The 72089-nt window shown below is 36.5% G+C and overlaps 2 protein-coding genes across 4 annotated transcripts; one reads left to right on the top strand and one right to left on the bottom strand.

The window, feature by feature from the left end:
* The first annotated feature begins 33069 nt into the window (after positions 1-33069).
* LOC114303129 (receptor-like protein 7) lies at positions 33070-36037 on the top strand. The gene has a single exon (XM_082898905.1). It carries the CDS (start codon positions 33104-33106, stop codon positions 35843-35845), a length of 2742 nt encoding a protein of 913 aa, XP_082755031.1. The 5' UTR covers positions 33070-33103; the 3' UTR covers positions 35846-36037.
* A 3450-nt stretch (positions 36038-39487) lies between these two features.
* On the bottom strand, positions 39488-66904 carry LOC114265465 (uncharacterized). 3 transcript variants are annotated; one of them, XM_082898912.1, is made up of 8 exons: positions 66600-66904; positions 60805-60961; positions 60566-60711; positions 58527-58619; positions 46144-46305; positions 45891-45982; positions 45371-45555; positions 39488-40001 (listed from the first exon to the last, which is right to left on the bottom strand). In XM_082898912.1, exons 2-8 carry the CDS (start codon positions 60920-60922, stop codon positions 39976-39978), a joined length of 822 nt encoding a protein of 273 aa, XP_082755038.1. In that variant the 5' UTR covers positions 60923-60961; positions 66600-66904; the 3' UTR covers positions 39488-39975. The 3 variants fall into 3 exon arrangements, with proteins under 3 accessions (XP_082755038.1, XP_082755037.1, XP_082755036.1); XM_082898911.1 differs by having other exon boundaries at positions 39488-39981; positions 45371-45453; positions 66600-66902; XM_082898910.1 differs by having other exon boundaries at positions 39488-39981; positions 66600-66894.
* Between the last annotated feature and the right edge of the window lie 5185 nt (positions 66905-72089).

The raw sequence follows: 72089 nt of genomic DNA, 5'->3' as shown, positions 1-72089 counted from the left end.
CTACTTCTTCGGCTTGGAAATTTCTCATGATCTTTCTAGTTACTTTCTCACCCAGACCAAGTATACCTCTAATATTTTGGCCCGTGCTGGTCTTACCGATTGTAAGACTGCTCTTACCCCAGTTGATTCTCAGACTTGTCTCACACCTCTTGACGGTCACCTATTGTCGGATGCTGCTTTATATCGCCAGCTAGTTGATAGTCTTGTCTAGCTCACGGTTACTCGTCCAAACATTGCCTATACTATTCACATTGTTAGTCAGTTCATGGCTACACCTCGCTTTCTGTTCTATGATGCTCTGGTTTACATTTAACGCTATCTCAAAGGAATTATGTTTCATGGTCTTCACTACTCAACACACTTTTCTCTATAGTTACACGCCTTTTTTGATGCAATTTGGGCAGAGGATCCTACTGACCATCATTCTGCTACAGGATTTTGCTTCTTCTTGGGTAACTCCCTCATTTCCTGGTATAGCAAGAAGCAAACTCCTATTGCTCATTCTAGTACTGAGGCTGAGTATTGTCTCTTTTTTATACTACTCAGGAGTTTGTTAGCTTCATTGGCTTCTTTCTGGTATGAATGTTTCTCATTCTGCTGCTACTAACCTCTATTGTAACAATCAGAGTGCTATTCAGATTGCTCATAATGATGTTTTCCATAATCGCACTAAGCCTATTAAGATTGACTATCACTTCATATGGTAGCATGTTACTATTGGTACTGTTCGTCTTATCTTTGTTATCTTTGCCGATCAAATAGCCAACATCTTCAATAAGGTTCATTCTCCAGGACGCTTTTTTGCCTTACTTTCCAAGCTCAAGTTAATATCTACATTACCACCTTGAGCTTGAGGCGGGTTGTTAGCTGTATATATTTATATTACCATATTGTGTATTACTATTGATAGAGTTTCTATACTTAGCTTCTTCTTCTCCTATATAAAAGAGCTTTGTATTCACTCATATTATTCATTTAATATAATACAAAGTTTTCTCTCTTTCTCTCTTTCTATTACCATAACACAAATCATCCACAAAAGCTCCTATGCGGATCCTTTATTTAAGCTAAATATGTTAGGAAATTTCCAAGAACCAATCATTATTAGTTGAAAATTCTAAGATTAATACATTGAGAAGAGCTTTCAATTTTTCTTTTGGTTGCTTTTCATTTGGCCTAATGGTTATGTAGTGGTCGAAGGGTATGGGTTTAAATCCTATGAGGAGAAATTTAACACATTTTATTTTTCAATCATTGTGAGGGTTGTATTATGTGATTGTTGGATAAGGTGTGGTTACTATGTTGATTGTTGGATTGGGCTAGTGTTAGCAAACTTTTATGTTAAGGCTTCAATCAACAACATCTTAATACAAATTTCATCAATCAAACAATGATCAAGGTACGTGTTGACAACCCTAGGGGGTTGGCTAGTGGGTGCAGCTTGTGGCCTGGAGGTGTGCTACCTCTAAATCTCAGGTTCAACTCCCATTTGGTGCTATCAACGGTTTAGGGCCATGCCCGTGGGCACTGCTTGAGATTTGCACATAGGTCCCGAAATTAGTCACAGTGCGAGTAAACTAACCTAGACACCTAGTCATCAAAAAAAAAAAAAGAAAAAAAGAAAAAAAAAAAGAAATGATTTGTTGACAATTCAATTGCCCCACTAATGATTGTTTTAAAAATTATTTTTCTATTTTCTCATCTGAAATTTTGTTTTTGTTACTCAAGAATTTTCACCATGATTAATACAGTTGCAAGCGCTTTCAATTTTTCTTTTGGTTACTTTTTATTTGGCCTAGTGGTTATATAGCATTACTTTGTGGCGTGACACTTTTCTTTGTTTACGAAAAACCTAGGTTACAAAATAATGTTTATAACTTAAAAAAAATAAATAAATAAACTACTTCCAAGTAATTTAAGTAATTATTTTCTAAATAGTAGCTTACTTAAAATTATGCTTTTATAATAAACATTAGATTACGCATCATTTTTTAAAAATAAATTTTAGAGAAAATTGGTGAAAAGCCTATCCCAAAGGGATATAAGACATTAGATCTAAGATAAAATTTTATTTGGTGATAAGGACACGCTAAAAAAAATTGCCATAAAATTTGTGATGACTGGGTCTTGTTTTCTTTCTTTTTCTTTTGTTTTCACTCCATTCTCTTCTCGCTCTCTTTGGGTTTCAAACATCTGAAAATAATTCTCAAAATTTAGTCCTTACTCTTGTCTTGTTCGGTGTGGAATTTCACCTGTTCCGGGTAGTGCTCAGTTGGGTTCCGAGTGCCCGGGAGTTAAATCGGGATTTTTCTGGGCTGTTGGGTCAGGGCCGCACGTGCAGGGGCCCAGCGCCGCACGTGCGGGGTTGGGCCGCACGTATCGGAGGCCAAGCCGCACGTGCAGGAAGCAGGAGAGGCTGGGCAGTGCATACTGCTAAAAATGCACGTGCGTGAGGAGGTGCAGGGAGGTGGTGCACGTGCGGGAGGGGGAAGCCGCATGTACGGGAGGCACACGCCGCAAGTGTGGGAATAGGCTCCGCACGTGCGGGAGAGCCCAGATCTGAGGCTCTGTTTTATTTTCTTTTTTGGGAGCTGTTTGTATATCATTTTCATCACCTCTCTCTCTCTCTAAAATATATCTCTCTCCCTTCTCTCTATATCTCTACTGCAAAACAAGAGTTAAACTCTTGATCCTTCATCATCCATCAAAGATTTATCCATGGTGTCTTCATCAACATTGTAATACACTTTTAGAACTACCTTGGAGTGGTGTAGATCTACATCAACATCTTCAAAGTTTAGGGTTTCATCTCATCTTTCATCAACAAGCTTGAGGTAGGGTTTTTCCTTTGAGTTATATGTGTGTTTATGTAAGTTTTAGTTGATTTTGTGAACTACTCCTTGTATTTTGAAAATGGGTTCTATGGCTCAAGAAGTTGTTGATTTTATTTGAAGGAAAACTCGTCCTAATCTCTTTTAAAATATTTTGTGAAAATGTTGAGCCATATGAGTAAAGATTGATGTATGTGTGTGGTTTCAAAATGGAGATGAGGAAGTGCTTGGATTTTTGGTAAAAACCCTAGAAATTTGGGGGTTTCTTAAAAGAAAAGGGTTGAGGACCTATGTCGAGATTATACATATATATACAACTATATATGCATGTCTTTATTTGTGTTGTTGGTGCCATGTTAGGCAAGAGACTGAGAACTATGCACATAAATGTTGATGGAGAATTTCTTTACTATATATGAAAGATGTTGGAAAAATGAGGGTGATGTTTCTACATTGTTATAGTTTGAAATGGTTAAATTGTTAAAAAAGCATGAAATGTGGTTTTATTGTTGCACATGGTATTTGTTAATGATTGTTTGGCTATTGATGGAATGGCATGGAAAGGGGAAAAATGTAAACTTTGAACCTCTGTGGAAGGTTAGTAGTAGTTATGGACCATGCAGAGAGACATGCAGTTATGTGGGTAAGTATTGTATTGGCATTACCTAAGTTGTGCATATCATGGAAATTGTTTTGAAAAGAAACTTGAAACTTCATTGAGAATGAGTCATTGTGACTGAAAATATGGAAAGATCATGACATTGCATATTCATTCAATTATTGCTTTTGCATTGTAACTTTCGATTGAAGATATTTATTTCATGAAACAAAATGATGTTGTAATGAGAACTATGAGTTGTGTTATGGGGTAAATACGGTGGTAAGTCCGGTTAGGGGGCATAGATGAATTTGATAAGTTGACCTGAGTGTCCATGGTGAAAGACCAGAAAACCACGCGAATAGGTGTCGAGCTTTCCGGTTAATACCAGTAAAAATGACAGTTTGGTAGTACTCGCAGAGTCTACTTGCAGACACCAGCCTAGGGATTACCAGTGTCATATTTACCACCCCTTGTGATTAAAAAAAAGAAAAAAAAATTGGAAGTTTGGAAATTGATGAGATTGTAAATGTGTTGATGAAACATGGTGATTTTCAAGAAAAGCATGGCATGTGAAAATTTTGAAATGGCATTGTATGGCATTTGCATTTGCATTTGCATTTATATTGGATATCTTACATAAATACATATACTTTGTTAAGGATATCTCTACTGGGCTTTATACTCACCCCTATGGGATTTTGGTGCAGGTAAAAATGTGGTGATCCCGCCGAACTGAGGGTGTGGATATTCTTGTGAAGAGTAAATAGCTCTTTTATTTTGTTGTGGATTTTGTAAAGCCAAGGGCTAATGTGTATGGGTCCGAGAGACCATTTTGTGCAACCGGGCTATTGCCTTGGAAGATGTAAGCCCTTAAGGGCATTTATTTATTTTTTTGAGATTAGATGTTCCACGTGCTGTAGATTCATGTATTCATTTATGTTGTGAGTGTATGCCGCAGGTAGAACTTTTGTATTAAACTTATTTATTAAAGATATGAAATGGGAGAATTATTGTCATTGTTCTAGTGAATGTTTATTAATGTGGGTAGTTCATGTTGGAATATTTTCGGGGCGTTACAACTTGGTATCAGAGCTACTGGGTTTTAATACTTGGGGCTCGCGGGAAGTGGTTGCTATACCACAATTGGTTCATTTCGTATGATTAGGAAATGTTTTGTCTATGTGATTATGTGATAGCATGTTTATGTGATTATGTGGGTATGAGATTAGACTTTTGGGATGTTATTTGCGCCTATTAGATTCCTTAAGGTCTTATTAGAAGGGTACCTGATCAATACTTCTTCTACTAAGAATTCTTGGTTTCTCATGGAACGAATCTCATCACTAAAGGATAATTCGTATGTGCTTATATGACTACGTGCTTATGTGGAGTGGATTGAATTGTTTGTGTTAGAATGTATATAATTGTTATAGTTTTACTTGTGAGGACTGTTGCGAACATATTTGGAATTATGTGTTAATTTATCTATCTTGTTCCTTAATTAGGATGTCGGGAAGCGTTCAAAGTCGTGGTGGTGAGAGTGTGTGCCTTGGGGAGGCTGTTGCGTTGTGCACTTAGTTGATTTTGTTTTTGAATTTTTTAGGATGTCTACACGAGGAAATAGAGGACGGATGAGTGATAGGAATGTCGGTAGGGGCATGGTGGTTCCCCGAGCACCTATCGTTACAGCATCGGCTGTCGGCGAGGAAGTCGCACGCGAGGTCGTGAGAGCGGTGCAAGATGCTCTAGCTCGCAATGAGAGGGACAACAGGTGTACCCTCAAACTTACCAAAGAGTTTCTTCGCTCCAATCCACCAAAGTTTTTGGGAGAGGCAAGACCGCTAAAGGTGGAGAGTTGGTTGGAACAGATTACCAAGACTCTTGACATGCTCAAAGTCGAGGATGAGGGGTTGATGATTTCTTTGGCGACCTTCCAATTAAAAGGGAATGTGGGTTATTGGTGGAAGTGTGTGAAGGGTACCGTAGGTGCTACGTGGATTGCGTTTACCGAGGCCTTCTTGGCCAAGTATTTCCCTCTTTCAGCTCGGGAAAGGTTAGGGGAATAGTTTGTTGAGTTACATCAGGATGTTACTCCTTTGACTCAGTTTGAGATGAGGTTTACTAGTTTGTTGAGATTTGCTCCAGAATTGGTGACAACAGAGGAACACCGTTGTTATGAGTTTGAGAGGCGGTTGCGTGATGATATCCGGGAGAAGGTGGTTAGATCTAAGTGAAAGAATTATTTTGATCTAGTTGAGGCAGCGGCCCATGCAGAGGTCGTGGTTAGTAGTGTTGGTCGAGTTAGGGAGGATGCCACTTCGGTAACTCCTACAGTTCGTAAGCACACTAGACTTAGCAAGAGATGGAGGCGAGCGCATGCTCACTCACAGACTCGGTCCTTGTTTTCATCAGGGGTTTCGAGCTCGTCCGTTAGGGAATCCCGTGAGGTTCAGGCTCCAAATCGGGTTCAGAGTTGGGAGGTGGTTGTTTGTTTTGATTTTGGTCAGCGGAGCCATGCTAGACGTTTTTGCCCTTTATGTGTAGACCCTTCCGGTGTTTCAGAATCTAGTCAGACTTGTCCCATTAGTCCAGTGGGGACGTTATCGGTATCAGACCCGAAGAGGCCAAGCTCTGGAAGCTTCACGAGGGTCGACCTTTAAACCAGCACAGTAGTATCACCCTTGAGATGGACTTTTGTTTTAGAGATCTATGTTATAAATTGTGAAACTTTTGTGATTGATCAGTGTGTTGTAGGATGCTAAGGCACCGTAGTTACGTGTTGTGTATGTATTGTTGTTTGTTACCCTCACATGTTAGGGCTTGCTAATGAAACTTGAATTCCTTGTTATGTATGTGTAAATGGAATTGGTAATCCTAGTATTATTGTATATCAACTGTTGAATTTTGTGATGGCCTTTAATTCTTGATTAGTTTAGAAATTGTTGATGGGGATTGGGAAGTCTGAGGAATTCTTGTGACAAACGCAGTGTTAGGATGAGGGCCAAAATTTTTAAAAGCTTTATTGTGTTAAGTTTGAGGAAATGTGAGACCTTAGAGTTTTGTGAAGACTGGTGGAAGTGATATGGAAATGTCTAGGGAGTGTGAGATTCGCGTCTTGAGGGAGTAATGAATGGTTGGTGTTTCTAGGTAACGAGTATACCATTGGTAAGAATTGTCTTGGGTAACCCGGATCGTGTGATCGCCGTTGATCTACTCGGTCTTGTGTTGGGTATAAGAGTGTGTTGGCCATCTAGGCGTGGGAATAGAATTCCTTTGGGAATGGTATGTAGGTGTTTGAAGGCCGGGAGTGGAAACTCTCGGGTAATTAGTTAAGTTGAGTGGTATCAAGGTGGGTGACAAATAGTCATTATAGGATGGTTTAGATGTGGGTTGTAAATTTGAGCTTTTGGGAAAATTAGTACATTTTGGCTAGAAGACGGCGTGGTGCCGTGGGTTGTGCCTAGGGTGTTGGGCCTTGCATTTATGTGTGGTTATCGGTGTGCGCATCTCTGTGTAAGTTTTGAAGCCCGTGAATCGGGGTGGAGTGTTAGCTCCTTGAGTAGGAATACTCATAGGTCTTCGGGCGTAGTTAGTCCTTTTTGGTTAATGTTTGTGTTGGTATGGAAGTTTTGGAATTTGGAAAGTTGTATGCGTTACACTGTTTCTTTTGGTACCATGTTATTTCTAATTGTTGTTGTTATGAAAATGTAATTGTTGCATTCTGGAAGTCAGCGTAGGTATGATGGATGTGATTGGGTGATGGTTGGGATTCACTGGTTGTTTGTTGGGAAGATAAATTGACAAATGATTGTTGATTTTTGAAAACTTACATGGCATTTCTATTTCAACTAAAACCCTTGGGGTGAGATTTTAAAACTTCTTCTAGGAAAATAATTACAAAATAAATTGCTTTTACTCGAAGTTAGTAACACGAATTCCTTTTAAAAAAAAAAAAATTCTTTCAAGACGACAAGAACAATCCTTATTTTAACTAATTTACGTGATCATGTTGTTATCTTGTGTAAATAATAACTTGCGTGGTAGTAATAATGTTATTGGCCAAATGGAATAGTATAATTGTTATATTCCGTTAATTAATATTATGGAAATGCTATGTTATGTTGTTACAGTTGTGGCATCACCATGTAGGTGATGGATATTGTTGGTTAACGGCAGAGATCCGCCAGTTATTATGGTGGAGTGGAAATTAAAATGAACGAATTTTGGATTTTTGCTTGAAAGGAAGAAAATGCATTTTTGACGTGTGACCGGTGTGAGTGTGGAATACCTTTGAAAAAAATGTTTTGCATGTAAAGAAAATACTTTTTACCAAGAATTGAGAAAATGATGAAATTTTCTTATGGGATTGAATTGTTAATTATTGTACTTTTATGGTTGTGATTGTGTAACCACTTTAATTGTATTTCTAAATCTTGAGTTTTGTACGTGTAGTTATATGAATTGTTGAGCGTTGTAAGAACTTGTTAGACCGGAGTCTTGTCTTGAGTCGGGTTTTGTTGTAACCTTTTCCTTAAATGAGGTAACCAAGGATATTGTGGTGAAAATCTAGTTCCCACCTTGTTGGAGTGCTAAGCGTGGAAAGTGTTTGGGCTAGTGGTGGTGGATACCCGAGGCGTGCATGTGGTTGCTGTGGTTGTTTGTTGTTCTTGTCTCATAGACCCAGTTAGTGGTGTGACTCGAAGGGAAGTCTGTGACCCTTTCCTTGTGTTCTTGACTAATCCGGTATCCTTGGTGTTCCTAAAGTTAAGGTAGTATTCCAAATTTGGTTGTGGCCGGAAGTTGGTGTTGTGTTTCCTGGGTTGGTTGGGAGGTCTTCCTTGGCATCGTTTGAGGCCTTGTATGACTGACCTTGTATGGTGTCATGACCCGAACCCGCCCCTATGGATTATGGTCATCACCGGCCAGTAATCAAGGGATTACCTACGGCCTCAAACCAAATAAAATATACTCCATCAGAGTTAAGAGGCCAAACGGAAGCAATCAAAAATTTTGTCCATAGAGCCGTGCTTACATAGCACATCATAACATTTCACATACATTGCTTAATAACTCATATCAAAGGAAAGTAACCCAAAGTTCTATACATACAGGATCATTCGAGTCTAAGTCAGTCAATCCCAAAGTTTATATACAAAAGTGATCCAATGTTTTCGTCAATGTAGCAAAATTATAACAAAAGAACAAAAGGGCGAAACGAGTCTCGTACGTGAGACGTTTGAGTTAACTCTTCAAAACCTCGACTATTTCTCGCATACTTCACTGAGGCTGGGTTTGGACATTTCTTGGCTCACCTACAGACAGCTGAATGAGAGTGAGCGAAAGCCTAGTGAATAATATCAAATAAAGAGAATACATGAATGAAGTTCGAAATAGATATACAATTATCAAACGGCCTTCGGCCCATCTTTGGTTTTATCTAGTACATTAGACGGCTTTAAGCCCGAACATATTGAACGGCCTCTGGCCCATTTCATTCATGTCAAATGGCCTCTGGCCCAATCATTTGCATCCAACGGCCTTTGGCCCTATCGTTTATGTCAAACGGCCTTTGGCCCAATCATTCATGTCAGACTATCATTCATGTCAAACGGCCTTTGGCCCACTTATTTGTATCCAATTGCCTTTGGCCCAATCAATCGTATACAACGGCCTTTGACCCAATCATTCAAGTCCAATGGCCTTTGGCCCATTTCATTCACATCCGACGGCCTTTGGCCCATTTCATTCACATCCGATGACCTTTGGCCCATTTCATTCACATCTGACAGCCTTTGGCCCATTTCATTTATATCTGACGGCCTTTGGCCCATTTCAATTGTTCCCAACCATATGGCATAACAAATATTTGTCCACAATTCAAATTAACAAGCTTATAAGACTTATATAGGATTAAGTAATTGGATGAATAGCATACTTCAAAAGATCTTTACGTGTCTATGCTTAGGAAGTATGAACCCGACCCTTCTCATATGTTAGATTGGGTTGATTTGGAGGTAGATGAGGACGCCTCTTACAAGGAACGACCGGTTCGAATCTTAGATACCCAAGAACAAGTGCTACGAGGCAAAACCATACCGTTAGTGAAGGTGTTGTAGAGACACCATGGAGTGGAGGAGGATACGTGGGAAAGGGAGGCGGAAGTCCGCTCCAAGTATCCAGATTTGTCTGAGTCTGCTTAGATGTTTGTTTAAATTGTAATGATTCCTCGTGTTGAAAAGAAAAAGTGTAAGGTTGTTGATCACGTGTAATATATGTGTTGTTAATCTAAGTGCGAGATAGTGAAGGAACGATGTTTTGCTATAGATGTTTTATTTCATATGCCTTGTATAAACAATTGTTGTTTTGATCAAAATGATGATAAAAAGGGTAAAAAATGTTGATTAATATAAATGTTGCAACTCGATAACGTTGTTAAGAAAGGTTATGTTGTTGGAATGCTCTTGCTTGGTGAGTCATTTTGGGGAGTTTGTTCAAATTTCGAGGACGAAATTTCCTAAGGTGGGGAGGTTGTAATGACCGGGTCTTGTTTTCTTTCTTTTTCTTTCATTTTCATTCCATTCTCTTCTCACTCTCTTTGGGTTTGAAACATCCAGAAATAATTCTCAAAATTTAGTCCTTACTCTTGTCTTGTTCGGTGTGGAATTTCACCTGTTCCGGGTAGTGCTCAGTTGGGTTCGGAGTGCCCGGGAGTTAAATCGGGATTTTTCTGGGCTGCTGGGTCAGGGCCACACGTTCGGGGTTGGGCTGCATGTGCGGGAGGCCAAGCCGCACGTGCGGGAAGCAGGAGAGGCTGGGCAGTGCATACTGCTAAAAATGCACGTGCGTGAGGAGGTGCGGGGAGGTGCCGCTCGTGCGGGAGGCACACCCCACATGGGCGGGAATAGGCTCCGCACGTGCGGGAGAGCCTAAATCCGAGGCTCTGTTTTTATTTTCTTTTGGGGGCTGTTTAGATATCATTTTCATCACCTCTCTCTCTCTCTAAAATATATCTCTCTCCCTTCTCTCTATATCTCTACCCCAAAACAAGAGTTAAACTCTTGATCCTTCATCATCCATCAAAGATTTATCCATGTTGTCTTCATCAACATTGTAATACATCTTTAGAACTACCTTGGAGTGGTGTAGATCTACATCAACATCTTCAAAGTTTAGGGTTTCATCTCATCTTTCATCAACAAGCTTGAGGTAGGGTTTTTCCTTTGAGTTATATGTGTGTTTATGTAAGTTTTAGTTGATTTTGTGAACTCCTCCTTGTATTTTGAAAATGGGTTCTATGGCTCAAGAAGTTGTTGATTTTATTTGAAGGAAAACTCGTCCTAATCTCTTTTAAAAGATTTTGTGAAAATGTTGAGCCGTATGAGTAAAGATTGATGTATGTGTGTGGTTTCAAAATGGAGATGAGGAAGTATTTGAATTTTTGGTAAAAACCCTAGAAATTTGGGGATTTCTTAAAAGAAAAGGGTTGAGGACCTATGCTGAGATTATACATATATATACAACTATATATGCATGTCTTTATTTGTGTTGTTGGTGCCATGTTAGGCAAGAGAATGAGAAATGTTTATTTACACAACTATGCACATAAATGTTGGTGGAGAATTTCTTTACTATATATGAAAGATGTTGTTGGTGCCATGTTAGGCAAGGGCTAATGTGTATGGGTCCGAGAGACCATTTTGTGTAACCGGGCTATTGCCTTGGAAGATGTAATCCCTTAAGGGCATTTATTTGTTTTTTGGAGATTAGATGTTTCACGTGCTGTAGATTCATGTATTCATTTATGTTGTGAGTGTATGCCGTAGGTAGAACTTTTGTATTAAACTTATTTATTAAAGATATGAAATTGGAGGATTATTGTCATTGTTCTAGTGAATGTTTATTAATGTGGGTAGTTCACGCTGGAATATTTTCGGGGCGTTACAAAATTGGTCGGAAAAGTTGCTGTCGTCGGCAACTGGCACCGGTGATCACTGTAGTAGATGGTAGTGGTAAGGTAGAGAAATGTGTGATATTCAACAGATAGGTTGTTGAATGGATGACATGTGTCACCTTTCTAACAGATAGTTAGTTTGGTGAATTTCAACAGATAAGCAAATAGGTTGATTTCAAAAGATAGGTTGATTTTAACAGATAGATAGATAAGTTGATTTTAACAAATTAGAAATTGGTCCTAATGACCTAAAAGATTCATAAATGAATTTATGGCCTGAAACCCTTAAATTTTATTATGTATATATGACCAGTGAGTATTGGGCTAGGGGACTTGTAATCAGAATCACAAAAGACTCATCAAATAGTTTTAGTGGAGGGTTAATTATTAATGTAGAACAAGTAGTTAAAGAATTTTTGAAATAACTGGATGAGTAAAAGGTAAAGAAAAAGTCAAACTAAGAGTAAAAACATAACTTTACTGACAAGCTTGCAATCCTTCCAAATTTCATGTCAACCTTGTATATTCAAGGTTCTTCTAATATCTAGCCTTATGTAATAATTTCCGCGGCATACACAATACATTTGCACCTAGTTCATTCACTTTCAATTGTAACACGCAGATTTTTAAACGTTAAGTTAAGTTTTCATCCATTGACATTAATGAAATTGACAAAAATTGACATATGACCTATATTTTTCTTGTCAAACGTCTACCCTTTCACCAAAAAACTTATTTTGAACATTTCACTTCTAATTGTGTCCTAATGTTACAATGGGGAACACCATTACCAACCTCCTCATAAGTTTCAATTTTTTTTTTTCTTTATCGCTGCAGAGCTCATCATCAATAGATAAGCTTTCCACCTCGTTATCAAAGTTTTTTTTCATTAGAATTTTCATTCAACCCTATAGAAATTGAAGAGAAAAAAATGAACAAGTTTTTTAGTTGTTTATTCCATTACTGTGGTAGAAAGAAAAGACAAGAAAAGGTTTCTTATTTCTCTTCTATAAATATTCAAAATTTGATACTTAATACTCCATAGATAGTTTGAACTGTATAGAAACAATAATCAATTTTAACTCGAATGGTTTGTAGGGGAACCCTACCTTCTCTGATCCATTCGACACGTAAGTTAATTATAATACCATGTCTCATTAATATCAGATGAATGGAAAGATATTGTGATGACCGGGTGCACTACTCGTTCTATTTTTTCCTTCATTTAACCTTGGGTTTATTTTGTTGGAATGTCGGTTTGACTTGGAACCTTGTTTTCTTTGGGTTTGTTGCATTCAAAGGTTTTTCTCAAAATTCTAGTCCATGTATATTTCGGGTTTGATTTCACTTGTTTCGAAGAGTTCATGGTCGAGCTCAGAGTGTCTGGAATCAAGCCGAGGAAATTCGGGACTGAAGGACCAAGGCCGCACGTGCGGGAAATAGGAAAAATTTTGGGTTGCATTCTGCTTAAAAGGCAAGTGTGAATGGGAGGTGCGGAAGAGTGTCACACATACAGGGATTAGTGCCACACGTGCAAGAAACACGCTCTGCACGTACGGGGGCAAGTACCGCACATTGTAGATGCGCCCCGAGGGCCTCATGCTACAGTTCAGACTCAAATGTCACGGTTCTTAATCTGATCCCACAATGTGCGATGTGAGATTGATAAATCACCAAAGAGTCTAAATCCGACAAATCGTTTTGGAAAACTAATTTTTTGTAAAGAAGTGTCAAACATGGACTGCTTTGCCAGATACAGAGTCGCCACCTAAATATTTTATTTTGGGAGGAATTTAGGAAACCCTGACTCGTGCTTAAGGCCACGTATCCGTCATCACCAAAGTTGCCTCAGCTCGGGAACTTGGGTACGATTGGGGAAGGTCATGTAATGAGCACCCCCGCTCGCCCGATCAAAGATCAGCCACTACTAAACATGATAGCTTGTTTTTGAAAACATATGCGTTCTTATTCCGGTTATTAGCTAGAATTTACTATGTGATGCGCACAACACACAAGTATAGACTAGATCGCCTAAATTGGAACAAAACATCTCATGTTTGTTTGAAAATGGTTTGAATGTGCTACTCGCAAGTAGGCTAAGACGTGGATTTGCCACCCTCAAGTGGACTTAGAAAACATGATTTTGCCACCTCAAGTGGGCTTAAAACTCACATTTCGATGAATTGTTCCAATTCAAGTAATCCAACCTTCACCCATAGGCATTCAGGCAGTTATATCACATAAGCAAATAGCCTCATGGCAAGCATGCTATCCAGGCAACACTCACACATGCAGGGATGCTAAAGCATAAACGCTTACCTAGTACTCCGAGCCAAAACAGTAACCAGTTAGAAATCAATGCATGATCCTAACTATGTTTAGATGGCTAATGCAACACATGCAAAGTGCAACTAGAAATAGGCTCGGCTATTCTAAGATGGCATATGAGATGCAACTTGATAATCATGTATTCAAGTAGGAATTGAAATACAATGCAGTTAGTATGATGCGCTGAGTCCGGTGCATGCAATACGGATGAATGATGGAAACATGCAAGCATAAGGATGCTAATCGAAACATGCCCTAAGACTAACCATCGAAAGCAATTAAGTAAAAGGGAGAAACACGTGAGGTTGGAAGACATTCACACGCTCACGCACACTTATTACGAAATTCGCCCTCTCGACGGAGGGTCCGAATAAATAATACAAACCGAATAAATAATCAACTGCCCTAGCTAATTAAATATTACCAAACCCTTAACTAATTTAAACAAATTAATTAAGCTATGAAACTAAAGAGGCTACCGCAGCTCCGCCTCGGAATGATTGAATGATGCATGCTCGATCGCCTTGCTCGAAAACCCGTTGCCATGCCACATGTTGCCTCTGTTTGCACTGTTTTACACCTCTGAAAATTGCACAAGTCCCAAGGATGCTTCCGAACCACTTCCTGAGCACTGTAGGATGTCACCGGCCAAAATATAGGAACATCGGCCATGTGAAATTGGTTATCGACCATTTGTGAGGATCTCGGCCAACAATTTTTAGTCGATCGGCACTGAAGATGGCCGGCCGACCATATCTTTCTGCAGAATGCTGTTTTGCTGCAACAGAGGACAAACAGAGCATGGCAATGCATTTTCAAAGCAATATGTGCACAACCACCCTTCCCATCATGTCATGAACTCAAAGGAGTATGGTTCTCGACCCTCGGACCATCAATCGCGCATTTCAATGCAAGATGGCCAAAGGAGCCAAGTGTGCAAATCAATGTGGAATAAATGCAACAAAAACATATGAATGCCTAGAACTCTATCATGCTTGATCAAGAGTGTCGGCGACCGAGGATTGAGGCACGTTTCGTCACTTCAACTTCGAAACGTCCCTTGGTCCTCATGTTTGGTTTGACACCCCAAACCAAACACAATGCAATGCATGCAACCAAGTACAATGCAACATGGAAATGCAAGGCAATGTAACGTGAGCATGACAAATGCAATGCAATGCAACCTAACATGTGAACAACATAATATACAATAAGTATGCAATACGACTATGCAACCTAGATATGCAAACATACAATGTGATAGGCATGCAACAATGATACCAACAATAAGTATGCAACAACATGCAATGCGATAAGCATACAACAATACACAAACCGCATGATCCATGGATTTATACTGAAAATGGATAGGCCTCAGCCATACCAAAACAGTGGCCAAAGTGCCAAGAAATGGTGGAATGAAATGCAAAATGAGCATGCATGCCAAATGGCCTAAGAACTAGGCAACAATGTACAATCCTCAAACATTAGCAAGAAGTGACAAACATGATAATGTGGCAACAAGGTAAGCTCTGAAATCATGCAAGGAGTGGTGCCAAACCACTCAAACAAGTCAAGTAAAGCATGCAAGGAAGCTCAAAGCTTAAGGCTAGACAAGGTGCTTGTACTAAGGCCATATCAACCAAGCCCCAAAGGGCCAAGGTGACTGAAAACAGTCCTAAACCATGCTAAAAGGAGTCTAAAACATGCATGGACCAAAGCCAAAACAAGTCAACATGAAAGGCATAAGGCATGAGGCAAGTAAGGCCAATAAAAGGGTGTTACACTACACCTATTACAACCAAATATGGCATGACTTAGCCAATGAAAAACAGAGTTATGGCATGTCAAAATAAGCCCAAAAAATCCACTTAGATGGCATCCCAAAGGCCTAAGCATGGTGGCATGCACAATGACCTATTCTTAAGGCATAAAACACAAACTACCCAAAGCATGGAATAGGTGATAAATGCAAGTGTATGACCATGAAACATGGACTGAAATCACATTTCACATGATGCCAAATCACAAAAATACTTCAAGTAATACATGCTAATAGACTCAAGGCACAAAGCTTACAAGCTAGAATGAACAAAGGCTATACAAAACAATGTATGCATGACCAAGACAACACCAAACAGAGCTTAAACATGATAAAACATGACTAGAAGTTCCTTTGAGTTGAGCCAAAATATGCAAGCATGATGGTCCAAATGCATGATACATGTTAAGGCAAATGAGAGGATTGCAAGACAAGTGCATGATGCATGCAAGAGACCATTAAACCAACTTAAAACAGAGGGATAACATGGCAAAATAAGGCCTAATACATGCTGAAATAAAGTCAAAACATGCTAAGCAATCATGCTACCATTATGAGCCAATAATGCAAGCAAATGAGACACAAGGAGAGAGGGGTGTCCCTCTCCTATACAAGACTCTAAAACCACCTTTCCACCACTGAAAATCCTCTGGATTTCAATGGTAGAAAGGTCAAGCCAAAGTAAGAACAAAGGCCAAAAAGGATGACCCAAAATAATGCCAAACAAGGCCTAAGAGGGAGTAGACAACCCCCAACCCAAAAGAGACCTTAAACAATCATCTTAAGCATATAAAAATAGAACTTTTTTTAGTTTATAGTTAAGCTTGAAACAGTATGCAAATAGGTCTAAAAGCTTAAGCCAAAATGAGGAAACAAAAGGTTAGTTGTTCACCCTTGAAGAACACCTTCAAGAACACAAGTCCAGCCACTCCCTTGGATCAAAACCAACCCAAGAACTCTTAAACCAACTTCCTAGTGCCTCAGCAACCAAAAGAAGGTATTCTACTAGGTGCTCTAGTGCAAAAGTATGAACAAAAACACACTTTAAGGCACCAACACACACACAAATATAGGGAGAGAGCGAGAGAGAGAGAGAGAGAGAGATAGAAAGAGAGGGATATATGAACTCTGTATCTATTTTGCTGAACCTCTGAAAAGGGAGGGGAGGCTCCCCTCTTATAGGAAATCAAATTCAAAGCTTCTTAGAGAAGTTAAGCTTTGGTTCAAATCCCTCCATACACGTGTATGGAGGGGAGAGTCTGTGCTCACCAGCTGGCACAGCTGGCATGCACAATGCCTAAAAAAGGCAAAGAAAAGGCCTCGGCCAGAGAATATGGCCGATCGACCAAAATAAGTGTCGACCGACCAACAAAAGTGCCGACCGGCCAACATTTATGGTTGATGGCAAGGAAACAAGGCTGATGGCATCATGCCATAGCCGATGGGGTGTGGGATAGCCAACAAGCCACCCCCTTCCCTCAAAAGCTAAACCATAAGTGTTTGGTCCACAACCAAGCACAAAACAGACAAGTTGAGAGATCATAAGGCAAGACGCGTAGCCGAGGCCTTCGGGAACTCAAAATGAATACGAGCATGGATGATCATCGAGTGTTCAAACGATGACATCCAAGTCTTACGGACGGTCAAAAATGGGGTGTCTACACACATGCGGGACGGGCTGAGTCCGAAATTAAGCTTTTCTTCTTTCCTTGGGCTGTGTGTATCTCATTGTTTGCATGTCACTCTCTCTAAAAAGCCTTTTCTCTTCCTTCTCTCTATATTTCCTACATCAACACCCACTCAATCTTTGATTTCTCCAAATCCATAAACATTTTGACGTTAGTTCCTTGATTAAAGTTGGAGAGCTAAGCTAGAGCTTCATTGTGTACAGTGAAGATCAGGTTTCATCACCGTTGATCTTGGGGCCTTTTTCTCAATTTCCTTCAAACTTGAGGTAGGGATTTTTCTTGGAGTTATATATATATTTTTGCAAGCTTTGGTCAATTTCGGGATTTTCCTCGTTGTTTGATTTAAAAAATTTGTTTTTGGCTCAAGAAATTAGTGATTTTGAAAAAGCGGTTTATCTCTTGCTCTCTTCAAAAGATGTTCTTAAGAAGTTGAATCACATTGATTTGAGAATGATGTTTTGGTGAGATTATACCAAGAAATAAAGAAATCCATCGTTTGGGTGAAAAACCTAGAAATTTGGGGATTTTGGTGGATGTTGAGGAACTATGGATTTATTTGTGTTAAATAAATGTTCAAGTGGAAATTTCATGATATTGGATGCAAAATGTCAATTTTCTTAGTATATGTGAATTAGTGGGTTTTCTTTGGAATCTATTGTTTAAGTATATATGTACATAATCATGAAATAACAAAAGGTTGAGAATACATGAGACGTAGGATTGTTGCTACATTTTGATAGCTATATAAATACATATGTTATATATATGGAAATGTATTGGAAAGAAAAGTGGAAATTGTGATCACAAACGGAGAGTTTGTGAGAAAGTTTGTGAATGGTAGGACGATGCATCGTATGGATAAACACCTCATTACTCGATTGATCATTTCATTGCATGGATATTTGTTGCATGAACACCTTAAATACCTTACTAATTTTAAACATTGAATTTGGTATTTGAAACTTGCATTGAGAAAGAAATGTTGAGAAATGAAATTTATTGAAATGTTTTGGGGTAAATACGTTGGTAAGTTCGGATAGAAGGTGTAGATGGAATTGATTAAGTTAGCCTGAGTGTCCAGGGTGAAAGAACGAAAACACGCGCGGAGGAGGTACTACTTCCCTTCCGGTTAGCAACCGGTAAAGTAAGGTTTTTTGTAGTGCTAGTTATGCCTACTTGCAGACACCAATCTAGGGATTACCTGAGTCGTATTTACCGCTCCTTGTATTAAATTGATAAACTTTAAATTTGTTGAAGATATCATAATATCATTGAACATGATGGTTTTCAAAAGATGAGAAGAATGTTATTTTTTTTCAAAAGAGCATAGCATGACATACGCATTTCATTTCTTTGGACTTGTATAAAATGTATATACTTTATTAAGAATTCTCTACTGGGCTTTAAGCTCACCCCTATGGGATTTTCGTGCAGGAAAAGATGTGGTGATCTCGCTGAGTTAAGGGCATGGACATATTTTGTGGAGAGTAAACAACTCTTATTTTGTTGTGGTTTATTTTGCTAGCCAAGAGCTATAAATGTATGGGTTCGTGAAACCATATTTTGTGTAACCAAGTTTCAGCCTTGGAATATGTAAGCCCTTAAGGGCATTTTAATTATTTTTGGGACTTGATGTTCTACATGCTATAGATTCATGTATTTGATATCATTGAATGTATAATTCGCATGTGGGACTATTTTGTACAAACCTTGTCGATTAATGATGTAAAGGTTGGAGAGTTGCTATTGTTCTTTCATGAATGTTGGAATATTTTGGGGCGTTACAGATATATAGCAATTTAATAAGGCTGAATGTCATAAAAAAAATAACTAAAAAACGTAATTTTTATTTCAATTCATTCCCCTACAATATAAAAATTAAATTTAAATTACACATTAAAAAAAATCTATATAAAAATTTTAGATGCATAACTTTATTATCATTGAAGATGTCAAGTTAAGATGAAAGAAGATGTAACGCCCTCAAAATAATAACAACAAACCCATCAGATAAGACATGCATTCCTTTCATTCATTAGAATTCCAAGACATAAGTATTACATGTTTAACCTCATAACAAAATGCCCTACGGGCTTACAGCTTTCCAAGTTAACACTTGGTTACAACAAAGGGTTCTAACTCGTTTACACATTAAGCCCTTGGCTTGAAATCACATGTAATACATCAAAGTAAAGCGACAAAACTATGCCCGCCACAAGCCTCCCAGCTATGTCCTTGGAGGTGGCATGCTTCCTGTACCTGAAAATGATATTCCCATATAGGGTGAGCCACAGCCCAGTAGAAATACACTAAACCAACCATGGACAATGACTAAAACATTAGCAATTGATAGTTGGTCACCACTGATTCAATCACATAAATTACATAGTTATGTCAACGACTTACAAGTCCCAATTAATTTTCATTTTCCCTTTTTCAACAGATAAGCATGCTAGCTCTATCATCATTTCCACAGATATGTATAAAAACTATATCTCACATTCAGATAAGCATAAAAGCTATATCCACATTCTCAACAGATATGTATATCAACAGTATCCACAGATAAGCATACAAGCTGTATCCACACTCTACAACAGATATGTATATCAACAATATCCACAGATAAGCATACAAGCTGTATCCACACTTCACAACAGATATGTATATCAACAATATCCACAGATAAGCATACAAGCTGTATCCACACTTCACTTCACAAAGATAAGCATATGAGCTCTATCTTCACTTCTCAGACAAGCATATGAGCTCTGTCCACGGAGTACATCCCCTATCTCCTCCAAATACCTATCCGGTTTAGAGGTCCATCCCCTATCTTCCCCTAAACCGCGGAGTACATCCCCTATCTCCTCCTCTACACACAACGTATATAAACACATTGGTTCTATATACAATCACACAATACAAACAATTAATGTATTCTAGCAACTGTCAAGTTTCATAACACATTCCATTGATTAGTTCCAGTTTGCCTAATCAACATACATTGTCTACAACAATCTCGACTATCCCCCACCGATAGCCCCAAGCAGTTATTTCTAAAACAGAAAATAAATGCACAAATGGATATTCAATCAACATTTCATTTCCTCATTTCTCACCAATTAATTATCCCAATTAATTAAACAATGTAATTAGGTCATTTTCCATAATTACCATTTCAACCCTTAGGTCCCATTTTCATCAATGATTCAACAATCATTCCATTTTTCTATGCCAAACATGCATCTAGGTTTATTATGAATAAAACCCCAACTTTTGTAAAATTACACAAAAGCCCCAAACTTTCACAAAATTACCAAACCAAGCCCAACATCTCAAAATACCAAAATTTAAAGACAAAACCCATAGAGAGGAGTAGGTTATCCCTACCTCAAATTCGGAGTTCCAAAGGAGAAGACGACAAAACCCAACGTGCTCCAAAACCCGAGATTTTCAGATTAAAAAGAAGCCCTCGACGATCAACAAATTTTTTGTAAAGGCCAAATGTGAGTAAATCACTCCTACTAGATCAAAACCTAGAGAGAAGGTAGAGTCTAGAGTGAGAGGCTCAACAATGGTGATTTTGGAAAAGTAAGAGAGAGAAGATAAAGCAAAAAGTGATTTGAAAAGTCACAATTTCGGGACTTAAACCCAGTCTTCCGCTCGAGCTTAAAACACCCCGCTCGAGCGGCCACTCACAGACTTCCGCTCGAGCGGCCAACCTCCCGCTCGAGCGCCGAATGCACTCGCTCAGCACATTTGCAGAACCAGGCCTCCGCTCGAGCTCCCAACCCTACGCTCGAGCTCACAACACTGCACAACAAGATACTGGAAGGATGTAATCTACGCTCGAGCGCCAACACCTCCGCTCGAGCGTACAGGCCAAAAATCTGGGCAACTAGTTTTGGTTTCTAAACTCAACCAACCTGTAACAAACCCGCTCAACACATCCCATAACTCAAATACAAAGTAAGAAAGGATGTAAACAAGATAATAAACAACTACCAACAACCACGGACACATGTCCGGATCACTATACAACAAGGGTAAACCCGGGATCGCTATAACCTCCCCCCCTTAAAGAATTTCGTCCCCGAAATTAAGCACAAGTTTTCAAAACAAGTTTTCCTCCATTTTAAACAATGTTACATTTTAACATTCAACAATTCGACCCATTACCGGTCATCCCATCCCTTTAACAAGAGACATATCACAATATGTAAACAACATATGTACTTTCAACATGCATTAACATTATGCACTATCTTTCCAATTTCAACAATATATTCAACAGATATAATGTTACATTCAACTTCCATATGAGGCAAGTTCCAAAACATACTTCCAATAACCAAAACATTTTCAATGTTTCACAACTTAAGACATATATAAAAGCTCTTAAGTTCAACAAAATGTAGAATTTAAATACAAGATTACATATCAACAAACAAGTCCGGATATTTCTCTCGGACTTCCAACTCACGTTCCCAAGTGGCTTCCTCCACTCCGTGATGTTTCCACAAGACTTTCACCAAAGGAATGGTCTTGCCACGCAGGACCTGATCCCGCCTATCCAAGACCCGAACCGGTCTCTCCTCATACGAGGCATCCAACACATGTGATGGATCTGGCTCATACTTCCGAAGCATACTCACATGAAACACGTCATGTACCCCGGACAACTGCGGCGGTAAGGCTAACCGATAAGCAACCTCACCAATCCTCTCAAGGATCTCAAAAGGACCAATAAACCGAGGGGATAACTTCCCACTCTTCCCAAACCTCATCAGGCCTCGTCTAGGTGATATCTTCAGAAAGACATGATCACCTACCTCAAACGCCAAAGGCCTCCTCCTACGGTCGGCATAACTCTTTTGTCGACTCTGGGCTGTAACAAGCCTCCTACGGATAAGCTCAACTTTCTCCGTCGTCTCCCTAACCAACTCCGGACCCAACAAAGGTGCATCACCCACCTCGGCCCAACAAACTGGAGACCTACACGGTCGGCCATACAAGGCCTCAAACGGTGCCATACCGATGCTAGACTGAAAACTGTTGTTGTAGGCAAACTCTACCAATGGCAAGTGCCTCTCCCACGTCCCACTGAAGTCCAGGACACAACCCCGAAGCATATCCTCGAGGATCTGAATAGTACGCTCGGACTGCCCGTCAGTCTGAGGATGATAAGCCGTACTAAAGGTCAACTTAGTGCCCAAGGCACTCTGCAAACTCTGCCACAACCTGGCAGTAAAACGAGGATCTCTATCTGAGACAATCGTCACTGGGACCCCGTGCAATCGCACTACGTCCCGAATATACAAGTCGGCAAGATGATCTACCGAATCTCTCACGCGCATAGGAATAAAGTGCGCCGACTTAGTCAACCGGTCTACAACCACCCAAATAGCATCACTACCCCGCTGAGTCCTCGGAAGACCTACAACGAAGTCCATAGTGACATGCTCCCACTTCCACTCGGCAATAGGCAAGGGTTGCAACAAACCCGCTGGCCTCTGATGCTCGGCCTTCACCTGCTGGCAAGTAAGGCATTTCGATACGAAAACAGCCACATCTCTTTTCATACCCCGCCACCAAAACTGGCGACCCAAATCCTGATACATCTTAGTACCTCCCGGATGCACCGCAAGGCGCGAATGATGAAACTCTCGGAGTACTTCCTCTCGGCAAGACTCCGGTACAAACAAACGGTCTCGGTATCTCACACTCAGGTCGGGATACACCGTCAAACCCTTCTCAACTTTCCCACTGGAGATCTTCTCTCGGAGGGATTCTACCTCAAGGTCACCTCTCTGTGCCTCTAACACTCTAATCACAAGTGTAGGCTGCGCAACAACAGAAAACAAGGCCGCAGCCTCAACGGATTCGCCTAGTAGCAAATCAAACTCGCCAAGTGCTCCCAACATCACCCATTCCCGGATGGCTATACTAGCAACATCACTAATGGTCTTCCTACTAAGGGCATCGGCCACAACATTGGCCTTTCCCGGATGATAATGTAACTCAAAATCATAATCCTCGATGAACTCCATCCATCTCCTCTGCCTCAGATTCAAGTCTCTCTGTGTAAACAGATACTTCAAACTCTTATGATCCGAGAATACCTCGAACCTCTCACCATAAAGGTAGTGCCTCCAGATTTTCAAGGCAAAGATTACAGCTGCTAACTCTAGGTCATGTGTGGGGTAATTCTTCTCGTGTATTTTCAACTGACGTGAGCCATAAGCTACCACTTTCCCCTCTTGCATCAACACACAACCCAAACCCTCTCGTGAGGCATCACAATAAACCGCATAACCCAACCCTCTCTCCGGAATAATCAACACCGGAGCGGTGGTCAATCTAACTTTCAGTTCTTGAAACGACTTTTCACAAGTCTCACTCCACACAAACTTGACTCCTTTCCGAGTCAGTCTAGTCAACGGTGACGCTAACCTGGAGAAATCTTTCACAAACCGACGGTAATACCCAGCTAATCCCAGAAAACTGCGGATCTCAAACACACTCTTAGGCTGTGCCCAATCTTGCACTGCCTCAACCTTGGATGTATCAACAGACACCCCTTCCCCGGATACCACGTGGCCTAAGAATTTGACTTCCCCCAGCCAGAACTCACACTTCCCGAACTTGGCATACAGCCTATGAGCTCTAAGCAACTCAAGCACCACTCTCAAGTGTGCCTCATGCTCCTCCTCAGAAGACGAATATATAAGGATATCGTCCACAAAAACAACCACAAAGCGGTCTAAGAACTCCCGGAAAATCCGGTTCATCAAGTCCATAAAGACTGCCGGTGCATTGGTAAGCCCAAATGGCATCACCAGAAACTCATAATGGCCATACCGCGTACGGAATGCCGTCTTCGGAATATCTTCCTCCCTGACCCTCAACTGATGGTAACCCGATCTCAAGTCTATCTTAGAGAAACAACGGGAACCCTTCAACTGGTCAAACAAATCATCTATACGGGGCATAGGGTACTTATTCTTAACCGTAGCCCGATTCAACTTCCGGTAGTCTATACACAATCTCAAGGCACCATCTTTCTTTTTAACAAAGAGTGCCGGTGCTCCCCACGGTGAAACACTAGGGCGAACAAAGCCCTTATCTAGCAATTCCTGGAGCTGAACTTTCAACTCAACCAACTCTGCTGGAGCAAAACGGTAAGGTGCCATAGAAATCGGCGCCGTACCAGGCACTAAATCAATAGAGAACTCTATCTCTCGGTGAGGTGGCAAACTAACAAGATCTTCGGGAAAGACATCCGAATACTCACAAACCACCCTCGGTAATACAACCAGGGTCTCACCACTCTCACCACTCTCAACGCTAGCCAGTAGACTACTAAGCTCACTTCGCCCTCGCGAATCATACCCCGGTGGCAAAACACTACCAACCCGGTCTCCCAAGAAATGGAACCACTCCCCGCTCAAGGTACATAATGTAACCCTCTGGCGGTAGCAATCAATAACAGCCCGGTATGACGATAACCAGTCCATACCCAAAATAACATCAAAACCCTTCATGGGCATGACAACAAACGGAAAAGGAAGCCTATAATCGGCGACCTCTATATCACATCCTCTAACACCCTGTTTCAGAATCAACTCACCGCCCAAAGGCGATACCACACAAATAGGAGATGCTAACTGTGCTAACTCCAATTCCAAAACAGATGCAAATGCAGCAGATACAAAAGAATGAGATGCACCCGTGTCTATCAACACATTAGCAACCGAGTTGCAAAACAGAAAAGTACCTCTCACTACTGATGGAGCTGGTACTAAATCCTGCGCGGTAACAGCATACACGCGCCCCGTAGGCCCCTGGTCTACCTGCTCACCTCTCGGAGCAAAAGACTGCTGCACAGACTGGGATGACGAAGCTCCCGGATTGGCCCTCGAGGCCTGCACAGACTGAGCTGGCTGAAAACCCTGCGTCTGCCTAGAACCAGACGCTCCCGAAGTGGCACTCAACTGTGGGCAAAACCTCTTCATGTGCCCAGGTTGTCCACACTGATAACAAATCAAGAGCTGCCCCCTGCCCAAACTCTGACTCTGCGGTCTAGCTGAAGAAGAAGCAGCTTTCTGACCCCCACCCTTCTGCGGGCAAACAGAAACCTTGTGACCCAGCTGGCCACACTTGTAACAAGTGAATTCTCCCTGACTGCCTCTCCCCGAGCCTACACTAGGCACTGGAAAGGTCGATCTAGAGACTGCACCCTGAGACTGCTGAGGGTTAGAACCCCTCTGCCTCCTGCCATCACTCTGACTATCCTGGCTCCTCTTGGAGCCTCTCTGACCCTCATCCTCCTCCTGCATCATAAGCTCCATATGAGCTGCAGCATCCACTAGGTGTCTATACTCTCGAATATAAGACCCACCAATTCTCAACTTGAGGCCCCGCCTCAACTTCCGCTCAAACTCATAACAACGGCGTTCCTCAGACGCCACCAGTTCAGGTGCAAACCTGGACAGACTGGTAAAAGTAGCCTCAAACTCGGCCACTGACAAGCCCTGCTGATTAAGCCGGCTAAACTGATCCCTCAGCTTCTCCCTAGCTGCTGCTGATAAAAACCTCTCCTGAAAAGCATTCACAAACGCCTCCCAAGTACCACCAACACGAGCTTTCTCGTATTTCCACCATTGACCCGCATCTCCCTTCAGCTGGAAGGATGCCAAGGTCACTTTCAGTGCTCCGTCCTCGATGCCAAGCATCTCAAACGTCTTCGTTGTCTGTTCGAGCCATTCATCTGCCTTAAGCGGCTCTTTAGGATCCCCGATAAACTCATCCGGATTACACCGAAAGAACTCCCTCTTCAAGAAGGAAGGCCCTGTCTCAGCTGCCTGATTCCCAGCTCTAAGAATACCTAAAGCTCCTGCTATCTCTCTGGCCAAGGCACCCATAGCCTGCTGACCCACTGGCTCGGCCACATTGGCCTGCCCAACTCCCTCCTGCACTACCGGGATCTCACCCTGTAACGGTACTTCCTGCCTCGCAGGTCTACCACGCCTAGCACCTCTTCCTCGTCCTGACATCCTAATAAAGGCAACACAGAACGTTAGCACATTCATAGGTGTGCCGAAACTAATCACTCACGTCCTAATGCATGGACAACTGTAATTCACTCCATATAAGCACATAAACACATAAGCACTTACGAACTTCATTTCCGGATAATGATAGTCCCAAGACGTTACTAGAGTTCCGGTTAGAAACAGCATTGATCAAGTGCCTTTCCAACAAGACTCCCAGAAACTCAAGGATCCAATCAACATCCTAGAAATTAAATCCCATACCCACATAGTCACATAAGCATGTTAGCATTTAAGCACATAGCATATGATATTACATCTAAGTCTCTACCAAGCGAGACAAACCCATTGTGATACTAAATCACTTCCCACGTACCCAAAGTATTCGAACCCGGTACGCTCTGATACCAAGTTGTAACGCCCTCAAAATAATAACAACAAACCCATCAGATAAGACATGCATTCCTTTCATTCATTAGAATTCCAAGACATAAGTATTACATGTTTAACCTCATAACAAAATGCCCTACGGGCTTACAGCTTTCCAAGTTAACACTTGGTTACAACAAAGGGTTCTAACTCGTTTACACATTAAGCCCTTGGCTTGAAATCACATGTAATACATCAAAGTAAAGCGACAAAACTATGCCCGCCACAAGCCTCCCAGCTATGTCCTTGGAGGTGGCATGCTTCCTGTACCTGAAAATGATATTCCCATATAGGGTGAGCCACAGCCCAGTAGAAATACACTAAACCAACCATGGACAATGACTAAAACATTAGCAATTGATAGTTGGTCACCACTGATTCAATCACATAAATTACATAGTTATGTCAACGACTTACAAGTCCCAATTAATTTTCATTTTCCCTTTTTCAACAGATAAGCATGCTAGCTCTATCATCATTTCCACAGATATGTATAAAAACTATATCTCACATTCAGATAAGCATAAAAGCTATATCCACATTCTCAACAGATATGTATATCAACAGTATCCACAGATAAGCATACAAGCTGTATCCACACTCTACAACAGATATGTATATCAACAATATCCACAGATAAGCATACAAGCTGTATCCACACTTCACAACAGATATGTATATCAACAATATCCACAGATAAGCATACAAGCTGTATCCACACTTCACTTCACAAAGATAAGCATATGAGCTCTATCTTCACTTCTCAGACAAGCATATGAGCTCTGTCCACGGAGTACATCCCCTATCTCCTCCAAATACCTATCCGGTTTAGAGGTCCATCCCCTATCTTCCCCTAAACCGCGGAGTACATCCCCTATCTCCTCCTCTACACACAACGTATATAAACACATTGGTTCTATATACAATCACACAATACAAACAATTAATGTATTCTAGCAACTGTCAAGTTTCATAACACATTCCATTGATTAGTTCCAGTTTGCCTAATCAACATACATTGTCTACAACAATCTCGACTATCCCCCACCGATAGCCCCAAGCAGTTATTTCTAAAACAGAAAATAAATGCACAAATGGATATTCAATCAACATTTCATTTCCTCATTTCTCACCAATTAATTATCCCAATTAATTAAACAATGTAATTAGGTCATTTTCCATAATTACCATTTCAACCCTTAGGTCCCATTTTCATCAATGATTCAACAATCATTCCATTTTTCTATGCCAAACATGCATCTAGGTTTATTATGAATAAAACCCCAACTTTTGTAAAATTACACAAAAGCCCCAAACTTTCACAAAATTACCAAACCAAGCCCAACATCTCAAAATACCAAAATTTAAAGACAAAACCCATAGAGAGGAGTAGGTTATCCCTACCTCAAATTCGGAGTTCCAAAGGAGAAGACGACAAAACCCAACGTGCTCCAAAACCCGAGATTTTCAGATTAAAAAGAAGCCCTCGACGATCAACAAATTTTTTGTAAAGGCCAAATGTGAGTAAATCACTCCTACTAGATCAAAACCTAGAGAGAAGGTAGAGTCTAGAGTGAGAGGCTCAACAATGGTGATTTTGGAAAAGTAAGAGAGAGAAGATAAAGCAAAAAGTGATTTGAAAAGTCACAATTTCGGGACTTAAACCCAGTCTTCCGCTCGAGCTTAAAACACCCCGCTCGAGCGGCCACTCACAGACTTCCGCTCGAGCGGCCAACCTCCCGCTCGAGCGCCGAATGCACTCGCTCAGCACATTTGCAGAACCAGGCCTCCGCTCGAGCTCCCAACCCTACGCTCGAGCTCACAACACTGCACAACAAGATACTGGAAGGATGTAATCTACGCTCGAGCGCCAACACCTCCGCTCGAGCGTACAGGCCAAAAATCTGGGCAACTAGTTTTGGTTTCTAAACTCAACCAACCTGTAACAAACCCGCTCAACACATCCCATAACTCAAATACAAAGTAAGAAAGGATGTAAACAAGATAATAAACAACTACCAACAACCACGGACACATGTCCGGATCACTATACAACAAGGGTAAACCCGGGATCGCTATAGAAGACTTGCTTAAAACTTTTAGTCAAAATTTGTGAAGACTTTTATTAAAGTTAGTGACAAATCAAACGCATGTGGGGTCGGTTTTTAAATATTGAAAGACTCATGTCACAAAAATTTTAATTTTTGATACTTTTAATTAAATTCCAATTTTTTTATGACTCAGTCACGCATTTCTTTTTCCACATAATTGAATTTCGTTTACAAGAATCCCTCTAACCTTTTCAACAATCCAAATTTTTCCGCAAACAAAGACTTGTAATTACGGTCACTAAAATTCTTATTTGGCCCAATCAAAAAAAATATTAAAAATAAATTTGTTGGTTTCTTGCTTCTTCTTTATGTTAACAAATCAAAATCTAAGAAATCAATTTGATAATATTTTAATAATAATAATAATAATAATAATAATAATAATAATAATAATAATAATAGTGTTGTTTAGTACAATTTATTATAAATTAAAAACTAGTAATTTGAAAATAGAAGCCAAAATCAATCGTCATCCAAATTTTAGAAATTAAAATTTTTTTTTTTCAACTTATTTAAATTATTTCTTTCTAATAAATTATAAGAAAAAGCCGTACCAAACATAAGCAGAAGATGTACTAAATAGTCTGGCACATATAGTCTTCTAGAATAAAAAAAAACTATAAGCAGCTCAGATAGGCTGCACCAAATAAGTAAAAAAGAAATTTACCAAAAGCATCTTCAGCAGAAAAAAAAATTCACCTAAAAGTCAAAAAAATTCCAAAAAAAAAAAAAAAAAACAACAACAACAACAACAATAAAACATTTACCAAACCTCATCAATTTGTAACCATTCAATGCTTGTAGTCCAGTTTAATAAAAGTGTAATACGGGTTTCTATTTAATTTTATCGTTATGATGTGAGGATTACTAAAGACTTACTTAAGCCTTATAGTAGACTTCTAAATTAATTTTACTGAAAAATCAAACTTATAGAACAACATAATTTTATGGTTATCCAATCAAGATTATTAAAGATTAACTTAAAGCTTATAGATAATATCAAGGTAGACTCCTAAGTTGTATTAATAAAATCAAGTTAGTAATATTACTCAACAATTTATGACCAAAAAAAAATTCTAATTTGTGAAGCTTCCAATTAAATTCCAACATATTTCCACTAATTTGTGAAATGAAATCTAGATCAATACAAACAATATTCGAGGACCAAATCATCCACTAAATATGAGATGAAATTTCAAAGAACCAAGCGTTAGTTGAAAATTACAGGACTAAGACTAATACAGTGACAAAAGCTTTCAATTTTTCTTTTGGTTGCTTTACAATTATTAATTTTCGATTTGAATTTCCTCAAGTTAGTCGTCTAACTTAATAGAATAATTCGGGTTTGGTGCGTCCCCTTTGAGATTGATCATGATAATATATTCAAACCGCTCACTTTTGAAGATTCGTTGAATGCAAAATTCATTACAGTGATTGCACATCAATAGCTATATGTTTGAATAATATTTACATTATGATTATTCTTGAAATTATATTTGTCGTCTATTTTTTTAAGATAAATGTAATTCAAATATATAACTATTAACTACCACTGTCTAATTATTTTGATTTTTTATATGAATATTTACTCGATAAATTTTAAAAAATTAACAATTTAAATTATTGAGATTAACCCCAAAACGATCTCATTAAGCGCAACTACTCTCGCCAACTTGAGAGAATCCAACCTATAACTTTATTTATTATATTGGTTGAGAGGAGAGGATTTGCACCAATGAACGTCTTGTAAGAAACTTTCTTCTTCGATTCTCCCAGTACACATTTTTCCATCCCTTTCTTCAATAAAGATGTACAAAATTTTAAAGATTTTCACAAAATATAATGTTATATATATAATTTTTATTGAAAAATTTCATACGAAATAATATGTCATTTTTCAGTCCTTTGTTTCAAGCAAAAAACACCTAATGGTAATTTACAATTGCAAAAATATCATATTATATTATTTATTAGTTTTATTTATAAAAATTATGGTTTTGAATCATTTTTTGTTTTTAATAATATAGTTAAAGCTTATATAGTTTGTTATTTTTTGTTTGAAGAAGGCTCGATCCGTTAAGAAATCTGATCCAGAATATCATTTTGTGAATGTGTTATTATGGGTAATAATATTAAATCTATTAATTTTAGAAAATCAAAAAACCCTACGAAAATTAAATGGAAAATGAGGAATCACTCATGATGAGTAAGAATGATTTACTAGCACTTAAAATATCTAAAACCCTCATTAGTAAATTAAATTATTAATTATTTTATATACATTAGATTATTTCTTCATTTCACAATTTCTTAAAATAAAAATAATTTTATAAACCTTTTCTTACTACTAATCTAATCCAGCCTTTCATCGTTAAAAACAAACATGACATTATACATGTTAATCAAACAGGGCCTTAGTTATATATTTTACTTTGATGTTAGTTGTGTGTGTATATTAATATAATTAGGACAATCTAATAATTCCAAGTCCATAGTACTAGCTTCGGATTACCTATACCCATTTTTTGTACACATTTTCTGTCCCATTTATGATTTCAAGATTGACGACATGGTAGCCTAAAATGAACGAGACAGAAGATGGGTACAGGAGATCCGAAGCCCATTGTGCCGAAGAATCAACGCGAATTTTTTTATTTAGTCAAGCTTGCTATTGACATAAAGCACCAAATTAGAATAGTATTGTGAGTCCTTTATTTAGGCACTGTTTGGAAAATGGCCAAATCATTTATAAAAAACAATGAAAATAAAATATATATATTTTTAATTCATGTTTGGTTATGAATTTAAATATTAATTTGAAAAAGAAAACGAAAATGTGAGAACGTGGATAAAAAATTTAGCTTATATTTTATTTGTATTTCTCTTGTATTTGTCTTTCTTTTTTCAAATTCCTTTACAAATTCATGATTCAAATACAATTTTATTCATAATATAATGATGATTACATTTATTTACTAAAACTTATATATCACCTCAAATGTTAGCATTATATTATTAGTAATAAAAATGAGCCAATGTTGGGACTCATTACTTTTAATAATGCTTTGCTGAATACTAATTACATTTATTTACTAAAAAGTAATTCATCATCTTATATATTATCTTTATATTAGTAATAAAATTGACCAAGTGATGGAGTCCATTAAATTAATACAATGATAATATGTGAGACTATCGTTCTCAAAAAATAATAATAATAATAGGTCCTTTATTCAGGCACTGTTTGGGAAATGGCCAAATCATTTATAATAATAATAAAAAATCTTTTTAAATCATATTTGATTATGTATTTAAATAGTGATTTGAAAATGAAAATGAAAATGTGAGAAAGGGGATAAAAAATTTAGCTTATATTTTATTTATATTTCTCTTATATTTGCCTATCTTTTTTCAAATTACTTTACCAATTCATAATTCAAACACAAGTTTATTCATAATACAATGTTGATTACATTTATTTACTAAAAAATATATATCACCTCAAATGTTAACATTATATTGTTAGTGATAAAAATGAACAAGTGTTGGGACTCATTACTTCAATAATACTATGCTAAAAACAAATCACTGTATTTAGTTTCAATTTTCTAAATTTAATTTTTTTTAAATTGAATTTTTTATTTTTCGTATTTTTGTTTTTAGTGAATATTTTTAAAATTTTAAACATTTTTTTTTTTTACTTTTTTAGATGCACCTTACCTAGATGTATCTAAAAAAGTAAAATATTTGTAAAAAAATATTTCAAAAAATTTACAAATACACAAGAATACGAAAAATGTACTGAATTTATATATATATATATATATATATATTTATTTTTGTATTTTCGGTAGTTAGTGATTTTTTTAAAGATTTTTTTCACCAACATTATATTTTTTAAGTGTATTTATGTTAGGCATATCTAAAAATTTAAAAAATTATTTAAAATATAAAAAAATTTCAATGAAAACAAAAAAATATGGAAAACAAAAAATTTTAATTTTCTAAAAAGTGAATTCAGAATTCACAAACCAAACAAGCTGCATTACATTTATTTACTAAAAGTAATTTATCATCTTATATTTTATCTTTATATTAGTAATAAAATTGACCAAGTGATGGAATCCATTAAACTGATACAATGGTAACATGTGAGACTACACAATAACAATTTTCAGTTTATATTTTTTGATAATTGAATTATTTATTAAGTTATAAATAGGAGAGTGCATATAGAAGAAGCATCATATCCAATTCCCTCTCTACCACCCAATACTGGTGTAAGAATGGGTTTCTTACTATCTAATTATCAACTCACAATATGTATCCTATTTTCCCTAATTTTCTGCTTCTCTTCTTCTTCTGCACATCTTTGCCATAATGACGAGAGCACTGCTTTGCTCCAATTTAAGCAATCCTTTTCCTTCAATTGCTCTGCTTGCGATTGCCCTCGTTATCCTTCTGCTCCATTCACTGATAATTGGAAAGAGGGTACAGATTGTTGTGCATGGGATGGGGTCACATGTGATAACACCACTTCTCATGTCATTGGCCTCGACCTCAATTGTAACTGCCTATATGGTACCCTCCATCCAAACAGCAGCCTCTTCAATCTTGTTCACCTTCAACACCTCAACCTTTCTGAAAACAACTTCAATCACTCTCAAATTTTACCTTCATTTGGCCGTTTCACAAATTTGACCCGTCTTCACCTCCATTACTCCCATCTTTCTGGCCCAATACAATCATTAGAAGAAGAAGAAGTCTGGCAAGGGAATAACTTCTCCAATAGCATTTTCCACTTACAGAAATTGCAGGACCTGTCGTTAGCCTTAAACAGAGAACTCACAGGTAAACTTCCAAGTTTTATTAATGGAACTCTCCGGCACCTTAGGCACCTTAGGTCGTTGGGTCTCTCTGAAATAGATTTCACTGGAGAGCTACCTAATTCCATCGGCCAACTTGAGTACTTGGAGGTGCTACGCCTCGCTGCCTGCAATTTCTCTGGTACGATTCCGAGATCGCTTACAAACCTCACGCGATTAATTTCGCTTGATCTTGGAGGGAATAACTGGATCAATGGTCAATTCCCATCTTCAATCGGCCATCTTAAAAACTTGGAGAGGCTATACCTCCATGACTGCCATTTCTCAGGTACGATTCCGAGATCGCTTACGAACCTCACACGATTAAGTTTGCTTGATCTTGGAGGGAATAACTGGATCAATGGTCAATTCCCATCTTCAATCGGCCATCTCAAAAACTTGGAGGTGCTATACCTCGGTGGCTGCAATTTCTCTGGTGCGATTCCGAGATCGCTTACAAACCTCACGCGATTAATTTCGCTTGATCTTTCATACAACAATTTTGAAGGCCCAATTCCTCAACTTTTTTCCAACTTTTCGCAACTTTATTTGATAGATTTCTCATACAATCACCTAACAGGTCCCATTCCATCATCAATAACTGGCCTACCAAATCTACACGATCTATATTTAGGCAGTAACTCTATCAATGGGACAATACCTCCTTCCTTGTTTCATCTTGTGAACCTTACCTATCTGGATCTTTCGTCAAATAATTTAAGCGACACTGTTGAGCTGGACACGTTTGCAAAGCTTGAATATTTGGATTTTTTGGATCTTTCAAGCAGTGGTCTATCATTGACCACCACCAACTCCACTCCCTCCTCTTTCCGAAACATTATGACATTACGATTGTCGTCTTGCAACATAAGTAAAATTCCTGAGTTTTTGAAAACCCAAAACGAATTGTTGGACATGCTAGACCTTTCGAACAACCACCTAAATGAAGAACTCAATCCACTCTGCAATCTTCATTCTCTTAGATATCTTGATCTGTCCAATAACCAATTGGCCGGATTAATTCCTACCTGTTTGGGGAACTTCAATGGAAATTTAACCTCGTTAAATTTGCAAAGAAACAATTTCCATGGTAGCATCCCTCAAACATTTGGATATGCAAGCATGTTACAAGAACTTGACATTAGCCACAATGGATTGCAAGGGGTGCTTCCACGATCATTGGCAAATTGCACGAACCTAGAAATTTTGAATGTGGGTCATAATTTCATAGAAGATGCTTTTCCATTTTGGTTGGAGAACCTGCCCCAATTGAAGGTTATTGTCTTGCGAGATAATAAATTCCATGGTCCCATAGGACAACCAAGGAAGAGATTAGCCTTCACCAATTTACATATCATTGACATGTCTCACAATGACTTTACAGGTAATTTGCCGTCAAAATACTTTGAGAGCATGCATTCAATGATGATGGATGATGAAGACAAATCCGTCTTAAATTATATGGGCGATGGTCGTGGTAATTATTATTCAGTAACCATAATGAATAAAGGATTGGAAATGAAACTCGTAAGGATCATCACCATCTTAAAAGCTATTGATTTCTCGCACAACAAGTTTGATGGAAATATTCCAATATCCATTGGAAGCCTTAAAGCCCTCTGTGTCCTAAATTTTTCAAGTAATGGCCTCACAGGTCTCATTCCGATGTCCTTGGAGGATCTAACTAACCTTGAGTCCTTGGATCTATCCCAAAACAAACTCTCTGGAGAGATTCCTCAGCAGCTGACTAAGTTGACATTCCTTGCATTTCTTAATTTCTCACAAAACAATCTAATGGGGCTTATACCACGAGGTGGGCAATTTGAAACATTTCTAAGCACTTCATATGAGGGAAATCAAGGCTTGTGCGGGTTTCCATTGTCAAATAATTGCGGGAATGTCCAAATAGCAGAATCACCAACTTTACCATCCTCATTTAGCCACAATTTTAAGTTCAAATTTGATGGTTTTGGTTGGAAAGCTATGTTGATGGGATATGGGTGTGGAGTATTGCTTGGTTTGTTGATTGGAAGTTACATTATTCGAAGGAAAGAAGAATGGCTCGTAAGGATTTTTGGTGTAAAAATGCGTCAAAATGGGAAGAGATCAAAGAAGGTTCGGAAGAAGATAGCTCATACAAAGTCAATTATAAATTGTTCGTAGTAAATATATTGTGTATTCTAATAAATTGGAGAAAGCATTTGAAGGCTGCAATGCAAGGAAAAGCTATAGCGCAATTCCGTCACTGTGTCTTCTTTTGCCAATGCAAGTACTGTGGTTTGTAATCTCCAATGAACGGCAACATGTGGAAGAAACGTGTAATTTTTCTGTTTCATAGAGATGCAAATCTTATCTTATATACTCTGACTCACTAATAATATATATTGTTATATATATATATATATCTGTGTATGTGTGTGTATAATGCATAAAAATATAAATGGAAGTTAGTTTCTAATGCAAACAGGAAAAATTGCAACTTTTCCTTTTTTTAATCACAAGGCCACTCAAACTTCATACAAAACAACTTAAGTCTTGTATTACTTAACCATTAAATTGTTGTGGAACGCACTTGAAGTAAGGAGAAAATATATTATCAAAATGATTAGATTATGCCCTTGTGATCTTTGAAGTAGCACACTTCTTGATGATTTCTTTTGTTGATCAATAATTGGTTTGTTGTTTTTGTTTTGCATCTCTCTTCACTAATAGCCTTTTATGCTCCTTGGTTTTATCTGTAATTACTTATCAACTATGTTTTCAATTTGGCTTATAATATGCATATCCAAGTTGTATTCATTTTCATTTTTCTTGTCTTTTTTCTTTTCCCTTTCCTAAATGTTTACATTTTGGAACTTAGAAATTGTTAAGAAGGTAGTTAGTGTCATAAATTAATAGTTACCTAATCTTTTCCATTTTTTCTATCCTAGTGGACATGTTATCTTCAGCTTTAACATTATCAGCCACTGTGTACTTTCATTAATTGTGACAGCCCTTTGGCTGGCCAAGTCACCAATTAACTTTTTTTTAGGTAAATTATATCACTGGTATATCTAGGATGAGCAAAGTTTCAGTTTGGTCCTCATAATTTCAATTTAGACTTTATATTATGTTACAGTCTAATCCTTCTATCACATACTGTTGAAATTTTATACGTAAAACTACCACGTGCAACACACATGAGATTTTTAGCAATTTCAACACAAGAAAAGAAATTGAATAAACTATACCAATGGTCTCTATTGTTTCTTTTGAATTCCACTTTAATCTCTTTAGTTGTACACGAGTTATTTTTCCATCCAAAAAATAAAAGGCACATGACAAGTGGACAATATTGCAACAAAAATGAAAGTATGAGATTCAAATGTTCAAATTAAGACTATGGGGATTAAAGTGAAAATTAATTCGCTTAAACAACAGGGATTAATGGTGTAATTTACTTTCTTTCGTTGTCTTTCTATATCCACTAATACTCTATATATTTAACTCATTCAATTGGACTCTACCCTCACATAACACACCTTAACACATCCATGAGAGCACCAATTTACTCTCTAAATTAATAAGCACTTGACACACAAATTTAACATCTCTATTAGAGATGCTATAACAGAACTCTTGTGGAATACAATAGGAGTAGACATGTTAGTTGTGTCTATTTCATATAGTCTATAGACCACAAATTTGACTCAGGCATCCCATAATAGGTACCCAAGAGTTAAACAAGCTAACTTGTCCATCTTCCGACACAAATACAAATACGACACAATCCAATAATATGAGTATTAAACAAGTTAAGTTAGTATTAAACTTGTATAAAATGAAATTGATATAGATGTTTTACAAATAATTATTTACATATTTTAATGTTATTTCTACTAAATGGTACCATGACATTTTTGAATTACTTATGTAACTCCATCTAATTGATTAAAAAGTACGTAAAATAGGGATTTTAAGGCTTTTTTTTTTTTCTTAATTGAAGATAATTTTTTTTCCTACTATTTTAATCTAATAAAAATATATAATAATAGGATTTAATTTTGTAATTAAGCACCAAAAAAAAATGAATTGAAAGCAAATATTTTTATGAATAATTTCATCCAATAATTGGTCTTTACACTAAGTTTTTTAACTAATTAAGCTAAAAAAAAAATTTGATATGATATGTTAATAAGACATGAACTGAACACATACAAAAAATGACATGACTCAAAAAAACGAATTAATAAACATGTTAGTGTTGAAATAATTCTTATACACACCCGAAATGAAACCACACGAATACAACCTAACACGACATGACACCCACCGCTAGTTCATATAAAGAACTTGTCATTATAGGAAAAATCTATAATGTGCAACCCAAAAAAGTGTGCATGATTTATACCCTCTCTAATTATGATGATGAGATGTGCACAAAATTATAGCACAATGTTCTCAAAATATGATGTGATCTCATTCTGTCATAACTCCAATGACCCAATGAGTTACTCGGTGAGTCATAACTCGAGTGTGACTCAATATATTTAAGTTATAATTTTAAGCACAATACATCGTAACTTCAATCACATTGTTGCATCATGTGCACCTTCTAGGTGCCTAGCAGAGATTGATCCATAATTACATGTTCATACACTTGTTTTTAAGTTGTAAACGTTAAAGATCTATGGAAAATCTAGGATTTGCACCAATTGGTCATATGAACAAATAAATCAAACCAAACTAAACTTTGGGATAAATTTGATCAATTGTATAAATCATTTTTAAGCATTCAATTTCACTTTATACAATTCTTTCCTTTCTATTACATCTATTGCTGCGAAACTTCAAGTGCAAGTTGTAATTATGTGTGACGCAAGTGACTAGAGTGACAACCGCACACAAATTTACCCTGTACATCTTAGCATAAGTAACACTTATCAAACATGTTTCCCAACAATAAGGGGTAGAGGTGTGACATCGCAATAGAGAGAAGCTAAGAGGTTCAAGCAGCTGAGATGGTTAGGGTTCATAGGAAAGGGTAGTTGTGATGGCGAGGGCTTAGGTGAAAAGGGAAAGAGTTGAGACTGATAGAAGCAACAAGGTGGCAATCAGGTGCAACAATGGTAGGGATGACAGGAAATGATGGAAAGGACTAGGGTTGCGAGGATGGGTAGGAGAAGGCTTTGGGGGTAACAAGGGAGGGCATGGCAATGGTGGCTAGCAGGAAGTGCCAAGCAACCAAAGTCGAAATGGAAGAGAACAGAGAGGAAAGAACAAAAGGGAAGGATAGTTTAGTCAATTCAAGGGATAAATTCCATGCTTCATATTTTTTTCTTTCTTTCTTTCTTCCCAACCCTATTGCAATCAATATAAATTCCCCACTAAAATATACTTTGTTTTCCAAAGTCCCACTAAAATATAAAGGTAAAACGCCGTTCATTATCATATGACCTATTAGGTAATCAATCTATCTATTAAGATATGCATGTCAATCCCCAAAAATGTAATTACCCCTTAAAATTATTCACAGGGAGAATGGAAACCATGCTTAAAATTTACCAAAACTAGCTTCATAGATGAGACACCTTTCTAGGCCTTCCAGCTGTAGCATTACAGATTTGTGATAGAAACAAACATAACATATGCACCAACTTGAACTAAAACAGATAAACAAATGCAAACGGAGGTTGAAACTGCACGAGTGTGTTGCCCTTTTTGTGGGTGATTGAATAAGTTGGTTAAAACTGAAAATGAGAGTTAGAACACTTGACAATACTCTTTTTATGCAACCATCAAAAGTATTTGGTAGGAAGAGGCATAGAAAGAGAAGGCACTATAACATGATTAGAAGATTTCAAAAGATTTGACACAATTGCTTAATGACATAGTATGATGTATTAAAAGTAAACCTAAAACAAAGGAGAAGAAAAATTAAATGAGCACCATTCCTAGCCTCTACCTCATTGTACTGCTACAAGTAACTAATTTCCTACTCTAACGTCGCAGCTACCATTTAAACAAACTAAATCAATCGCCACTTTCTACAAGATTCTCATCTGTGGAATCTGAGCCACTTCCAATTGTGTTATCTGTACTATCATCTGGAAGGAGTTGTATCCTGTCAGCATGCTTAATAATCCAATCAGTGAACTTTGGAGAGGATGCTAACTCAGCCACAGCATGTCGGGTAGATTCCTGGGTGAAATTCTCCCACTCTTTTTTTGAAAACTTCTTTCTGTTGGGTGTCCTATGGAATGTTGAATAGTAATCATGTTGATTTCTTGTCACCCTCCCAGTGGTCGGCGATATCATACCTGCAACAGCCAAAAACAAACTAATGAAGTATGAATTAAAGGTCAATACCAATGTTATATATAGTATAATTTACATGAGTAACATTGTACTTTATAGACATTTTTGGAAAGAGTGTGTGCATGAAACATCCTCAACAAGATTAATCCTCCCAACCAAAAACCTACTTTGTTCATTTCATTCTTACTATGATTACAATATCACGGTCAAAACCAAACCATGAAGAATGAACAGTAGACCATAGGAGCTCTGACACTGACACCATATCAGGCAACACAAGCCAATAAATGTCAAGAACATGAGATATTTCAAAAGAAACTAAATATTTAACTTGCCAAGTCAGGCATGAACCCCGCTTCTAATATACAAAAAAGAAAACTATTGTAAAGATAAAGATATAAAGAAAGCAGAAACAGTTTTAAAGAAACACTTGCGCTAATCTTTAATTCCCAATTTGTGCAACTACTAATGCACAAATTTGGATAAATTTATTAAAAACGTAGACTTCTCCCCCATCAAAATATTTCTTGTTAGATATTGTCATGTCCTAGTATATCTACATCCAATTTTGCTAAAACTTTCACATCATACATCTCATTTAATGCCCCATGCTCCATAAAAACCATCATAAAGACTTCATTAGGATAGAGAAACATAATTTTGTGGTTACTCATGCAACATACATTGAAAGGGACTGTCGAATTGCATGCCCACCACATCACCTGTCTGGACTGTAATCTCGGAAATGCAATTTAATCACAATCTCGGAAACCCAACTAAGCACCCTCTTTCACCACTTTCATACTCAACCAGACACTACTGCCACCACCATACATTCTGTAATAAACAAGCTACTTCGCTTTCTCTCGTCCAAAAAACGTCCACAACTTCTTACTTTCTTTGTACACATTTCTAGTGACGGCAATAACCACATACAAGGGGAAAGAAAGAAAATAAAGAGGGATAAAGGGAGACTGGGAAATCTCTTGAGAGAGGAAACTTGTTTCCCTGTAAACTCATTTCAGGAACGGACACAGAACTCTCATGAAATTTTAAGGAAAACCTGTAGAAAACATCTCCAAAACAATCCAAGAATTCAAGTAGAATTTACATATGAAAGGAAAAAATCCAACTCAATTTGAATAAGATTGCGAGAGACTCTTTCAAAAAAATGTTCTTAAAACACCCTAGAAATGCACGTCTCAAAATTTTTACCATCTTTGCTTACTTGCAAATACTATTTTTCAACAACAATATATGACTGCTCTAATAAGTTTCCATAGATATTTAGTAGTAGTAGTAGTAGTAGTAGTATTTTAATTGATCATGAAAATATAAAAATAATTTACATCGCTATTTTTAAGTTTCTTGATAAATATTTCTTACAAATATCCTATTCAAACTTTACTTTTTTTTTTATTCAACCTATTCAATCTTTACATCGCCTAATGTTTCACATTTCCATAATATTTTTGGATGAAGTTTCAGTTTCAGTTTCCGTTTCCCGCATCCAAACCAAACCAATCCAATCTAAGCATTGTTTCCCTATCTACGTCAATCATTTTTTGCCATTTTGCTCTATCGATGCCTACAAGTTCAAATAAATGAAATACATTCATATCTTTTTTTACGACTATATCCCATGTTAGTTTAAGTCCTCCCCTTCCCCCAACTTTTTATTTATAGAAATCATATCACTCTTCCTTGCCATTGCATCTACATTTCTTCATTGTAAATGACCAAACCATCTTAACCTATTCTCTTTCAACTTATCTTTCAATCGGTGTTTACTCCTACCATTTCAAGAATATATTTATTTCTAATTCTATCTTTCTTAATCTTATCACGCATCCATCTAAGCATCTTCAACTCAACTACACTCAGTTTATTGACAGGTATTTTAGTTGCCCAATATTTTGTCCCATAAAGCATCATTAGCCTTATAGTCGTTCTATAAAATTCTTCTTTCAATTTTGTTAGAATTCGTCAATCACATATTATGTCAAATGCACTCCCACGCTTGAGCCAACCTACTTCAATTCTATGAATCACATCATTTTCAACCTCACTATCCTTATTAATAATCAAACCTAGGTAACGAAAAAGTTCACTTTGTTATTTTTGATTTTCAATCTTCACTTCTTTATCATTTCTATTTCTATAGTTGCTAAGTCACACTCTATATATTCTGTTTTGTTTCTACTAATTTTAAACCTTTTAACTTGAGTGCTTCTCTCCATATTTGTAGTACAGTGTTAATTTCTTCCTTAGTTTCATCTAGAACAATACATCTGCGAACTATCATCCTAAATGTGTTTGGTTAATTCATCCATGACCATAGCAAACAGGTAAGGACTCAAAGTTGGCCCATGATGCAATACAATAGTGATTGAGAATTTACTAGTTTCTCCTACAAGTGATCTAATTGTGGTCAATACCCCATTATACATGCGTTTTATTGCATGCATATACCTTTTGGTCACACCCTTTTTCACCAACACTCACCATATTATATCCTATGAAGCACAAATACTTCAAAAAGGGAGACGTATCCATATTGTATACGTATTCGATACCGATACTCTTTGGATACTCGCAGATATGTATCAGATACTTACGAAAATTATTGGATACTTCTTAATTATTTTTTCATTAATTTTGGAGCATCGGATACTTAATTTTGAAGTATCAGATACTCCAAGTCACATATTACTCCCAACACTTTATTTAGTTATTTGAAAAATCATAGTGAGAGTTAAAGTAACAAAATTTGTCAAATTTATGTATCCATATTGTTTCATGCATGTCCTCTATAACTACATAGATAGTAAAGATTAACAAGAGAATAAAACAATAGTAAAATTAATAAATTAATAAATAAATAAGCAAGTAAACTTGAATACAATATTTTTGCTAGTGCCGCCAAAGGAGAAAGCATAGAAACAAGTTGTGGATTGCTCTATTATTGTAATATAAACATATTAAACTTGGTATTAAAATGAAATATTTGCAAGACCTATTGAAAATTTAAAAAGTAAACAAGCAATTGCCTAAAATTAATACCTAATTCTTAAAGATTAGTATTCTGCATTGTAAAATTACAATGTGATCTCTCAATATTCTTGAGCTTATTTGTAACTCCACTCCTACTAATAAATTTATTTTAAATATATTTTTTACAAACGTATTCTAGCCGTACTCATATCCTACATTTTAGGTTTTGTCGTATCGCCATATCTATATCTCGTATCCATATCCGTGCTTCCTAGATTATATCTCTAGGCACCCTATCACAAGTTTTTTTTTTTTTTTTGAAAATCTATAAAATCCATATTTAGATCCTTCATCTTCTCTTTGTACTTCTCTATTAATCTTCTTAGTAAAAATTGTGTTTCCATATTTGATCTACCAAACATAAATCCAAACAGATTCTCTAAAACTACTATTATAACTCTCAAGCGATGCTCAATCATTCTCACCAACAATTTTATTGTATTGACTTCTCAACTTATAATTGTTGCAATTTTGGATATCTCATTTACTTCTATATATCGGTTTTAAAAAACTCTCTCTACTCATCCACCATTTTCCTAGTCATTAGAATCTTATTAAAGAATTTTGTTAACCAGACAACTACTTACCCAAGCATTTCCAAGCCTCAATAGGAATACAATCCAGTCCTAATGCCTTGCCTTATTTATTTATTTATTTATTTTTCTTTTTTTTTTTGATAAATCTAATGCCTTGCCTTATTTCATCTTTTTTTAATGCAAATTCCACCTCAAACTCTCTTAGTTCGATGATAAAACTTATATTCTCTAGTTCCATCAAGGCTATCATATTCCTCTCCTTCCAAGTTTTTAAAATGATTTTCACTTAACAATTTCTCAAAATATCATTCACACTTTTTCTTGATCTCCTTATCCAACCTCCTTATTGGTCAACTTATGTCTTCAAATTATTCCCATTTTTATCCTCTTTTACTATGGCTTATATCTCACTATTCAACCACCAAGTATATTTCGATATAGGAGCTTTTCCCTTAGACTCTCCATGGCACTGCTTTTGATATTCTTTCAATGCCTTATGCTATTGTATTCCACATGTTATTAGTAACACCTTTCAAACCCCGCGTTGCTTATTTAAACACTTCATCCTTAATTTCTCATTTTTTAGATTTCACATCTAGTTCATGAGTTTTTAAAAAATATTTCCCGCTTTGATTTTGCTCTTTATTATTGTATATAATACTATATATTGAATATTGATAGCCTAATTTGTGCTATTAACTCTCTTTGGAAATAACCTTGAAACCTTTACATATTCAACGGTCTATTTTTCTTACAAGAAAATGATCTATCCAACTCTTATTTGACCCATTTTTAAAAGTTATGTGCTTAACCCTCCTTTTTTAAAAAGTTGTTGGTTACAACATGATTAAATGCTACTGCAAAATCTAAGATGTTCTCTCCGCCCTCATGTCGATCACCAAGACCATATCCACCATGTATCCTCTCGTGGACTTGCTTATATTTTCGGACATGACCATTGAAATCTCCACCTATAATTATTCTCTCCTCTACAAATATTTGTTGTATTAACTCATCCAATTGATCCCAAAATTTCCTTTTAATATGTTTCTCCAATCCTATTTGGGGTGCATAGGCGCTAATTATACTCTCCAATTACAATATTAATTAATATTACTATATAACTTATTCACATAACTATTACTACCTTATTTTTCAGATGCTTAGCTACACCATTTGTACGTCTTTTTTTTTTTTTTTTTTTGATAAATAAATTTTATTGAAGAAGAGCATCAAGAAGATGCTAAAGATACAAAAAGGTCCCCATAAAAAGGAGCACTAGCCAATTATGTCATCAAGGAAATCAAAAAGGGTAAACAAATCAGGATCCACACATCCTAACACCCAACCACACAAGACTCACAAAAATCTATCTACTAACCAATATTTCTAGCATACAAAATGTTGTACCAAGTTTTTCTATTTCGTTTACTTTCTCAGCTACTCGCTTGGTTTCTTGTAAGCATGTTGTACTTTCCTTCTAATCATTGAATCTACTAATTCCATAGTTTTATCTGTCAGTGTTCCCTTTTCCAAGTTGCTAATGTAAACCAACAATCCTGGGCTAATTTCTTTACAGGTGCTCATCCAAGAAAACATAAGGACCCTTGCACAGTTCATGTTCATAAGAGATCTGATGGGGAGTTTTACGTGGTAACTATGGACGTGATCCATGATGTCAAAAGGAAAATAAGAGGGAAATAAAATGCTCTGTAGAAGCTTAAATCTTTTTAAAAAAAATGTTTCAACAGATAAAACAAATATTAGGGAGAGAAATGCAGAGTTTAACAAAAGTGTGTACCTTTAACAGGAGAGTCAGACCAACCAGAAGAGCTCCTTGGGCTGTTCCACAGTGTTCCCCGTGAAGCCACCATCCCTGACCTGCTGAGAAATTCAGCACGATTTTGTCTTACATTTGCTCGTCCTCTACCCCGCCAAGGATTCCCATTTGCAGAATAAATTGAATTCCCAAAAGTAATAGTAGAACTACATACAAATAATTAGTTAAGATCTTGTTAAACCAAGCAAACGAAAGATTTTTTAAATCTGTTCTATCAACTGAGCAGATCTCTCTTCAATCAATATTCATGACCATTCATATATTAAATCACGCATACCACCCATTTTGACTAATCCAAAATGGATTTCAACATCCCAACAGATATAACTCAAAAAGCTAACAAGATCTATTTGTTTTGGATTTAATAAGTTGAATAAATTGAGTTAAGCATCAATTATATGAACATTTATTTGGTACAATAATTACCAGTCCGCCAGCATGATGCAAGGAGAGAAGGGAAAAAATGGTGCAAGTAACTTACTCTGGACCATTCCGCTTGAAGGAAGTGATAAGAAAGCAGATTGACAAACAAGAAGCCAATGCCCCCATTGCCAAAGGAGTATCAAGAGTACTCTGACTGAAAATAAGAATAAAAAATTCAGAAATAATACAATTCTGAGAGTAGGAAGAAATTGCAGGAATGCAAAGCAAATTGCACACTGATTTCCGTTTGGTCCAGAGATACGCAAGTGGAGCATTATCACACTATTTATTAACATGAACACTATACCCACCTGGAAGATAAATGTGGCTGCAATGACGCGCATGGCCCATTTCACAAATTGAGCTACGCCAACATCCACACTTCCATCTTCTGCAATAACAAATTTCCGCACCATCAAATACCCTAGGGCAGCTCCTGCAACAACAATCCCAAGTAGTACAAAAATAGAAACCTGTAACCAAACAAGGTAAATAGTTTAAACAAATAAAGGACATAGTTGAAAACTGAATCTGTAATAAAAAAACGCTAATTCTATGGTCTAGCAGTTATCAAGCCATTTGGTCTTGATTATGAATCATGTAATTACTTGTGAGGCTTTGTGATGGTCAAACTTGGGGTGATTGGTCATGAACTTGATTATGAGGCTTTGTGGCTATGAACAGGTTACGAGGCTTTGTGGTGTTTTTGGTTACGAATCCTTGAGACTGAAATTTTGAGCACATGCCATATGCACCATTTTTCCTTTTCGAAAAACAATAAAAATGGGATTCAAGTCGTAGTAGAAGAAAATAAATAAATGCTTTCAAAAGTGGCCCAAAAAATGACGAAATTTTTAATAGATGTAAGTGGGCTAACACGGAGATAATAAGGACAGTTAAAGGTGCTAGATGATTGTCTTTATACCAGATTAGACATAATCAATTTCAATATTATTGATTTTTATTAGATAAAAGAAATGCACTAAATTGAGAGAAACGATGAAGGTTTCAGCAAGGAGAGTCACTCTTTAGCTACGTTACATGGACTCGGGTACGAGTGTCGGGTGTAGAAATGTATCTAAGGGTCGGACTCGGCAAACCTCTAAATGAGGGATACGCAGGTACATCTAAAAAGTAGCCAAAAATTAGACACGGGTACACGGATATGGCCAAACATGGATGTGTTAAAAAAATATTATGTATTTTTCTGATAAAGTTACAATAATTTATGGCTCAGAATGGCTACATATTTTTATGATGATGCTACACATTTGTAGTTAAAAAATATTGAATAAAAAATATATATATGATTATTTTTAAAAAAATGAATAATTGATTTTCCATGGGTATAAGTTAAATTCCAACTTAATCAGTATTAGGCCCAAACATGAGAAGCCCATGTCAAAGCCAGCCAGCCCAATAACCTTATAATTTTTATTATAAGGCCCATTTTATTAACAGACCAAAGTGTATCCTATATAAGCCCAAATGCACCAAACCCTTTAATACACCCCTAGCAACCATCAACGAAGATGAATACAGAAGACGAAGATGACGAACAACGATGACGATGAGGTCGCGAGCCATGTTTCTCTCCTCCTTTGTTGCTGCCGTAAAAAATAGAAAAGAAAATCAACCGTATCCGGTTGTATTTAGCTATTTTCCCCACCCGTACTCGTGTCGTGTCGTGTCGACATGGGTACCTCTCAAAATACAAAGAGTCCGTGTAACGTAGCTCTTTAGTTGGGATGGTCTAAGATTGTCCTTGAAAAGGAAGATGATAGAGATGGAGATGGTGACTTCCTGATGCTCAGAGAGAGAAAGCGAAACTTGAATCACTAGGTCAGACTGAAGCATGAGAAGTTAGATTGGTTGTGTGAAGTCCTTAACCAACTAATGGGTAGCGAAGGTGAGAAGGATTTTACAGAAGGATTTTGTGACAAGGTAGTCATATGGATGTTAGTTCCTTCATACTGGGGGAGGTTCCTTTGCATTTTGGTTGGTAAAGGTAGGAAATGGTGGTCTTCTTGCCAAAGAATAAAAGGCGTCCTCTTTGAGGGATGATTGAAACTCAAGGTGCAGAAGGAACCAGCCAAGGTGAAAGAGGTTGATCCTTTATGCAGGTGCCTGAAATGGTGTATTGGCCACCAAATCAAAGCCCTTCTAGACTAAGGTTACAAGGGGAAAAGAGAGTAGTGAATTCTATTGATGCTAAGGAAACCTTACATTTCTTGGAAAGAGGTTTGATGGGGAGGGTAGTGGACTAGTATAGGGGCATCCCCTCTACAACGAATATGCTAATCACCCTTGGAAGGTCTCGATCAGAGTTGGGTTTGATGTTAAAGATCTTTTTTATTTATTTTGTTGCCATCAAAAGAGGAGGCGAAAAGGGGTTTTGAATGAAAAAAGTTGAGTTATTCTGACTGGTGGTCTCTAGTGGGAGAGTGTTGTCATGGAAATGGTGGTCCAAAGGCAATTTGGGTTCGCTTCCTAGGTTATCACTACACCTATAGAATGAGGAGGTTGTTAAGGTGTTTGTGGAAGTGTTCCAAGGGTTGACAAAGACACAAGCAAAGATGTCAATATCGTTGGGCTAGGCTTCTTGTCGAAGATTACACAAGACAATTTCTAACGATAGTAATAGTGGAGGTAAATCCTTGGCTTTTGAGATCGCTCTCTGGACGGAATTGGGGTCTTCAAGTGCATGATAGTTGAAGGTCTGCGTACCATACAATGATTGGAGGTGATAGCGTTCACCGAATGAGGAGGATAATGGAGGGTCACACGTGGTCAATACATGGGTTTGCTTGGCAAAAAGGCATGCATTGTTAGTGCATAACAATTGTCATCTAGTTCAAATATGAATAGACAAAAGGGCAAGAAAGTGCTATAGGTAAGAGTGTTCACGGGTCAAGTTGACCCAAGTTTGTCCATAACCCGTCACCTGAACCAACTGTAAGCCTGGGAAATTTTAGCCAATTACAAATTGCCATGCACTACGAAGGCCTACAAAATATGGCACAATTATTGGCAAATCAAATCTTGCCTCATGTCTAATTGGTCTCAAATCAAGATTACATGGTCGTCAAATTAAATATTGCCATGTGTTAAAATGATGCAGCAAGTCTTTGACTAATCAAATTAAGTCATAGTGATGCAGCAAATAAGTTTTTGACTAATCAAATTAAGTCACTTGTCACATTGAAGTGGTCAAGCCAATAAAAATTATGGCACACCATTAAAGTGACATTTTGGTATTTATCTCTAAATAAATCAGAGATAATTATCGAAGAAGTTAAAGTCTATTAAGACTCTCCTCCATCCATTCCTATAAATTGGGGTGATCTCTACCAAAAATTTTCATACAAATTCTACATACATAAATCAAGTTGTAGAGACAAAAATTTACATCAAGCAAGAGAAAGCTCCATCGGATTCAAGACTAAAGCCCCGAGGTTTCTTTACCAAAGCCGATCAATCTCCATAAAACATAAAAGTTCGAAGATTCAAATCAAAGTTCGTCATCAAACATATTGTCGTCTTCTACTAAATTGGAGGGGATTCTACAAACCTGATTTGGGAAAAACCTATCAGGCCCTCACGGTCTTCTTCGCATTACTTGGAGGAGATTTCGACACTCAATTCGGGAACAAGATATCAAGCCCTCGAAGCAACTTAATGAAGAGAAGAATCAGAGGATTTTCTTTGATTAGAAATTTCAGTAGAGATTGTACTCATTTTATTTTAAATCAATAAATTTATATTTGTTACTCTATTTTTCTGTCTTTATTTTTGCAGACAAGAAATTTGTGTAAACACCGACCATTTCAGATTCCAAAACTGACCATCCAATTTTGACCGAATCTCCCTTCAAAATCAACCAATTTTCTTCCTCCAGTTGAAATGTTGCTTTCTGTCTGCTTCAAGACCCGCATACTCTCTACGCACATACGTAGATCTAAGAAAAACAAAAAGAGATGAGCAGTAGCACTGTTTGATCTGACCCAAATCAACCTCAACCATTTGATGAATACATAAAAATCACGAATTAGAGAGGCAGAGCGGTGATGGAGATCTAAGTGCAGGGGATTTCAAAGGGGGGGTTTAAAAATAATACAAAGAACACCAAATCAATATGCTTCAATACCTTAGTTTCTACAAGTACAACATTTGCGTTCTTCCTTTGATTGCATCGTTGAGAGAGAGAGAGAGAGAGATGAGATGCAGGTTAGAGAGAGATTGTGTATGTGTTAGATGTAGCAAGGGAATGAAAAAGAAAGAGAAAAAAATTAAACAATACTATTTAAGGGGGGAGGGAGAGAGAGAGAGAGAGAGATTTCAAATACTACAAGTCATTTGAAAAAAAAGAGAGAATTAAATAATACCATTTAAGAAGAAAAAGAGAATGATAGATTTTAAATATGAGTCGATTGAGAAGAAAGAGAAATTATAAAGTCATTTAAGAAGAAAGAGAATGAAATAGTATTTAAAAATTAAAAAAGATGGATGTTAGATTGAGAAGTAAAAAGATAAAGAGTGCAATCTCAATTTCCAAAGACACAATGGCACGTGTAATGAATATCCTGTATACATACACATAAATTGGACAGTTCGGGGTCCAATCATTGGTTTTTTTCCACATTCCAAGAGCCAACCAAAAATATAAAAAATCTACACTTCCAACCCACTGCCGACCTTGCAACTTCACGAAACCGTCCATAGCATGTCGGGTCAAGTTGGATCAGTCTGGTCGGGTGCATTGCGTAAGTCCCCTAGCTATAGGACAAGTGCATGGAGAGAAATGTGCCACATTGCCTAGGCAGAAGGTAGTGGGTCTGGGAAATCCCAACCATTTCGGCTCCCGAGTAACTGTTGGGTTACGACAAGAGTAAGTGTGTTCAGAGGTTGGATTGGTTCGGGTTTGCCATTGGCTCGTCACACAAACTGGTCCTTTCAAGTGGGAAGCACAAGCATCCGCCTTCGACCGAACACTAGGAAAAAAACTGGACCAAATGTGTCATTCAGATTGCAATCGTTTTCGGGTGGGCCAATTCGGTGGTTCATTTTTGTCTTTTTTTTTCTCGCAATCAACCACAACCCTAAGAAAAAAAATCAATTGTAAAGGCAAGGAAGACCAAAGAGGGAAAGGAGGTGAGAGATGAGACTGCGAAGATCGGATAGTGGAGACTAGAGGGCGATTGAAGAGTGATAGAAAGGATGAGGGTAAGGCAGATCAACAAAAAAGAGTGAATACCGTGTCTGCCTCCATCTTATCACAGCTTGCCACTACCTCCATCTTGCAGCAGCAGCTTGGCCTACAGTTGTTTGGTATTAATGATGCAACAAGACGAAGAGAAGAGAAACCGTGAAAGATTGCATATTGTAAGAAGATTTTTAGAGACAAAAAGCGATGATCTTCAACTAGGAAGCACAGGTGCGGGTGCAGGTACGGATACGGGTATGGATACGATAAGGGTACGCCGTTACGTCAAATTCTTTAAAAAGTAGGATACGGAACGATTGGGGAACATCAAATTTTTTTTATTTATTATTTATAGTTAAACATCCAACATAGCAATCAAAGTTTCAATATCAAAACTAAACGGAGAACAACTTGTCTAAAAAGTTATATAATTCTTTCTTTTTCTTTTTCCTTTTCTTTTTCTTTTTCTTTTTCTTTTTCTTTTTCTTTTTCTTTTTCTTTTTTGATTGTCTAAAACAAAATGCAAAAGAGAGCATAGCCATGACTCATGGGTAAAGAATGTTGGAAACAAATTACCTAATGATTTTCAAAGTTGAAAGAAGAATAATAAAGGCTGCAACAAATTTTGCAACTGCAAAAAAAAAAAAAAATACCACGCCGTACCCAAAACATACCCAGCCCTTACCCACGATGTACCCAAATGTATCTGCCGTACCCAACATGTATTTAGCGTACCCAGTACACGTGCAATCATACAGGTACACGTACCTGCACCCTCAGCCGCACCCGCACCCACACCTGGTAAGTACCCAATACTCGTACGGCACCATTTTTGGAGTACCCGTGCTTCATAGATTTTCATTCATCAGATCATAGCTTCCGAAGGAGAGAACGAAAGACACAAACACAGAAAAAAGTGACTCAGAGTGATATGATGGGAAAGAGAGAAGACTTAGATATGACTATAGGTAAAAGGGCAAAGGGTAGTACATAGGTCTAGTCTTTTTTCAGATAGCTCTAGTCTTTAGAGATAAGATAATATGATAAGGAAAGTGACTCAAGAGCCAATACTAACGTAACACAGGTAGATGCAATATGCTAAGTAAATACATTAGTTGGTTCGGGTGGCAGATTTCTGGACAGTAGACCTGACATCCGACTGGTTGATTGAAAAAATTAAGAACTTCACCCACCACAAACCGCAACTGATTTCAAAACCATCCGATGATGCTCTAGTCGGGTCATTCAGATTGAACGATTTGGATAATTTTTTGAACATTCTACACAATAGACTTTGCACTAGGCTAGTTCCTGATGGGATAAGAAAAAGTGGTTTGTTTTATTCGAGCTAGGAATAGAAAGGAAAATGGGTTACACACTATCCCAACAATCAAGCCCTACTCATGGCTGAAGACATAAGAGTTGCATTTTGTCAAAATGGTCCTCAGTGCCATCAAGCTTTGGTGTGTTTGCTTTCGGGGGCTTATTCTTTTTATCCAAATTGACCTTGTGAAAAGAGTAGGGCCTTATTCTTCTAGACAATCACCCCTTGTTATATGGTCATTTTTCAGCTCTATGGGGCATCTTTGGTGGTTGTGAAAAGGAGGTGGTCTTTGTTCTCAGAAGGGGAAGCTTTGATTGCCAAGAAATGTGTGCTCGAGAAGGAACAAAAGAGGGAGATGCTTCAAGACCTGAGTGGAGCAATACAATAGCTCTGAATAATACAAAGGGTGGGAGATGATTAGAGTTGATTGTTCAAAAGAGGGTTTGCAAGTCCCTCTTATGGACAACGAGCAGATAAGTTCCATAGCATTGGGTGGAACGATGAAGTATAGGTACTTCGACAAACATGCTATACCTGTATCGGGTACTAGTACTTTGCATTGTTGTTCTGCATACATATCAGTTACACAAAGCACATACCTAAATTTTCCTTCTTAATTTTTGTCATTCCCTAGAGGTACCTAGTATATACCGAAGTCATACTGAAGCCGGAATAATATTTTCTTTTATACAAAGGTGAATTCAGTTTCATTGGATTTTTTATGTATTGATTTTAAAATTAATCTTTGGTTTGTCAGTTATTCAATATAATGACATTTAATTTTGCTTTATACCTTACTTTTGGTATTAAATGTAAATTGTACGTTGTATCTTAACCTACTAAACCATTTACCTAATTCTTGCACAACTCTAAATTAAAAATAAATCTTTTTTTACTAACGTACCTAGTTATACCCATGATTTACTTTTTTTAGATTTTACCGTATTGACGTACTCATACTCGTACCCGTACGCATGCTTCATAGGGTGGAAGACATAAGGTAAGATACCTCAAGGTATAGTATCAAGGCTAGAGTCTCAAGTCTCTATTCCTTCTATCTTTTGTCCGGTGTAATGTAAGAGAACGAGAATGTTGTGGTAATTTTTTAATGGACTTCAGTGGTTATTATGGGGGATTATTTTTGTCCAACAAGCATGGGTGGAGTGTGTTCAAAGGGCTAAATTAGTTCTTGCGAACAAATGTAATACAACGCATGCAAATGTATTCTTCTTTAATTAGGAATGTTTTCTTCTTGTTTCTTTTCATGCAACACATGTACTTGCATTTCTTTTTTTCCTAATCTCAGGGAAACTGTATTCTTCTTTGATTATTTTCCACTCTTTTATTGACGATGAGTATTATGGCAGCCAGAAAAGTTGCTACGACAACATAAAACTTTAAGGATCATGTTGAAGGACAGGAAGAGTAGCTTGTCAACAATTTATCATGGTACTAGAGCATGTAATAGATCATGTCTTTGAACCTCAACACCTACCCGGTAATTATAATACTTGCACCTCTTTGGCCTGCTTTTGGAGGAGAGTTTGGCCATATGTGAGGGGCTTGTTGAGGATATAATTTATAAGTAGTGAAGTCACCACTTTCTCCAACAGTTTAAGCTCTTAGATGAGTTAACATTTATCAAATCATTTTGTTGAGTTTTAGTTAAAGGGTTGCACAATCGAAATTTGTCATACTTCAAAAGCAGGGTAGGCTTTAGAATATATATAATCTATATGATGTAGTATAATAAATAGACTAAGTGTTTGTTAAATACCTTATTAGTTGTAGTATATAAATAGGTGATGTAGTACTACTCATGTAACGATATGTAAGGAATAGGTGCTGCCAAGGTTCTGAAAAGCGGTTGCGGTTGCGGGGTGTAAAGGCCATAGCGTAACGGTTGCGGTAACCGGAACCTTGAATTTTTTTATTTTTCGCACAATTTGAAAAAAACTTACCGATACGCATATTTTTTTTTTTCCATAATCATATTTGTTGGGTTTTAAAATAAATATTGATCAATTTTTGTAAATTTTTAAGTATTATCCAATATATTTCATATTTTTAAATCACTATAAACCGAGTTTTTTACATTTTTTTTAATAATTAATGACTTTGTATGTCATAAATCCATATTACGCTTGTAGCAAAAAAAAAAAAATTATTGGGCTTAGATGTATAAAATTATTTTTTTAATTATTATACTTGTAGAAGCATATGCAAATTTTAACTTGAATAGTTTTAAAAAAAAATTATACATGCTAATGTAATCATATAAAAATTAAAAAATAAATTATAAAGATTTTTTTTTTTTTGGATCACTTTAATATTCATCCTCTTTTTGGATAACCTGTAAATAAAAATAAAATAAACTAATCAAACAAAAATTGACAACTATAAAATATGTATTAATATATAATTATAGGTGTTATGTTTTCTAGATATTTTACAAAAAAGTCAATCGCTAACTATAGTATATAAGATAAACAATGACAAAAAGTAAGAGAATAAATAAGAACCTAAATATACATATATATATATATATATTTTTTAATCAAGCCAAATAGATAATGATTACACTTATTATTATTATTTTCAAACAATATATAGATAGACAAAAACAAATAAAATGGTTGAGTGATAGCAGCTGAATAGAATAGCATAGGTCTTACAACTTCAACAAATCAATAACATTTTCATCTTCCCCCTTTTCTCTCTATCTCTTACTCTATCTCCCCTCTTCTCTCTCTATCCCTCTTTTCCCTTTTTTTTTATTTTTTTTTTATTTTTACGTAACGGTTCATAACAGGCCATTATGGCACCGTTATGACCGCTACGGCCGACATACCTATAAATCTCAATCACGCAACAAAAGCGAGGGTAACGCGTGGTGCCTACCACTACAACCTTTATGTAACGCCACATTTTGAAACCATGGGTGTAATGTAACGGTGTCTAACAGACCGTTACGGCCGTTACGGTACCGCTACAGCCGTTATGTAAGACCGAAACGGCCGTTACACATGTGAATTTCCGTCACACCGCTATAGCGGCCGTAACAGGTGGCGGTAACCACCACAACCGTTACGTAACGTAACGGTTGCGGCTACTTCTTAAAATCTTGGATTTAAGTGATTCAAGCGGCATTGGAAAGATAACTCAAAGGGCTACGATTTTGTGCGAAATAGGAATTTTCAAATTTTGACTTTTACCAGGTCAAAACAGGCCAACAAGATGAGCCTAAAAAGCTGAGAATAATTACATCCGAATTGTCCTTTCATTTTGGGAAATTCTAACCTCTTGGGTATTACTTAGAAGGCTCCTAATGTCTATAAATATAAAACCCTATTCATTATTAGGATTGTTCTTGATTTTAGAGAGAGAATGCGGAGGCTACGAAGACGTGTGCAGCTAAGGAGCTCTCCTCTTAGGGTTTGGATGAAACTCTAGTCAAGTAACAATGTTTTGTATTTAGTTTGGGTTTTTATTATTGATTCAACAATTGTATAAGATTAAGGCTTTTCTATATTATTACTTTGTTTTGAATCTTTCTATCTGGCACATGTTCTTAGTTTTTGTGATTCTAATTGCATACTTATACAACAGTTTTCATTGATTTGCTTTTATTCAGTTAAAATAGTCTATGCTAGGAGAGACGATTCGTGCTAATACTAGATAGTCTATGTTAATCGTTAAACTACCAATTATCCTCTAGACGATACTATTGGGACTTCTTGTCACTAACGGATTATAGTTGAGTTGAATAATAAATCTGTAAACTGTTACAGTTCATTGATTACAATGTTATGGTGGATTCGAAACCCTGAGTCTCTTCTATTTGATTGATACTAGTTTAATTATATTTATTTGTTTAATTTAATTAAGCTCATACAAAATTCTTCTTATCTACTTTTGAATTGATTTAAGAATTAATCTGAAATTTAAACAACTTAACTTTTTAGTCCCTGTGGATCGATACCCAAACTAAACCACTATTCTATTGAATTAAGGTCTCCGTAAGGATTTATTTTTGGTGTGCAAAACGACCTACCAGTGTGTCCATATCCTCTCGCTAAAAAACTCAGATAGACCCCCATTTCCAAACCCCTTCACCTCTAACTAGCATACTCGTGCAAAAGAGTACTCATTCTGTTGGAATGAGACCAATAGTTGGCAAATGACATCTTCCAAAGCAAAGCTAAGAAGATTGACACAATGATAGGATGGACAATGTATCCACTAGGCAAAACCATGAGAGTAGTTGATCACGAGTTGGAATTCTAGTTCTTTCTTTCCTCCCTTGGCACCAATGTGAACTGAGCACACAAGAAGCAACCTACTCAACTCAAAACAACTTTGTGAAGAGATATGAAAGAGTCCTGACGATAAACTTCAAATAATTTCTTTAAAGCTGTCAAATATTTCAATGGCGGCTTGCGATGTGACAAGTCATCCACTCATTTGCTTCAACTCATCTTTTTGATTAAGAATTTTGATTTGGATTAGCATCAGTGTCCCTTCCAATTGAGAAATTCATCTCAGTTTCTTCACCCAAAGTCGGAGCATGAGCTCTACCATGGCCATCTCGATGACCTCGATCCCAATTAGCCATAACCAAACAACCCAAAATGACCCACAAATAGTCTAGATATGCCAAATTACAGAGATCACAGTTTCAGGCCCAATTTCACAATTGAGGACAACTCAATTCAATATCCATTCACAACAGTATGCAGCAGCAAATAATCAAAGATCCAATCCAAGAATAAGAATCAGGAATAAGATAGCCACATCGCAAATTGATTCAAGACAATTCCAATTGAGAAGAAAACTGAGTCAAACATACCAGAATTGAATTGAGTCATGTCGATCAACTTGAAAAACATAACTAGGTCAGATTTTGAATCACTTTTGAACTATGAGATTAAATCTTTAAGTTGATTTTTTTGGTAATCTGCAGTTGCAACTTCAAAAGAAGACGAGTTCACTACTCCTGACATCAACTTGTTGAAGAGGGTTGAATCGCAACTTGCAATTGATTGTCGAAGTCGACTCACAGCTTCAAACCCAAGATGTAGAATCGAAGTGGTACATGGAGTTCAAGGGAGTTGGTTCACGAAGAGTTGTGATACCTAATTCAGCGACAAACTGCAGTCGAAGGACCAAACCCAGATCGAATCTCATCTTGCAAGTCAGATCGCAAGGCCAAACTGAAATCGCAAGACCAGTAGAATTCAAAGTTTGCGAACTTGACTCAATAAGAGGATTCAAGAATTCCAGCAAACGCGAACTCAATCAAAGAGCTAGGTTGCAATCGCGATGAACAATAGCAACTTCGAGTTTGCAATGGGTCTTCAAATCGCGATGGGTCTTCAACTTCGACTTTAGAGAGATTCTAGGTTTGAACTTCAAGCCAGATGCAACCCAGAACAACTAAACGAAAAAAAATTCCTCGTTCGTCCAGTGGAGTCAACGAAGCAATCTGGTCAAATCGTAATTTCCACTTAGACTTCAAAAAGAGATGGTATTCCCCGGTTTCCTGACATATTCAAACAAATGAAGGGCTTCGAACTGAGATCTGAACTCGAATGAAGGCTTCAAGATTCAAAAGCAAGTCGCGACTACCAAATCTAGGGTCAACTCTTGATTGCAATGTCAATTCTATGGCTTCAAATCAAATCAATCACACTTGTGATGGCAACTTCTGGTGAAATGATCTAGCATTCGCACCCAGGAATTAGGGTTTAGATCCAGAGTCAGGTATGTTGCTCCTTTCTAATTGACGAGCTCTATGTACAATTAAAAACAATGAAGTACAAGATCCTATGCTCTAATACCAAATAATGAAATCCAAATGCCAAATCAAGATCAAATTGAGAGAGAGAAGACAAATGCCCCAATTAGGGGTAAAACCCCCAAGGGCTAGAGGGAGAAACTAAGGTCTACTCCAATCACAATATATGTTCTTTATTCCAAAACTGAGTACAATGGGTAATACATCACCTATTTATATACTACAACTAAGAAGCTATTTAACAGACTCTTATCTATTTATTATACTACATCACTAAAAAATTGAAATACAGTACATTCCAGACCAAATGAAGCCAATCACTTTGGGAAACAAGTCTTCATTATATAAACATAATGGTAGTAAGACATACAGGGTTGTGCATCTCTTCACTCAGCCCAAAACTGACAAGAATTGAATTGACCAACATTGAAAAGTCATGTAACAGGAAAGAACCAGCTCCAAGCTGACATCAAACGCAAGTCAATTCCATAAGATATCAAACACCAAAAAAAAAGATCCTAACATCGCAATACTAAAGCAGAAAAGCACTTATCACTGATCCATATAAAGTGAGGTAAAAGACATTTTTCCTCCCAGTTGTAATAATTTCATCCCCTAAACCAATTTCAGCGGCAGTTCAATGAGATATTTCATCAATAAATTCAGAAGCAACATATGAAACTAGGCAGTAAAATGTTTTATAAAATTATAGCACTTGCATACAAAATGATAGTAAACCCATGCTCCAACAGATGTAACACTAAAAGAATGATAAAGAAGGAGAAAGAGGAAGAGAAGAGAAGTAAGAAGAGTATGAAGAGAGGAAAGAAAAGGGAAATAGTTCCAAAGCAAAATCAAATATATTCAGTAATCAATATCCAAAACAAATCCGGAAATTCATTACACCAAATCAAACTAATAAGAAGAAGAATCAAATATATTCCCCATCGCCAACAATTCAGCCAGCAATAAAAACTCAATTGAAGAATAATGAATCTAACACAAGTCATAATGCTAAGTTTTCGTCTCATAAGAAGGGTAACTAGGCCTTTATGTAGGAGGATTATTCAGCGTTGAATGAGTATTGAAAATTGAGAGTTGTATTTGAGTATTTTAGGGTTTGTTTTTATTTTCTGTGTGGTTTATTCGCTTTCTTCAGTATTACTATTCTTCTTTTCCAGTTGTTCTACATCACTTAGCCCCAAAAAACTGGCTTCAGGTACACGAATTTGTTTTCTCCTATCCACTCTATTCCAATCCATATTCTCGATTAAATCTGAAGCAATCATGTAATTTGTCACCGCCCCATCCTATGTCACTCTTTTTTTTTTTTTTCCTTTTTTGTTTTATAGTTCCCATCCTATGCCACTCTTGACCTTCCTCTTTTCTTTTTGGCACCATGGACCCAGATCAGATCACTCTTTACAGGAACATTAATTGGTCAATGTCAAACAACTATTACTCATTGTATCTTCGAGAAGTGCCACCCTAAATCATGCAATACAGAAACAAGAAGACTTTTCCATCCTCTTCATCATTTAATTCTAAAGCTGGAGAAGGACAAAAATCAAAGCCCTATTTTTATTTCTCATCATTTCTTCTCCTTTGGAGAGACCATGAAAATATAAAATCCACACAGGTTATAAGATTTTTGGTTGTTATGGATCATATCACCAATATTACTAGTGAATGCCTGCATTTTCTACAACCAGATTTTTGTCAAAGGTTGCAAAGGTTTCACGTTGAAAACATTTCAAGATTTCTGCACAACTAAACAGGCCAACAACTTTGATTTTTGTTATGTGATAGAAATTGAAACCTTAAGAAGAATAAGTGGGCACCATATGAGAATACAGAGTAAAATAAAAGGCAACAGATTTTTTTTTTCTTTAAAAAAAAGACTACTATACTAAGAAGCATGGACACTTCTAAGAAGGTAACGTATCCGTGTCGTATCCGTGTCGGACACCGACACTCTTTGGACACTTTCCCGACACGTGTCCGACACTCTTTAAAACGTGTCCTATTTTTTAAAGACCCGGACACTCTTTGGACACTTGGAGAATACATGTGTATCTCTTAAACACACGTGTCTATCAATTAGACACATGTGAAACCAATTATAAGTTTGAACAAAACAACTTAAGACGCAATAATAAAACAAAAATCATATAAATTCATAAGAATTATTGTCATATTTAATATTTTTATTATCTTTGAATGATATATTCATATATATAACATATAATAAATATATAAAATTATATATTTCATGCGTGTCCCCCGCGTGTCGTGTCCTGCATTTTTTTAAAATTAGCGTGTCGGCGTGTCCGTGTCGTATCCGTGTCGTGTCACGTGTCCGTGTCCATGCTTCTTAGCTACTATACAATGCACATCAAATCCAAATACCTGAAAAAGAAGGATAATAATGACAAGAAAAACTCCAACAGCCATTGAACTGCTATAATAGAAGGGAACCCAACTGCTGACCAGTGGTGCCAACAGCAATAAAACAACACCAAAAGCAAGACAAAAGAGACGCCATCTTTGAAACTCTGCACAAACCACAAAAGCCAAAGACAAACATCAAAAGATGGAGGGAGACAGAAGATAAATTAAACCCAAGCACCAGGAGATAAATCCCTGACCTTTATCAACTGTTACTGTCACATAACCAGCAATTTTATCAACAAACTTCACATCAACATATTTGTCCTCATAAGGTGACATTACAGAGCTCCAAAGCTCCTTGTGGACAGTTTCCATTCATCGGTTTCACATTGTCATAAACCACGTGAAGCATTCCTGCAAAACACTTTCTATGTGAGATACTATTTTCAATCAACATAACTATCGCGTTGAAGTATCAGCTACGTTACACGGACTCTTTGTATTTTGAGAGGTACCCGTGTCGACACGATACAATTGGGGTATGATACCGTTCACTCCAATACTAAAACTAGAATTTTCATCAGATTTTTTCACATCCCTAGTTGTCCGGGGGGACATCCGGGCGGTCGTCCGGACATGAGCAAAAAAGGCTATCAAAGTTGCTCGTGGGTGGGCATCCAGGAGGATGTCTGACCCAACGATAACAATTTAAATTTGATAAAAGATGAAAGCCTCCATTTGATGAAAGTTTTGGTTCATCCCTCAGTTGATATGAGTTTGATGAAAGGGTTAGAGGTTAAACAGTTGCCGTTTTTCATCAAATTTAAATTTGATAAAATATTAAATGCAGCGTTGGAGATGGTCTTACATGAGCTTCTCATGTTTGGGACTAATACTAATTAAGGTGTTGGAATTTAACTTATATCCATGGAAAATAAATTATTCATTTTTTTTAATAACGTTATATATAATTTTTATTCAATATTTTTTAACTACAAATGTGTAGCATCATCATAAAAATATGTAATCATTTTGAGCCATAAATTATTGTAACTTTATCAAAAAAATACATAATATTTTTTTGATACATCCATGTTTAGCCGCATCCACGTACCCGTGTCTAATTTTGGGTACCTTTTAGACGTACTCGCGTATCCCTCATTTAGAGGTTTGCTGAGTCCGACCCCTAGATACATACCCACACCCGACAATTGTACCCAAGTCCATGTAATGTAGAGTATTAGGGAGAGAAAGAGGGTGGGAGTTAAAGAGTCAAAATTCAAGGACATTTCACTTCCTGGTGAAAACAAATCTAAATTTTGTTGTGCAGTCTCTCAGGAATTACTGCAGATGGGACCAATTTAACCTGATATGCACTGTATAACTCCCAAGTTCCTATCTTGACTGACTAGCAACTTGAACGCGTTCACACAATAAAACATCTTTGGAACCATGAGAAGATGATGTATAGCCGGTAAGGGGAGATGGAGTGACATCAATAACTGGATTTTCCAAATCAATGCCTGTATTATTAACATTTAGAGATAATTAATTATCAAAAAAAAATACATTACCAACAAAAAAAGGGAACATTGGAAGTAAGTAGCAAAACTGAGATAGAAAAGAAATGACGTGTTCTAGGAATTCCATGATAGACATCATGTAACACATCCCTTAAATTAGTATTTCCCGCAACACATTACTCAAATCGAATCAACCGCAAATTCAGCCTTTGAAGTGTCATATTCTGAAAATGTCATGTTCTAGTTGGACAAACCCAACCACCCATATAAAAATTAATTATGTTGTTGTTGACCTAATAGAGACCCTAATTCTATTAACAGCTGTGAAATTTCCAAGTTACAAAACTTGGGAGATCTCACGTAAATGGAACTCCTTTACCTACATAAAGCACATTTAATATAACCATGAGGTTAAAACATTCATCTCATGAATCACGTCCATTATATATGAAAACCTATGAAGCACATGCACTCCATCTAGCCTAATGTATTAGTGTCCAACACGTCTAGGACACAGATAAGTTCGAACACACGGCAAACACATGTCAGACATGCCCTCTCTTGTAACCAACTTTTGTTCACTTCTTTTAGTTGCCGGACACACCTCCAACACTCTCCGAACACTGCCAAAAATAAAATTAAAAAATCAGTGATTTTGTTCATGCTACCTGTAGGAACTCTAGATCTGTGATTCACAGAGAAAGAGATGAAGGAAGAAGTCACACAAGAGACAATAACAGTATAGAAGAAGAATACTTACCTGGTTCAACTTCATCTTCTTTGACAGAGGCATCCTGGGTTCAGAATCGTTTTTTATTTTTTTCCACTTAATGGGGTAGGCTCTCTTTTTGTTGGTCTGTTGTACATTGTTATGGGCTTTGTGGGTGTTTTATTCTAAATTTTCAGAGACCCAATTCGCTGTGCATGGCTTTCTACTTGGACTACATCAAGCAGGTTTAAAAATCAAGCCCATCATGTCCAAGCATGATGAGGAAAAAACTATATTGCAAACCAATCCAAGAAAATAAATAAACAAATAGTGGGTGTTTGGGAAGTTGCTATTTTAGTTTTTGGCTATTTTAGTAAACTAAAATTTTTGTGTTTGGGAAGATGATTGGATTTTTTTATAATTGGATGTGATATTTGTGAGAGAAAAAGTGAAATAATTATGGGTTTGATGTGACATTTTGTCTTATTAGCTATTTTCGCCTATTTTGTCTTTTTGTGAATTTTAGCCTAAAAGAGGATAAAACTTTTCTTGCCAAACACCCCCATAGTTTATTATAAATAAATCATATCCAATAAAAAAATTTTAAAAAATCGAACACAATATTGATTTAGTATTTTCTAAATTCACGAATATTGTAATATATATGACATAAATAAATAAAAACATTATTTTTTTTATGTATCCCCCATGTCGTGTCCTGAAATTTTGAAAAATTGTCAAGGACACGTTAAATATATGAAAAAAATAAATTCAATTTATATGAAAAAAATATATATATTCAGGACAAGCTGGGGACACGTTCAATATATATAATTGAATTTATATATATGACATAAATATATAAAAACGTATATATGAAAAAAAATATATATTCAATTGTCGGGGACACGCTGGGGACACGTTCAATATATATAATTGAATTTATTTATTGTCATAAAATTAAAAATATATATATATATATATATTGAAAGGTAATAAAAAAATACAAAATGACACTATTAAAATTACATTAAAAAAAAACATTTTATATTTCAAAATAAAAAATTGGTTCCTATAATAAAATTAATAAACACATCATCAAAATTAATAATTTCAGCAATATCAACTATAATTTTTTTTTCTTCAAACAAAACTAATTTGTTCTTTCAAATAAAATTATAAAACTAATCAGCCAACAAAATAATAATAACAATAATAATAATAGAGAGAAAAGCCTTACATTCAAGGGAAAAAAAAGAAACAAAAGAGAGAGAGAGAGAGAGAAAAGCCTTACATTTAGCAAAAAAAAATAAAAGAAAAAGAGAGTGATAGAGAGAGAAGAAAAACAGAGAGCGACAGAGAAAGATAGATCGAAAAACTCAAAGAAGATCGAACAAGAAGAAGAGAAAAAGAAGATCGAACGAACAAAAAGAAGAAGAGAATCGAAGTACTTACCTTCGATATGGCAGCGAGCAACGAGCAGTGACCAACCCTTTCTCTTGCCTCTTCTCTTCAATCAGTTCGATTGTAGGGTTCCAAATTGGGTTAATTGTTTTAATTTTGTTTTTTACAATTTGACCCCACCTCAAGTTTCAGAAATTATGTTTTGCACCCCTCAGTGTTCGAAACATGTCTGAAACGTGTCTGGCTACAAAAAATTCAAAAAAAAAAAGGGACACTCTCAGGAGAGAGTCGGACGCGCGTCCGACATGTGTCCAACACTGATACGAAAGCCCTGGAGAGGAGTCCGTACTTAACAGGTTTTCATACCATAGAGCTCTTAACAATATTTATGCTATGAAATAGAACTGTGACTTAGACCTATACCAAGGTTTCAGACATAAAGGAAATAGCATCTTTATCTAAATTCCGTCTATTAACCAATTTTTCAAAATTTTGTTTAAGATAATTGAACACTGGGCACATTTTTATTTGTTGATGACCTGTGTCCAAGCCAACTTATGCACACCTCAACTAATCCCGAGATCCACACAAAGCACCCCCTCCACGTGGATCGAGTAAATCTCGAGCAGAATCCGCGGGCGTAGCCCCAAGGAGTTGATAGCACTTAGTGGAAGTTGAACTTAAGATCTAGAAGGGAGCACAACCAAAGGTGCACCCACTAGGCCAAAACCCTTGGGGTTAACATTAGGTACATTTACCATGTATTTCTCGATTCCATTCCTTTAGAATTCATGGGAGGTAAATACAAAGAATCCTAGAAAGAAAAAGATTAGGGACTTCTACGTACTCAACTTACCATTGAGAAAAAGTTGATGGCTTAAGAATATATATCCTAGCATTGACTTATCTACTAATAAACAGATTGTTTCTAAACATTTCGTTTTTATGAATCTCTTTTACTTTTCCTTCCTTTTCTTCTTGAGGTTCTTCCCCTCACTCTTCTTCTTCTATTGAATGGCTATCTCTTCCTCCTTAAAGATCCTACAGACTCCCTTTCATCCTTGATCCTCCTCTTTCTTTCTCTATCCCTGCCATGTGGCCCCTATAGCGTCGTATTGTATTTAGGATTAAATTCATTTTTCCTCCTTGTGGTTTGAGGCCAGAGCACTTGACCCCCTTATCGTTTAAATATAGCCAGAAAGCCCCCATATGGTTTTGAATTAAAGTGCAACCGTTAACTATAAATGTAAAATGACTATAATACCCTCAAACCCTATATTTTTTTGTCATTTTCTTTCTCTCTCCGCTCTAATCCACATAATTTATAATGTCTAACATTAATTTAATTAAATTACAATCAATTATAAATTCTTGATTATTTATTGTAATTCTTAACTTGTTATTCAAATTTTAATTTAATTATATTTTATATCATAATTAATCTGAAATATTTAATTATTTATTATAATTCCTAACATGTTAATCTAATTTTAATTTAATTATATTTTAATTCAATTCTTAATTATTATTTATTTTATATTTTACTTAATTATATTTTAAATCAATTCTTCATTATATTTTATATTTTAGATCAATTCTTAATAATATTTTAATTTATTTAATTTAATTAACATATTAATCTAATTTTGAATTTGGAGAAAATGGAGGTAAATTTATTTTTTTTGTTGTCTTAATTTCACTTTAATTTTTCAAAAAACCAAACTCACTCTAAAAAATGGTATGTGTATTAGTTTGGATTGGAAAACAAACGGTAACACTTTAGGCCAAAACCACATGGGGTTTTCTGACTATATTTGAATCATAGGGACATCTCCAAGCCCCAACCACATGGGGTAAAACGAATTTAACCCTTGTATTTATCAATATATATATATATATATATACATATATGTATTACCTGCTTATTTAATTAATTAATTATCTAATTAGTTGCGGGTGATAATTGTGATACTTGCCCAATTCCTTAAAGACTCTAATGTAGCAGTTATATAGCCTACAATATCATTCATCAAGTCAGGCATTATAGTCTTACAATGGTTAGAAGACGCTTATCTCTAGCGTAAGTGTGTATTAGAAAAACAAAGTACAATTATTGAGAGGAATTCAAGAAGGATCTTTATTCAAAAATCAATAATAATTATATATAGAACCCATATTGCCAATGCACTCACAAATTACAAATTGAACTATTAGCATACCAAAAAAATAAAATAAAAAATGAACCTCCTATATTCTACAGCTTGAAGATCGCGATTGATTAAATCTCTACACCAAATCAATTAAACAAAAACTTCACAACATAACCCTAAAATCTCTACAAATCAATTCAAAAAAAAACAGAGACACACACACAGATAGGGTTTGAGTAGAGAAAGAGATGTGAAGTAAAAAGTACCTTTGAATGTAGGATCATCGCTTGAGCATGAAAGGATAGAGAACAAGAATGAGAGAGAAAACAAGAAGAGGAGGAGCTACTGAAGAGCTCATCGCTCCAAGGAGAAGAAAGAACGCGCCACGCGCGCTTTGGGTTTGGGTGGGCCTTTTTGATGATTTTGGTCTTTAATTTTTTGGGCTTTTTTACGGAACAGAGATTAATCGAAATTGGGTTTTTGGAAACACTCTCTCTGTCTCAGCCCTGGAGGCGGCAATTCATTCCCGCTCTCCCAACTCTACATAATTGCGCCACTTGATTAGAGGATCCGAATGCTGAAATTTGAGCCTTTACACTGGTTATGTTGCGCTGAGGCACAGCAATAATGGTTGTGTTTTAATTTGAGATTTATTATGATTTATTTTTATAATTTGAATTGTTTATTCTGTAAGATTCATCGAGTATTTTAAAATGTTAAAAAATAATATTAATTGGATGTGAGTAATTATGTGATTGGATTACATTTATTATTAAAAAATATTATATTTTTCTTTTAAAATAGTATCAAAAATATGAATCTAATCACGTAACAATCGTTATCCGATCAATATAATTTTTGATATGTATGAAGTACTCGATAAATTTTATAAAATGAATGATTCAAATCATAAAATTAAGTCTACAATAAGCCTCAAATTGAGGCACAACAACTGCTGTTATCTCAAGAGCACAGTAGCAACCCATACCCCATTTTAGGGGCAATAATGCTACACACAAAGAGGACCAAATACAAAATCAAACACAATAATTGTTCACCCGGATGACCGGGTGGTTGGCCAGATGAAAAGATGATAGTCACGATCAACAAGATAACAGCCGCAATTGACAAGATGACAGTCGTTACCGACAAGATAACAACTACTGTTGATAAGATAATAATCGCGGTCAACAAGATAACAGTCGCGGTCGACAAAATGATAGCCACGGTAGACAAGCTCTGGTCGAGATCGACAAGATGACAATTGTAGTTGACAAGATGATAGCCGAAGTTGACGAGCTCTAGCCGATTGACCACCCAATCGTCTGGCCGAATAAACAATTTATATGTTGGGTTCTGTGTTTGGCCCTCTGTACATATCATTACTAATTTTGGGGGGTGTTTGGAGGAGTAGGTTAAAAGCTAAAATAATCAATAAAGACAAAATATACTAAAATAGTCATTAAGATAAAATGGCACATTCAAACCATAATCATTTTATTTTTTCTTTCATAACTATCAAATCAACTACAAAAAAATAATTAAAAAAAATAGAACAATCAACTTCTCAAACACAACTTTTTAGTCAAGTTAAAATAATCAAAAAACCAACTAAAATAACTAACTTCCCAAACGAGATCTTTGTAAAATAATAATCAATATATCTGGTTGAAGTTTTTTTTTAAAAAAAAGAAGGCTTTATTGAACAAAATTAATAAAAATCTATAACAAAATACATCTTAAATTTTTTATTTTGTCGATTTAAGTACTAATCTTTTATTTATTCTCAATTTAAATTATTTATCTATTTTCATTACAATGGAAAAAAATATTATATTTTAGTCATTAAACTCAAAAAATATATTTTAGACATTTTATGTACACTTACGTTTAATTTAATGGCTAAAATACTATTTTTTCAGAGAAAATTAGTGATAAATCCAATTTGGAGAGTGTTTAAGGCATTAGATCTAGTGCATTTTTTTTGTTGGTAAGAGATCCACTATTTATGAAATAATTTGAAGAGAAATCCTTTTTATTATTTTGAATGAAATTTTGTTTCCAATTTTACCTCTTAATTTATCTGTTGACTTTTTTTTTTTGACTATTTGTTCAAATTTATATCTATCTATTTAAATTATTTTTATCTGTTCAAATTTTTTCTCTTATTTGTTCAATTTTTTCCGTACCTGTTTAATTTTTTTAACTATCTATTCAATTTTTTTCCTCTCTATTCAATATTTACACCTCTCTTTTCTCTCTTTCTCTATCTATTGAAATTCTTATTTTTAACTTATTTGTTCATTCTCATTTTGAATAGATCAATCCACTGTTCAAAAAAATTATCTATTTAATTATTTTCTATCTGTTAAAAATATCTGTTCATGAATCCACTATCTGTTGGAATCTTTTTCTCTCTCCTCCTGTCTATTGCAATATGTTTCATCATCATCATCATCATCATCATCATCAACAACAACAACAAAAACAACCAACAATCAACTATCAACAATAGAAAATAAAGAAGGGAAAAAAAAAAAAAAAAAACAACAACAACAACATATCATCATCTTTATCAACAACAGATCTAATACGGAGCTCAACTGTATAAAAAAAATAAAAAAACTAAAAGAGAGGGGAGAAACAGGTCTTATGTGTTCTTTTTTTTTTTTTTTTTTTGGGTTTTAAGCCGTTGCAATCTCCTCACATATCTCTCTCTCTCTCTCTCTCAATATTTATCTATTTGTAGTTTCTTAACCTGAGGAATACTGTTAGAGTCACGAAGAATGACTCTAATCTATAATGAAGTCATGTCTTTCTTTGCAAACATGCAGATGCTCTATTCAACCTACATGATCACAAGAAATTCTAGTAGAAATATGATCAATCAGTGACTTTTACAATTTTCAATAATTAAAACCCCAAAAATAAAATAAAATAAAATAAACTAAAAATACAACAAACTTAGCTCATTGATGCATATTATGTGTGTCTATATATCGAACTCATGGCAGTTTTGACGAATTCGTCGGAGTAAGATCCGGTACGGACAGAGACACAAGAAAAGGCAAATTGACAATGTTAATGTATATATGGTATATATTCCTAGATATATTAGGTATTGATTTCCTAGATATATTTGGGAATAGCCATAGTTAGGTTTCTTGTAAGATATTCTTTCTCATATTTATGTTTCTAGTCGGATTCTCTTTCTCAACCTATATATACAGGTCTTTTATTGTATAGGATTAATTCATTGAATATAATACATATTATTTAGTCTCTCTTTACTTTTCTAACATGGTGTTAGAACTATAGGTTAAGCTCTTGGTTTTCTTCGCTGTACCGACAGGCAACAACCTTGCTTTGGCCGCGCGTCGGACCTTAACCTATTCCATTCTCATATTTTCCTTTCAGTATCGCTTCATAGTGATCTCTTCCTTTATCCGCTGGTTTATTTTTACCCCAAATATCTCTATCATATATATATATATATATATTGCTTGCAATCCTTCTTTTTTTTTTCTTTTATGTTTCTTCTCCACTTTGTCTTTCCCTCTGTTTCGACCTCAAATAGGTTCTCTATTCAACCTTATTTGAGTTTGAAGGGGGTATTATACCTATATCATGGTGAGCATGGTTGTACACCATGCGAACCACCCAAGCCGCCTGCCCCCTCTAGCGCACAACTCAAGCTGCCCCCACTGACGCACAACCCAAGCTGTCCCCTAGCGCACTCAGTTATCTGTTGCCATCATCGTTTAGCACCACGTCATAAGTTATGTGTGTGCCACGCTTGCTGGTTCAACATCCAGTTCTTGTCAACGGTCGAACACGACCATAAACTGTCTTCTGTCCCAGCATTAGTTTCGCCCAGTTCCTTCAACGGTCCGGTATAACCATAAACTATCTCTTGTCCCAGTATTAGTTTCGGTCAATTCTTTCAACGGTCCGGCATGACCATAAACTATCTCCTAGTATTAGCTCAGGCATCTGACCGTTCAGACTTTGCAATCTATTTGTCTTTTATTTTATTTAGTTTTGTTTCATGTTTTTGGTTTCTCTCTCCAAACTCAAGATGTTTATCCTCCTTGAGTTTTGTGATGACTGGGTGTTATCCATCTTATTCCTTTAGGTTAACTTCGATTTTGCCTCGTTAGTGTGTCAAGTTTCACTAGGAGTCTTGTTAATCTTTTGAGTTTGTGGTGATTCGGAAACTCTCTTTGAATTTTTATCCTTGTTTGTTCCGGTGATGGTTTTCACTTATTTCGGAGGGTGTGAAGTCGATCCGATGTGTCAGGAGTCAAACAAAAAAAACTTTATGGGCTAGTTGGCTAGCCGCACGTGCGGGGGCCATGGGCCGCACGTGCTGGAGGCTAGATCGTACGTGCGGAATTTAGGGGAGGTTAGAGGCTGCACACTGCAATATATGCAGGTGCTGGAGGAGGTACGGCAAAGGAAAGGTTGTACGTATGGGGCTGAGGGCCGCACGTACGGGAGAAAGGCTCCACACATACGGGGGCACGTGTCGCACGTGCGGGACGCTGGCAGATCCGGAAACTCTGTTTTTCTCTTCTTTTTGGATGTTTGTATATCATTTTAATTACATCTCTCTCTCTCTCTCTCTCTAAAAATACGTCTCTCTCCCTTCTCTCTACTTTCCTACCTCAAAAACAAGATTAAACCTTTGATCCTTCACCATCCATTAAAGATTGGTCCATAGTTTCTTCATAAACACTGTAGAGCCTCTGGAGAACCACATTGTGCATGGTGGAGATCTCCTTTCAACACCATCAAAGCTACAGTTTTATCTCCATTTCTTTATCAAAACCTTGAGGTAGGGTCTCCTTTGAGTTATATATATATATTTTTGCAAGTGTGATTGATCTTGTGAGCTCATCCTTGTCTAGTTCGAAAATGGGTTTTAAGGGCTCAAGAAATTGTTGATTTTGTAAAAGAAATTTACTCTTGTTACTTTTTAAAGACTTCTCTTGAATTATTGAGCCATATGGGTGTAGATTGATGCATATAGTGAGATTTTTGCAAAAGGGATGAGGAAATGTTGAAGTTTGGTGAAAACCTAGAAATTTGGGGGTTTCTTAAATGAAGAGGGATGAGGACTTATGTTGAGATTATACATATGTATGTTTTTACATGTATTGTTGTGTGCCATGTTAGGCAAGGTGAATGAGAAATGTTTTATTTCACTCAATTATTTATATAGATGTTGATGGAGAATATCTTGATATATGAAATTTGTTGAGATTGGAAGTTAACATTTATATAATGCATTGGCTTGAGATGAATAAAATATTGAAAGTGTGTGAGATGTGGGCACATTGTTACAAATGGATTAATGATGGTAAATTTTGGCAATATTAATGAAACGGCATGGTTAATAGTTGCATTGGCATTACTAAAATCTTGCATGTCATGAAGATTGGTCCTTTTTTGAAAACTAGAATTTTCATGGAGAATGGATTTATTGTGATTGAAATCGTGGAAATGTAAAGGGGTAAATACGTTGGTAAGTCTAATTAGGGGGTGTAGATGAGTTTGATAAGTTGGCCTGAGTGCCCGGGGTGAAAGACCGAAAACACGCGCGGAGGAGGTACCACTTCCCTTCCGGTTAGCAACCGGTAAAGTGGGGTACTGGTAGTGCTCGTTGAGCCTACCTGCAGACACCAACCTAGGGATTACCTGAGTCGTATTTACCGTCCCCATTTAATAAATTGTGAGGTTTGAAACTGTAAGAA

Source organism: Camellia sinensis, chromosome 12 (assembly GCF_055761805.1).
Source record: "Camellia sinensis isolate YWXY chromosome 12, ASM5576180v1, whole genome shotgun sequence".
NCBI lineage: Eukaryota > Viridiplantae > Streptophyta > Magnoliopsida > Ericales > Theaceae > Camellia > Camellia sinensis.
This window is presented reverse-complemented; position numbering and strand designations above follow the sequence as displayed.

What these genes read in the sequence shown, in the direction of transcription:
- LOC114303129 (XM_082898905.1), top strand. Translation starts at nt 33,104, where the DNA reads ATGGGTTTCTTACTATCTAATTATCAACTCACAATATGTATCCTATTT.
- LOC114265465 (XM_082898910.1), bottom strand. Translation starts at nt 60,922, where the DNA reads ATGGAAACTGTCCACAAGGAGCTTTGGAGCTCTGTAATGTCACCTTAT. An exon ending in CAGCCACATTTATCTTCCAG is followed by an intron (nt 45,983 to 46,143) that starts GTGGGTATAGTG and finishes ATTTTCAGTCAG; the next exon opens with AGTACTCTTGATACTCCTTT. An exon ending in TTCAAGCGGAATGGTCCAGA is followed by an intron (nt 45,556 to 45,890) that starts GTAAGTTACTTG and finishes ATTTGTATGTAG; the next exon opens with TTCTACTATTACTTTTGGGA.